The sequence below is a fragment of the Coenobita brevimanus genome, chromosome 31 (genome assembly GCF_032717465.1).
Source record: "Coenobita brevimanus isolate Jiangsu-jjx chromosome 31, ASM3271746v2, whole genome shotgun sequence".
Classification (NCBI taxonomy): domain Eukaryota; kingdom Metazoa; phylum Arthropoda; class Malacostraca; order Decapoda; family Coenobitidae; genus Coenobita; species Coenobita brevimanus.
Window position 1 is genome coordinate 7,150,472 of NC_136984.1, and position 72,089 is coordinate 7,222,560.

Below are 72,089 nucleotides of genomic sequence, written 5' to 3' on the forward strand. Positions count from 1 at the left end.
CACACACACACACACACACACACACACACATATACATTACGTCCGGATACAGGGTGCTGAAAGTCGTCTCTCCTTGGAAGACCTGCTACTGGAGTCAACATAGTCCCCTGCAAATCCACCCCTTGCCCTTCACTACCACTAGGTCATATTTTATTCTTGACACCTCCAGATAATATTACTTAATTTGGGAAGGACGTGTGTTAAGGAAGGACTTAGAGAGAGCTAAGATATAACTCTCCTTCCGTTCGAACAGTCTGTCCAAAAAGTGTATAAAATCATGTGGAGACAGCAAGAGGATATATGGATGACCTTTCTTTGTGAAGTGTAAGGTAACAGGATAGTTGTTAGGTATATACACTTTACTAATATAACCAACGTTTTTATTTCTTTTTGCATCTCTATAAGTCTATTTGGATTGGGTAATTTTCCTACTTGCGTGCTTCCTCTTTGCACATTTCTAGATCCTACATCACCCTTGCCTTAAGATGGAAAATAAGTTAGGGTGCTGATGATGATGTGATGATGATTTGCCAGAATTCGTTGCATATTTGTTGACTTCAATGGAGGAAAGAAGGGAGGTTCCAGAATAATAATAATAATAATAATAATAATAATAATAATTATAAAATGATGATGATAAGGATGAAGAATCCACTGCACACACTACACAAATCTGTGCATTTCTTCATCTGCTCCTCTGTTTTACGGTCCAGCCAGAACTAACCAGTCACGTCCCTCAGTCGAGTGACTTCCATATTTCTAAACTTGTTTTCGCTACTTTTATATAATGTAATTCAGTTTAGAGGTAGAAGTAAGATTGGAAAGTCGTTAAGAAGAGTGTTTACAATCCCTTCACTACCAATGGTTTCTCCAGGGGTAACAAAATTGCTTAGATGTAAACAGAAACCAAATAAAAAGATTCTATCTAATATTGAAGGATAAATGAACGAAATCTATGATAAATTTCTGACCAAGGACACAAATATGGTAAAATATAATAGTTTGTCAGTTATCATTTTGAATCTGTGTGTGTGGCTGCTGCATTCTTATGTTGCTTTGCTTGAAGGATCCCTATGTTGTTTAATAAATATAATCTTACTACAATGCTCATGTGCGTGTTATTTCCCTCATTGACTGAAACTCTTACAGGCCTAAATATAACTGAGCACACGCGCGTGTGTGTAATAGGACACCACTTGCTAGGATGTGTATTGAATAACCAAGACATGTAATTCAGAAGTGAACATGAGGACCTAAATACATGCGAACCATGACTCGTACTGTATTACTAAAATTAACGATGACACTGTGGACAGGTCTTCAGTTTTGGACAAAAATTTCTAATGCATATATTGATGATACAATGTCTAACCATTCTGTATTGTTGCTAAATGCGCTCTGTAATATGGGATGCAGGTTAATCACATCTAGGAATTACAGTGTTTCATAAATAGCTGCCAATGACTAGAGATTTGTTTGAATCTTCGCATACAGTATTAACCCCTCAGAACCGAGTGACTTATTTTGTTGGCTATTCTTCTTGCTATGAGTCTCTTATTACATTCATATGGGTTTGTCATACTCAAGTCCTTTATTAAGGCTATATTTAGATTTTCCCATTCAATAAGGTCACCCTAAACTGAATAAAATCTTCGGGAAATTGCAAGAATAATCAGAAATGATATCCTCTGCCTCATGTGTTAACGATAGGGCCGTAAATGTCCTTGGGAATGTTATGGTCAAATGGCTGATTGTAAAATTTATTTGATATAAATGTCATGTTCTCAGGACTCGCCAGTGCTCAGTGATCCCTTTGTACCAGTACGCATAAGACACGATAGAGGAAGCACAGGGCATAATGCCTTATCTAACCAAAAGTACCTGACCTGACCTTACCTTTCGTGACCTGCCTAAAATTAACCTAACCAAACCTAAAATAGCCTAATCTAACCTAACCAAAACTATCCCAACCTAACCAAAGCTCAGGTAACTTTCTTAACCAAGCACAACATGACCTAACAACCTAACTAAAACTCTCCTAACTTAACTATAACTGACCAGACCTAAAATAACCTAACCTAACTCTCCCAGTAATTATGCTTTCTGAAAATTGCCAGTGATTCTCTCTCTCTCTCTCTCTCTCTCTCTCTCTCTCTCTCTCTCTGTACAGTACAAGGTGGCCCATAAATAGAGCTTCACTAGAAACTCACGTGGCAGTATCTTGTGTGTTGCGAGGACGGTTCAGTCGGCTGGTGAGGGCGTGGTTGTGGCAGTGGGATTAGAAAATGAATAAATGATGCAGGGTAGGTAAAGATGACACTGAGCCGTCCCCACCATACACGAGAAATCACCCGACGGAGTGGAAATGGAACGTTATATATGGATTACCCTGACTCTGTCAATAGTTTAGCCCTCATCCACCTGGGGTTTCCCGCCGTAGCCCACTCGTTAAAGGGATTTTCAGAGGTTTTGGAAAAAATAACCTTATTTCAAACCCTAATATCTGCCAAACTGTTAAAGCTAGAGAAAAAATAAGTATACACAAGACTCACCAACTCTTCCTCTTTCAAATGAAGGTATCCCCAGGTCTCCAGGTGTTCCATTTGATGAGTATGGATCAGTTGAAAATGACTGGCTTTTCACGCTTAGGTGGGCTGGTTCCGAGCACACGCCACTGGCTGTGACCTTGGACTCGCTGGCTAGCATTGGCAGCACTGACTGGTGTGGTGATTGTAACACTGCCTGGGCGTCCTTGGAAAGAATGTGAAAATTTTCACTACTCGACTTTTCCTTACCGTCGTAAGGATGAGTCATCACCCTGTCCATATGGCTTTCCAAAAGGTTTTCCATCCGTTTCATAGTGCCACTATGTTCCGTAGGTATGTGGGAAAGGAATAGCTCTTTGATTTTCCGTACTCACTTCTTGCGTCAGTTTTATAATTATTTCCCTCTACTACGGCATTTATATTTGCACTTGACATCACAGTTACAGGTAATTGGACTTTGAGAAGTAAATGCTCTGGCTGTTTCAAGCAGTATAGTTGAGTTTGAGGTAATTTGTACGATAATTCAGACTGATTTGTACTAATCAGGGGCTCCGTGAAAATATTACAGGCGTTATACACAACTTATATTTGTAATTCACGTAACAACTACGCTTATGCTCACATATTCAGCACTATTTTCTGAGTAACATGGGGAATAAATTAGTTATAGCTAGCTAGGCAATTTTCTTTCAGACCCACTCACAGATGGTTTTCTTTCATGTAACAGGTAGGCTAACTCAAGATATTTCCAATAATTGTTTCACCAAAAACTATAAACAGTAACACTTATTGCACTGCACTTGTAGAATTTATTATAAAACACTTGATCATACCACATACTAGATATAATTTATTATATCTAACATTTTGCTTATATATATATAAAAAAGCAACACTTGTACATACCTGTATACTATTTACATTTTCCCACACACCTGCTCAGTAGTCACATACAGAGTGGTAAAAACAATTAGGGCACACGGAGACCTTGCACTCTGCTCAATGATAGACTGTCTCTTTTCATGCTGGGGGATGGCATTTGGTGGTGTTTCAGACGTGGCACCGCTTGTACGCCTGACGACCTGGTGTGGTACAGCCAATCTCTACCAGCCTGTGGTGCCAGAAATATTCGGCACAGCTTAGCCTGTCCACTGTAGAAGCTGTCTGCATCCCCCACCTAGCACGTGGCATCTGTGCTGGTGAATATTCTTCAAGGAGTTCACATGCAAGCTCTCTCTCAAACTCTCGTAAAGAGAGGTTTCCTGACGAGCTCCTTGAACAGTATCAAACTGTTCAGGACAGCGATATCAAGAAGGTATAAACACACCTTCTTGTACCACCTGCAGTACTTACTTAGTCAATCAACCTCACCAATTTGCATGTCCTATATATCAACAAGCTGCACGTTGATATTATAATCGTTGACACCATCTGGCTTCAACATGGGGCCCCCGGTCCTGTAGTCTGTTTTTCCCGTTTCCTCAAACACACCCTTATGCAATGCTGACAACAGACTCCCTTTCACTGAGTGGCACGTTGTCTTGGGTCTGCTTTGTCTGTGTCATGAATTTAGTCACAGCACACGCCGGAAACACGTCTGTGTCCACATATCAACCTGTGGGGGATCATCAGGCACATGCATCTTGGACAATACAAGAGTAATACACATACTGTTACCTGCCAAATCATTTCCCAGCAGCAGGTCAACCCATGGAAGAGGAAGAGAGTCAGCTATCCCGAGGCACGCTGGCCCATTAAACAAATTATGTTTCATGTCTCCAGTCACCACAGGGATAACCTTTGCATTAGTTACTCCTTGAAATAGTACATACTCCTTAGTTGGGACTTTAAGTTCAGGGCTTACCCACAATGACAGCAAAACTCCAATGTCACATAGAATCCTCACAGGAAATTTGGTTCCGTCCAATGGTACCATGCCAAACAACAAATATGGAGAAAAAAAAAAAAAAAAAAGAGAGACAGGGGCAGCACTGCTAACTGCCACCTGGACAAAGTCCCCAGAAAGCTAAGTGGCATCAGGAACGGGCACAGGCATACCACCTCCCACCTGCAATTCGACAGCGGGCTCCTTATTGCCATCCTCTGAAACAACAAGCTGAAAGAGGGAAGAAACACAAGACTCTCCAACTACCTTTAGGGCTGGAGGGCAAACAGGAGTCAACACTGGTCCACCTCGAGTAAGGTTGACGGGCTTAGACGGAATATTCTTCTTAAAACACTTTTCAACACTGTGACCTAGACACAGTAAGTACAAGAGTGATAAGGGCGCATGAAAGAACTAAAGGAAATATTAGAGGGTACAGAAGAGGCATTAGGTTTGCAATTAACGGCTAAGTCTGGCTTACCCGAGTGTTGGTTGCCCTGTGGAGGGGTATACTTCATAGAGGGGAAATTCCTAGAAAATTCTTTATAGTCCTTTCAAAATATCGAGATCGTTTGGGCGTTGTCCCTCATGGGAATTCTCCGACCCCTGACGTGCCACACTTTCTACTGGGCAAATTATCGGATTAGAGACATGGCTCAAGGGACAACCCTCACTCCCAGCTCACTTCCTCTCTCTCTCTCTCTCTCTCTCTCTCTCTCTCTCTTCATATAAAATCTACATTTTATGTAGATTTATTTCTATGAAAAGACTATACGGGTTTATGAATTATTAGAATGTGAGGAAAAGCCTCCTGACTCTCTGTCTGTCTGCCTCTCTCTCTCTCTCTCTCTCTCTCTCTGCACACGAAATCAACATTTTACAGAAATTTATTTCTATAAAAGTCTATACGGTTCTATGAAAAGTCTATACGAGTAGCAGGGGTAGGAGCTTCCATCTTTGACGGCGGTCAGAGAGGAAATGACCTGCGGATTAACACCTGACCCATCCTCACTGACTCACCTACAATCGTGACAGGGTTGGAAAGCAACGTTGCCAAGTGTTGTGATATTTATAAAAAGTCATTGTTATTAATAAAAACAACAGATATTTCTTACACTATACAGCCTTATTAGAGAATTATATACATATATACTGTAAATAAATTTCATTTAGAAGTATTAAATAGCTGACATGAGACAGAGAGGTGTGTTGGTATAGATTCGGCAACACCGTGGGTTGGGGAATTCCCGTGAGGGACAATGCCCAAACGATCTCGATATTTTGGAAAGACTGTAGGTTTATTGGCATATTTGCGCAATAAATAATCATCAATAATGACAGCTGCTTCAGAGACTTTTTTAACTTTTGTGACTGATAAATGAATCCTTAATTCACTGTCTAATTTATCCAGGAAATTCTCAAAGATTACAATATCCCTTAACCTATAGTCTGACAAATCTAAACGTAGGGTTTTGGTGGAGTCACCCCCTCCCTGCACTGTTGCCACGTTTCCGAGCTGACCTCTCCATCAGCGATGACCTTGACACTGTTTCCCTCTTGTGATCTCCGTTTTTCTAATACCCCCTATACCCCTGCCACCAACACCCCCTATACCCCTACCCCCAACAACACCCCCATCAACAACACCAGCTATACCTCCACCACCAACACCTATAAATATAGACCCCCACCATCAACACCTGTATAATAATTAGCCGTTGATAATTGCTATACTTTTATTGAGAGCATACATTCTACCCTATTGCTCAAACTCCCTAATCTTACAATCCCATCTGTCTTAATCCTTCCCACTGCCTTCGTTCCTAAATCCCTTAATTGATCTATTTTTAACCTAAGTGTCCCCACACCTTTTAAACCATTTACCTCTCTGTCACTATTCTCCACCATATGTATCAACTTGTGTTATATTGTGTATAGAACTTTCATACTGTATGCTGTACTACTGTATAATGTATAAGAATACCCACTGTTTAGTGGAAATAAAGTTTTATGATTATTATTATTATTATTATTATTTCTCTCTAAATCCTGTAGGGGGTTGGTGACCTCCCATAGCGTACACACAAACACGTGTCGCGTGAGTGCTGCCACCCCAGAGCTGTTTGATATATTTATTTTAATTATGAAAGGATCGCCTCTTCCCACTTTTATCCCTTCAAATTTTCTTGCAATTATACTTGCTAAATTAATTAGCAATGTTAGAAGTGTTGGGGAAGTAAATAATAATTAGAATATTTTTAGAGCAACACTGCCAAATTTTTATGCCACGTTTCTCTATTATCGTATAATATAGTATGCAGAATAGTTTTATTCTTCCTTGATACATGTCAGCACTTTCATTACAGTTATATTAGTCTGAGTTATGTTTATGTATCATTCCTACTACACAAACCACAGGCGTTATACATCGTAGGGTTAGGAAACATGGCAATAGTGTAGGGAGGGGGTGACTCCACCCAAACCCTATGTTTAGATTTGTCAGACTATAGTACAGATTGGGTTATCACAATTTGCCACATTTTCACTGCGAATCCACATTTGGAAAGTGTCAGTCACATGTCTAGTAAATTCTAAGTAAGACGTCTGAGACCTCTTAGCATTCCAAAACTACTGAGGGTATGTCTCAGGTCCTAATTCATAAGCGTAAAATTGAACTCTTCAAAACCTTATAATCTGAGCATTCTCGAAAACTTAAGCTGTCAAACACTCTGAGGGCCTTGGCTTTAAGTATAGAATGAACTAGAGTAGGACATCGGTCTTTAGGCCACTTATTCCCAACAGCAATCTTTTCAAACTGTGAGAAGAACTCCCAAACATAGGTCTTGTCAAAAGGAGGACTGAAACCTGAGAAGGAATGGGCAGAAATATCTCATGGGTACTCATGATTAAGTTTCATTTGTTCTGACTTCGCCTGTTCTTTGACCTGCTCTAACTTTGTTTGCTGCTCTAACTTTGCCTGTTTTCTCTTTGCCTGCTCTATCTTTGCCTGTTCCTGTTTTCTAACTTGCTCTGTCTTTTCCATCTCGAACTCTAACTTCAACCGCTCTATTTGAACCTGTCAACAGACGTAGTCAAGGGGGTTAATTAAATGGAGAGATATATTGTAGGTGTGTCGTAGATTAATCGTCTGCCACTAGTATTTAGGTAATCAGGCTGATAGGTATGAACCAGTGTCGATAAAACCTTGAGGAGATGGATACCTCGTTGTCACTAATGCTGATAATGTTACAGTTGACGACAGGGAGAGAGATCATAGATGCATCGTCGTTTTACGGCTGCCTCTCTATCACCAGTGGAGAGTAACGTGGGCTGCTGCCAGTAAAATGGTGAGGCGTTGAGTAAATAGGTAGGTCTCTATCTCATTTTCCCCCTCTGTGTATTCTTTTATCGTAAGTTAGGTGAGTTATAGGCACTCTTGGGTTACAGAGTTTATTGTACACAGTTATAACGAGATGTAATGGAAGATGGCAACGTAACGTGACAGCAACCTTCCTAACTACCCTACTTTCGTGTTCTTTCAGGCCGTCTCCAACCCCTTCTAACCTGAAGAGGATCTGTCTGAGATTCTATAGCTGTGTGTGTGTGTGTGTGTGTGTGTGTGTGTGTGTGTGTGTGTGTGTGTGTGTGTGCGCGCGGTAGATTTCCACTCGTGTCCGTTAATTCCTATTCACGTGGGCTAGAGCTGGTTACCCACGTGTCTGAATGTCATCATATAATTGTATGTCTGGGCAATGGGTTGTTGGTGGTCCGACATTCCTAGAGGCTAAATATATCTCTGCTATACACTACCTTACTGTGTTAGTGTTACACATTGTGATATGACATATCAGTGCCTATTCATTGTCTATAATGATTACATATTGTGTCATATACAGCAAATGCCTATAATCTTCGTGTTCCCACTTAGCTTGCTCTAACCCGACGTCCTGGAAATATGTATAATGGACAGGGGAACCCAGATCCCCTAGACTAGGACAAGGGAAATGAAGCTCTGACTTTACAACACCCTCAAGCACAGGTGAGGAATTTACATGAGCATGGATCTCTCCCTCCGAAACTACTGGTATATGAAGAGGGGCAGTGGGAAAGCTGGGGGTTACGTGTTGCATGAAGGCTAAAGCTTGGCACTCCAACAAGTAAATATAAAGCACTCTGGGGATATGACAGTTTACACAAACTGCTTAAATTCTACAAAACCTAGTATTAACGACCCTGGCAGAGGTAGCCACTCTGTTACGATGTGGTGAGGCTAAAGGCCTATCTGACTGCCTGAAGATGAATGTAAAATCGCAATGAAAGTATTAGAGATAAGGGGGGCGGCTAGCCACACCAAGTCGCAAGATCGAAAAGAGAAAATAGATAATAAAGTCTAAAACAAATAGCAGCGACCAAAACGGAGGAATGAAATAGGCAAAAAAGAAAAAAAAGTTTCCGTAACACTAACTTAAAGCTACGAAGAGAACAAAAATCAAATAGGCTTGGAAAGGATTGTCAAATTAAGATATGTAGAAATTATCCTAAAGTTCTAAACATCAATAAGACAGGTAAACCAGAACACTGAAACCAGCCCTTGGATTGTGAAACAGCTCGAGGCGCAATAGAGACTATAAAAAAGATACAGACGACACGAATAAATTGCAAGAGCAATTGGAATTACGCTAGTAGTTCTTATAAATATCTGCAATCTCAGTAAGTACATCCTGGTAGACCATGTCATGACACTCTTAATTAATACACATGAACTCATGTGTGGCTAATACACTGCTATATACAAAATGTCCCAGAGCGGAGTACACAGACATAGCCGCTGCCCACTAAGTCTATTTGGTAACATCGCTCATTCGTTTAAAGTTTTATGCACCTATAGTGCAGGCCGGACCATATATTGGCCCGGTCAGTGGGGTGTGGGCTGACTTAGAAAACAGTAAGGGGGAAGACAGGGCCTGGGGACTGCCCAGCACACACGCCCTGTCATCTGGCTGGCTCTGTGATGTGTGTGTGTGCTTGGTAACATTGTTCGTTTCGTTTAAAGTTTTCTGCACCTTTAGTGCAGGCAGAGCCATACATTAGCCTGGTCAGTGGGGTATGGGCTGATTGAAATACAGTAAGGGGGAAGACAGGGCCTGGGAATTGCCCAGCATACACGCCCTTTCTCCTGGCTGGCTTTGTGGCGTATGTAACATCCTTCATTCGTTTGTTTAAAGATTTCCTGCACCTAAAGTGCAGGTCGGGCCATACATTAGCCCGGTCAGTGGGTTGTGGACTGACTTAAAAAATAGTAAGGGGGAACACAGGGTCTGGGGATTGCCCAGCACACACGCCCTGTCTTCTGGCTGTGTGTGTGTGTGTGTGTGTGTGTGTGTGTGTGTGTGTGTGAGACAGCCCGGCCTTTATATACAAACTCACAGAAGTACAAAAGGCTTAGCGGAAATTCAGTAAGAAGGTCGAAACTAACATGGGTAGACACGAGATGGTGGTTCCAACGGCAATAATGACTCTAGGGAAAGTTCTAGAGATGGATGTGTGCATAAGTTTACACATTGAAAAGGCTCAAAATCACATCTCAGTCTGATAGAATCTATCTATCTATCTATCTATCTATTGCCAAACGTCTTAACCCCTTAAGTGCTAATCTCATCGATCGGGCTTTTTGCGCAATTTCTTAAGAGGACGAGCAACACCGATCGTACAACATCCACAAAAAACTGGCGGCAGCTGGCTCCACCCCACCTGTGACGTAGATGGCTTCTAACCGATCAGAACTAGGTGTTGGACACACCGGAGGGGGGACCCAGGCCCGTAACCAGGCGGTGGGGGGTATACCCCCCACCTCCCTCTCGCCACGTCTTTCTACTCCACTACCTTGTTACTACCCTACCTCCCACCATTCTTACCACCACAACAACCCCTCCCGCCCCCTCCTCATGCATCCCCCTCTCCCATGTGGATCCCCCCCCACCTCCCTCTCCCCAATCAACTGGGGGGAGGGTATTTCCCCCCTACCCTCCCTCCATGTCCCTGTACTCCACTTTGGCCCTTCCTTTGTGTCTTGTGGTGGTCTCTTCCCATCCCTCGATCCCCATCCACCCCCTCCTGGCCTTACCAGCTCCCCCTACCCCCCCACCCCCAACCCGCACCCCCTAGCACCTCCCCGGCCTCGAATATTTTGCGTATTTTTTACGCTTTATGGCACGTGTTTTTGAATCATTACCTGTAATTTATTGGTGTCTGCATACAGATATGCACACCACAATTACCTTAGCTGTCTTTAGTCGAAACCCATTTGAAAAAGACACTTTATTTTATGCCGACGCATGAAAGTATGTTGGAGCCTTCAAAACGAAACGAAACGAAACGAAACGAAAACTAGATTTGACAGCTCGGAGGGGAGGGGAGTGGGGAGGGGAGGTTAGGCGAGTGGAGGGGAGGGAAGGAGAGGAGAGAGGAGGGGAGGAAAGGGAAGGGGATGGAGGGGACTGGAGGTTTGAAGAGGGGAGAGAAGGGGAGGATAATTTTTAGTATTTATCATATTTTTATTGGGGGGTTCATGACCTATTTTCCTTGCTAGATTTGACAGCTCGGCGGGGAGGGAAAGGGGAAGAGGAAAGGGGAGGGGAGGTTAGGCGAGGGGAAGGGAAGGGAAGGGAAGGGGATGGAGAGGATTGGAGGTATGAGGAGAGGAGAGGAGGGAAGGATAATTTTAATTTATCATATTTATTTGGGGGGTTTGTTACTATTTTATATTTTTCTAAGCACATTACAATGGTTTATAACATCTATACACACCAAAAAAAATTGATTTTGTGATTTTTGTACGTATTGTTGCGAAGAAAACAGGTGCGAGCAGCGTATTTTCTTTCTCGCCGGGGCCGCGACGGGTAACTATTATAAACTTTGACGGACTAGCACGGTAACTATTGGGTCTAGGAGGGTGGGGTTTGCGTTTTCAGGTGTGTAAAATCAAGCTCTATAAATCGGACATAAAACTTTTAACCTTTGAGGAAGTCGAAAAATTGGCCTGTTTTTGCGTCCTGAGAGACAGTCGAGGCTGGAGAATTGCGTACCCTTAGGGTTCCCGTACGGGGTGGCCACAAACATATTGCCGTATCCCTGTGCCCTGCCATTTCACTGCCCTGCTTCCAACTCACATCCCCCTCTCTCATATACTAAAACTCCTACTGGTAAATTTCACCCCACAATATAACATTTCAACAAGCGACAACACGCAGCCAGGCCAGCTGCTCCCTCATGGTTTGACATTCACAAAACTCATTTTCATAAGCTCGAGTGTCTTTTCCGAATACTTCTTGGCTTTGGTTGTATTAGGTGCTCCTACTACCTCCGCTGATTCTCTTAGCACCTTTGTTAGTCTATCATTCAACTCATCAGTGTTATATATATATATATATATATATATATATATGTTTTACCCTCTTGACCAGGAATCGAACCCCAGGCCTCTAGACAGTAATATATCCTTCCATAATGGATTTACCTGGTTCATCAAAAAAAAAAAAAAAATCAGATCACGTCATGGTGTGGTGGCGTCAGTGCCTGACTTCTGTCTAGAGGTCTGGGGTTCGATTCCCGGTCAAGAGTGTACAAAACGTTTGTACACACGTGTGTAATGTGTGTCTATCCAACATCTAGGACGCTTGTGTTGTGTCTGGGATAGATTAAAACTGCCCTGTCACTTGCTGAGTTACGTGGGGCTGTGAAATGATCCTAATGTGTTGTGACTGAAATATATCCTCCCATAATGGATTCACCTGGTTCGTAAAAAAAAATCAGGTGCCACAGCTTTTATCACGTCGTGGTGTGATGGCATCAGTGCCTGACTTCTGTCTAGAGGTCTGGGGTTCGATTCCCGGTCAAGAGAGTAAAAAATATTTGTACTGTACACAAGAGTGTAATGTGTCTCTCTCCATATATATATATATATATATATATATATATCCACCCCACACTGCTACAGGCTCCAACAGCAGTAGTTCAGTATAGGAAGGACGTTGCCCAGTGAGTTGTTGTTCCTATGGTCAGCCTCTCGGTGTACAGGACACAAGATCAGCTGAGGCAAAGATAAACACTGGCTTCTTAGTGTTCACTGTCTTTATTTTCCAAATAACTACACTCGACCCTTCATTTTCTGTACCCCGATTTCCCGGTTTTCGGATTTCACAGACACGGGCTGAGGCCGAACAATATTATCAAATGCCAGACAAATGCCCATACAAGTCCGGCCATTATTCTCTCATATAAAACTATAAGCAGTCTCTATACAACACAGTATAATTTTTGCAAGGTTTTGATTCGATAAAGGCCATTTGTAACTTACATAAAAATATATTTTCATACATGAAAAGCATCTTGGCCACCAACCTGCTTCACCCCACCATTTTCTTCTCATTCATGGCAATATCGCATTTGCCTCTTACCGTTCTCAAATGCCACTATAGATAATTTATTGCATAACACGGTAAAATATAAGGAAGGCTTGGGCACAATAAAACTCATAAGTAATAAAAAAAAACTTTCTTACGGACAAGTCAGTGAGATCCATTCCTACTTATTTAGCTCGCCCAACTCGGTGTGACTAAATACCGAATCGGCACTTTTCATTTAGAGAGAGAGAATATATATCTATATATATATATATATATATATATATATATATATATATATATATATTGTTACGGAACAGAGAAAACTGTCCTGCAAAGTTCCAGGTTCAAAACAAGAGAGTTAGGTAAAATTACAAGTTAAAGTTTAATGCTCAAACTAACAACAAAACATTCAGGACTCATAAGGATAATGTAATGGCAAAAAACAGGTTAAATATATGGTTAACTGCAATAGCCTCTATTAACACGAAATTAGCAAGAGTAAATTTATCTAAGTCAGCCCTGATAAAATGAGAAAACCGGATAATGCTCAGTGAATGCAAGATATATTATTACAGATACAAAATATTATTACTACTGGCTGACACCAAAAACACATGAATCACAAAAACCTCACTAGGCCTACGAATTAACACCTTATGCTATACAGTACAAGAAAAAATGCAATAAAAAACCTCACTAGGCCTACGAATTAACACCTTATGCTATACAGTACAAGAAAAAATGCAATAACACTTATACTCAAATTACACAGCTGCTAGATGGTTGGAGACTTCCTGAGCACTCACAATAATAACAACTGTACAGGGGAGGACAGAGATGTGAGCAAAATGAGGAGTAGATCTAAGTGGCAATTAATGTAGAGACTGAGCTCATTATATAGGGGCCGGCAGAGCTTGATACAACTTGTAATAAGGATGCGCAAATGAAGCCATAGGGGACAAAGAGTTGACAATCCTGCTCTGAACAACAGAAAGAACGACTTACTCTACGATAAGGGTAGAAGGGGGGAGTGAGGTAGAACACGCTCGTGATCAAACATGCAGCATACTGTACTTTAGAATTACACAAAGAATGATGAAATCATAGGCTATGTAACACCTCCCCACAAAGAAAAAGAAATTTACAAAGGAAATTTCTTATTACTCTAAAACAATCTGTCTAAAGTCTAGATAAGCAATCTGCAATAACATTTTCTTTCCCCTTGACATGTTGTATGTCTAATGAATACTCCTGAAGAAGTAGACTCCATCCTGTCAATGTCTGATTTTTATCTTTAAACTTACTAAGGAATTTCAGTGGGTTATGATCGGTATAAATGACTATGGGGTCAAAACCAGAACACAAATAAAATGAAAATGCTGTAAACCCAAAATCAAGGCCAAAAGCTCTTTCTCAATAGTTGAGTAGTTCTTTTGAGGTGGAGTGAACTTCTTACTGTAATAAGATACAGGGTGTTCAATACCCTGATCATCCTCTTGCAGCAAAACAGCCCCAGCTCCTGTATCACTTGCGTCAACAGCCATCTTAAAAGGCTTAGCAAAATTTGGAGTAGCGAGCACTGGCTGACTTAATAGGATAGCTTTAAGTTTACTGAAAGAGGATTCACAGTTATCGGTCCAGACAAATTTAACTCCCTTTTTCAGTAGGTCTGTAAGTGGTGATACAAGAATTGAAAAGTTAAGAACAAATCTCCTGTAATAACCTACCATTCCCAAAAATCTTTGTAGCTCTTTCCTCCTTTTAGGTCTGGGAAGATCACTTATAACCTGAACCTTAGCTCCTGGTGGTGCAACATGTCCATCACCAATTACGTACCCAAGGTACTGAACTTTAGCTTGACCAAACTCACACTTTGATAAATTAGCTACAAGATTAGCCTGAACCAAACGCTCAAGAAATTTACTGACATGGCGTAGGTGATCTTTCCAGTTGTCACTGAAGATTAATATATCATCAATATAAACAACACACCCTGCCAAACCTTCTGTTACAACATTCATGAGCTTCTGAAAAGTGGCTGGTGCATGCTTCATACCATATGGCATTACAGAACATGCAAAAGTCTTTCCTAGTGTTACAAAACATGAGATCTCCCTAGCACGTTCAGTCATAGGTACTTGCCAGTATCCCTTTAACAAATCAAACTTACTTATGTACCTAGCCTTTCCGATCTTGTCTATGCAATCTTCCACACGAGGAAGAGGGTAAGTGTCTGTTTTGGTTATCTGATTAACACGTCTGTAGTCAATGCAAAGCCGCTGTGACCCACCTGGCTTAGGGACTAGAGTGACAGGAGAACTCCACTCGCTCTGACAGGGCTCAACCATCTTGTGGTCCAACAGGTAGCCAAGCTCCTTCTGGATGAGAGGAACTTTCACTGGGTTCACACGGTAAGGAGGCAGTTTAATTGACTTTGCGTCTCCAACATCGACATCATGCATCAACACAGTGGTTCTTCCTGGAGTGGCACGGAACACTTGCTGGTATTCCTGCAGTAATGCCGAAAACTCCTGCCTTTCCTCGGGAGCTAGATGAGAAAGCTTAGTCTGGAGATTATTCATGATATCAGGATTCTTCCCCAAACTATCACTCAGGCTCACGCTGCATGGGAGAACTTCACTTGCAGACTCGGGTGGAACAACTACAGTGCAGACTGGGTTATTTTCGTCCCGCCTGTGATATAACTTTAGCATGTTGATGTGACAAAGTTGCTTGTTCTTTCTACGATCTGGTGTGGCGATGACATAGTCGACATCACTGAGTTTCTTCTCCACGAAATAAGGACCACTAAACTTGGCTTGAAGAGGTTGCCCATGCACCGGTAGCAGAATCAAAACCTGATCTCCTGGCTGAAAGTGGCGTAACCTGGACTTCTTATCATACCAAGTCTTCATCTTCTCCTGAGCAGCTCCTAAATTCTCTCTCTCCAGCTGTAAAGCAGTGGACAGCCGTTCTTTGAACTTCATCACATACTGCAGCAGGTTGACGTCATCTTCCTCCGACAGCCAGCATTCCTTGAGTAGCTTAAGGGGTCCTCTTACTTCATGGCTAAACAGTAGCTCAAAGGGTGAGAAGCCCAGTGATTCATTTGGAGATTCTCTTGCTGCAAATACAACGAATGGAAGACCTTTATCCCAGTCTTTCTGATGTCCAAACAGTATTTCCTGAGCATCGATTTGAGTGTTTGATGTTATCTCTCCAATGCTCCTTGGGTCTGGGGATGGTAAGCTGAAGAGGTGATCTGGGTGATGCCCAACTCTTTCAGAGACTGCTTGAAAACATTTGACATGAAATTACTTCCCCGGTCTGACTGTACCTCCTTGGGCAGACCAAACTTGGTGAAGAACCCTAGCATTTCCTTAACCACGTTCTTTGCTGAGATATTTCTAAGTGGAATGGCTTCAGGATAACGAGTAGCCATATCAATCAGGGTCAACACATAAGAAAATCCTGAAGAAGTCTTAGGAAGAGGGCCCACAATATCCACCAACACACGGGTGAATGGCGCCTCAAAAGGAGGAATGGGAACTAGAGGTGCAACCTTTTCGGTCTGATTACACTTCCCCACAACTTGACAGGTGTGACAAGACTTACAATACCAGGAAACATCCCTGAAGATACCTGGCCAGTAGAAGTGTTTCAAAATGCGTGCCACAGTCTTCCTCACTCCAAGGTGTCCTGCCAAACTGGAATCATGAGCCACTCTAATGATATCCTGCCTACAAACACGAGGGATGACAACTTGATGTACATCCTCCCATTCACGGTCGGCTGATGCTGTTGGGGGTCTCCACTTCCTCATAAGTACTCCTGACTTTATATAATAACAAGTAGAAGCACCAGCTGACTCTTCCTCACTGCAAGCAGAGTTAGCTAGACCTTTCAACTCAGGGTCAGCAACCTGCAACTCAACCAACTCTTGACGAGACAAATTATCAACACTACGGGGTACTGCCTCATCTGGTGAGTGGTCCAAGTTAGCAAGAAAAGTGTCAGCTAGGATAACATCATCATCATTATCCTCTAAGTCACCAGTAACTTTAGACTTAGCCCTAGTGACAGCACATGCAGGGAACACATCAGGGACATCACAATCCTGGCCCGCAGCCACTGGCTCACTAGACAACTGAGGAGCTGGACACACTTGACTTCCACCAATATCATTTCCAAGTAAGAAAGTTACACCTGACATTGGGAGTGTCTCAACCAACCCAACCATAACGGAACCATTAACAAAACCAGACTCTAAATTCACTCTGCACAGAGGGACAGAGAAGTAATTATTCCCTACACCTTGTAAGATTACAGTTTCATCAGAGGAATTAACATTAGAGCCTAGAACACTGGTCAGCATAAGGGATTGGCAAGCACCTGTATCACGATATATTTTAACTGTTTTCCTGTTATTACTGTCCAGAGGACTGACAAAACCATCAGACAGGAAATTAGCACATGAACTCTTGAGAGTGTCACCCACGTTACTGCTCAAAAGAGGAGCTCCATCATGAGAATTTAATTTACCCGTCAAAGCAGGTTCAGTTAACTCAGTTAAAGAATTCTGGGAACTCTCAAGGGTGGACACTAGACCAATTGACTGAATATTTAAAGACTCCTTTTTGTTCACATCACGCTGTCTCCTGAAACATTTCTCCGTAGTATGACGAAGCTTACTACAATAAGTACATTTACTTTTCTGAAATCTAGAGGTGAAGCTGGTATTTACTTCCTGAGAAGCATCATCTTTATTCTCTTTCCTGTTAATTGTACTCTGAGTAAAGGCAACGTACTTACTCTCAGCTTTCCTTTTTTCTCTAGAATATCTTTTGTGAGTGAGAACATATTCATCAGCTAAAACTGCAGCATCAGACAAATTATCTATTCTTTTCTCATCAAGATATAGGCTTACATCATTATTAATACACCATTTGAAGTCCTCCAGCAAAATCATCTGCTTAAATTTGTCAAAATCAGAATTTACATTCTTAGAATTTAACCACTGCTCTAACAGATCTTCTTTGATTTTTGCATACTCAACATGGGATTGCTTATCTTGCTTGTAAGTTGTCCTAAATTTTACTCTATAGGCTTCAGGAACAAGCTCATAGGCCTTAAGAATCAAGCTCTTAACTACATCATAATTATCAGATTGATCCTGAGGCAAAGATGCATAAGTTACTTGAGCTTTACCGGTGAGTACAGTTTGAAGGAGTACTGGCCAATACTTTTTGGGTCAATTAAAACCTGTAGCTCCCTTCTCAAACAACGGAAAATACTTTGTTAAATCAGATTCATTAAAAGGAGAGACAAGTTTAACATTTTTAGCCACATCAAAATCATCAGAGCTAGATGATCCAGTTCCACCTTGTTTCATGCGATACTCATGGTCTGCCTGAATCCTAGCAAGTTCAATTTGTGCCTGAGCCTGTACCTGTGCCTCCTGAATACGAGCCTGAGACTCAGCCTCCTTAGAACGTGCCTGAAATTCAGCCTCCTTAGCACGAGCCTCCTGCAGGGCTAGCTGTAACTTAGCTATTTCAGTCTGCGTTTGCTCATTTGGAGGAGTTACATTAAACAAGCTTTCATTAATCATGTCGACAATTTGATCTTTAGAATGATGAGAGCAAACAACAATTCCCAATTGTTGAGCAACAAGCTTAAGTTCATTCTTTGTTCTGTTTTCTACATCACACACTGTTTGCACATTTGACAAAAAATCTCTGGCTTCATCAAGCGTAGTAATAGTAAACATCATGAATAAATCACAGTCACAAAATATCAAGCAATATCCTTATGATAATATCCTGAATATCCTGATAAGAGGTCGCCAAATTTATGTTACGGAACAGAGAAAACTGTCCCGCAACGTTCCAGGTTCAAAACAAAAGAGTTAGGTAAAATTACAAGTTAAAGTTTAATGCTCAAACTAACAACAAAACATTCAGGACTCATAAGGATAATGTAATGGCAAAAAACAGGTTAAATATATGGTTAACTGCAATAGCCTCTATTAACACGAAATTAGCAAGAGTAAATTTATCTAAGTCAGCCCTGATAAAATGAGAAAACCGGATAATGCTCAGTGAATGCAAGATATATTATTACAGATACAAAATATTATTACTACTGGCTGACACCAAAAACACATGAATCACAAAAACCTCACTAGGCCTACGAATTAACACCTTATGCTATACAGTACAAGAAAAAATGCAATAAAAAACCTCACTAGGCCTACGAATTTACACCTTATGCTATACAGTACAAGAAAAAATGCAATAACACTTATACTCAAATTACACAGCTGCTAGATGGTTGGAGACTTCCTGAGCACTCACAATAATAACAACTGTACAGGGTAGGACAGAGATGTGAGCAAAATGAGGAGTAGATCTAAGTGGCAATTAATGTAGAGACTGAGCTCATTATATAGGGGCCGGCAGAGCTTGATACAACTTGTAAGAAGGACGCGCAAATGAAGCCATAGGGGACAAAGAGCTGACAATCCTGCTCTGAACAACAGAAAGAACGACTTACTCTACTATAAGGGTAGAAGGGGGGAGTGAGGTAGAACACGCTCGTGATCAAACATGCAGCATACTGTACGTTAGAATTACACAAAGGATGATGAAATCATATGCTATATATATATATATATATATATATATATATATATTGCCACAGAGGCTCATACATACCTAATGATGTGAAATCCGCACAAAAAAAAAAATAAATAAATAAATTCTCGGTATAACTTAATTTAAACATTAGGTTTTAGAGATAAAATGCGCTAATGTTAAAAGATATTTCCCCTTCAGATCGTCAGCAGGCCTTGATAGACTTCAATTTTGCATAAATATTTTGATTACAAAAAATGTATCTGCATTGTAAATCGATATTTATACAAAACGAAAGTCCGTCACGGCGAGTTGTAAGACTAGAGGCAAAACACTTCTGCTAATTCTAAGAAATTTTTGCTCTGAATCCTGATTTTCTATTAATAATTACATTAAGCACATATTTTTGACTGAATTTCAGATAATTAGGTGTGCACACCTATATGGTGATAAAGATTAAAATGTTTCCCAGTTAAAATAGTTGATTCAGTCCAAGATCGAGCTCACATTTGGTGATTGCGTGTTTGTATCTCGGTCAGCTGATGAGTGGTTGGCTCACCTTGTGGTGTTCCATTCATTGTTGATTTTCCTCTTTTTCCTCAGTCTCTGATCTATCATATCCTTCACATTCTTGTCAACAACTGTCTAATCAACCGTTCTTAGGGTTGTAGCTAGTAAAATACAGCAGATGTGTCAGCTATTATTATTGTTATTGTGTAAGTGTTATTATTTTATGTACTGTGTATGTTAGTTATGTTGATATAGGTAGCCTACATTCCAGAATGCTCTAGAATATCGGAATAATTGCTGGACAATACTGGAGAATTCAGACAAAGTATGGTAACAGTCTGGGGAATGGTATATGGGGCTGGACTTTTGCGATTCCTGGACTTTTGGGGTTCCCAGACTGGATTTCCCCCCTTTTTTAGTCCGAGAAATGAAGGGTCGAGTGTACACGTAATGCTTTCCAAATTCACATCACTGTTTTCACAAGCACTGGAGTTATACATTAACTGCAATTACACATAATTCTTGACAACATTTCACCATTTTCACAAGAACCGATGATGTACAAACTTCAATAAACACTTCACTGTTTTCACAAGTACCGAAAATATACGTACTTCACTGCACTAACACTGCACTACACTCAAACTGAACTGAAAACTGACTAAAATTGCTCTAGTCTCCTCCGCATCCTTCTAATAGCTTCCATTGTTCTAGAATTATGTACATTTTTCCACAGTTCTGGTGTATTCCAGAGAGAGAGCACAGTTACCAACTTGGAGACAACCAAAACATGCAAGAGTTTCCTTACATTACATAACAATGTAACTTATTTAACCATACAAACTTAATTTCAATAACATAATTTAACAATCACATAAATAAAACATCATTGAGAAAAAGAGCACAAAAGTTAATGCATAACTCACGAAACAACTATGCTCACGAACAGCAGACAAACTGGCATCTCTGACTCGTATGGCAAAATACCAGAAACATTGAGAAATGTCCAGACTACCTAACTAGCAATTCCCGCTTCTTAACACTACCCCCTCCCTAGTTCTTTGTTGTCTCGACAAAACTGCCCAATATATATAAGCATAAACCTTAATCCTAATGAAACATTTAACTATACACAAAATAAACCTTCAACTTATCAGGTCTTCTTCAATGCCGCTTTTGATGATGTCCTTCCTCCTCCACACAGTCCACTACTCCTAGGTCTTGGTCCACTTACTGATTCATTTCTTCCCTCGGGAAACTTTCACCATCCTCTTGTACTTCAGCTCCGTGGTCCTTCTAAACATCCTTGGCTACGGGAGGGTACGAATCCCCAGAGACGTCCCAGCTGTACTGTCCTGGCCCATGGTACTGCCACAGACGATTCACGTGTACCACCTTTGGGCGAGACTTCCTGCCTCCCCGAATCTGATACTTTACATCTGATAGGCTGTCCAACACAGTGTAAGGTCCGTCCCATGGGCTCTGCAGCTTTGGTGACAGTCCCTTCTTTCGCTGAGGATTGTATAACCAAACTTGGTCACCATCCCTGAAGCTCAACTTACCTGTCTTGGCATCATACTTGCACTTCATCACCTCTCCTGAAAACCTGAGAGCTCCTCGCACTTGATGATGTACCTTAGCCAGCCTTTCCTGAAGGTGCTATGCATAGCCGGTGGTGTCTGTAAGTAGCTTTTCACAAGGTGGTCTTCCTGTTAACAAGTCAACAGGTAAGCATAACTCGTGGCCCAACATCAGTTTCGCAGCTGTGTAGTTAGTAGAGTCTTGGGATGCAGACAGATATGCCATCAGCAACACAGGTAATTTCTGGTCCCATTCTGTTTGTCCCTCTGCACCAGGGGTGGGGAACCTTTCTCCTATTAAGGACCATTAGGATATTTTTAACATCATTTGCAGGCCATACAAAACTATCAACTTAAAATCAACTGTGGCCCAGTACATTATATATATATATATATATATATATATATATATATATATATATATATATATATATATATATATATGTAGCAGCCGCGGCTCGGTGGGTTAGAGCGCTCTGCTCTGACTGAAGGGTTGGGGGATCAAAACCACCCAAGGGCCATTTGTAGACATCAGGAAAGGCATCCCGTCATAAAATGCTACACACTCCAATCCAAAAGTCCTCTACCCAGGGGCAACGCCTTCGCCCTTCGGGGATACCAGGCGTAAAACCAATATATATATATATATATATATATATATATATTCCTTCATGAATCTATGAAATTGCATTTATGAATTGCCTCATGGGCCTGATCAAATGGTCTTGCGGGCCTTATATGGCCTGGAGGCCAGATGTTCCCCACCCCTGCTCTACACAGTACTTGTCCCAGGGTCCAGTTGAAATTCTCCATCATCCCATCTGACTGTGGCCTTAGTGGGATTGTTCTGGTCTTCTTGATCCCTAATAACTTGCAGCACTCACAGAACACAGCAGACTCGAAGTTTCTACCCTGGTCTGGATGTACCTCTTGTGGCATCCCAAAATGACAGAAAAATTGATCAATCAACACTTGAGCAACAGTCACAGCCTCTTGATCAAGGATAGCATAGGCTTCTGGCCATTTTGTGAAGTAGTCCATGGCAACACATATATACTGGTGTCCTCTTTCAGTGAGTGGCAAAGGTCCAGCAATGTCCACTGCGGCTCTTTCCATCGGTGCACCCACTTGGTACAGCTGAAGATTGGAGCAACCACGTTTCTTGGGTCCCTTCTTGGCACAACACACATCACAGGCCTGACACCACTCTTCAACAACCTGATGCATGCCAATCCAGCTGAACCTCTGTCGCACCCAGCTTAGAGTTTTCTTCACTCCCAGGTGCAAGGTAGTGATCTGGTTATGGGACTCATCGAAGGTCTTAGACCTCATTATATTTGGAACCACCAGTTGCCAATACTTGCTGAGGCCACTGGGTGTCTCCCATTGACGCTCCAATAGTCTGTTGTTCCATTGAAGAAGTTCCCACTGACTCCAGTAACTCTTGGTTGCAGGGCATAACCTGGAAACTTCTTCGCAAGATGGTCGCACTGAACTCCGATGCAGTCACTCTAGCACTGGTTGTAAATCTGCATCCTCTGATGCTGACCCTGTCACTGCAGTACGGCTGCATTTCTTACTATGATCTTCCTTTTTACTACACTGCCGGCACTCCAGATCACAAGGCTGACGACTCAAGCTGCCAGCATTGTCATGTACCCGCCCAGGACAGTGCTGCATCTCATAATTACTCTGGTCTAGCTTCCCGAGCCAGCATGCCAGTTGTCCATCTGGATTCTTTAGCGTTTTCAGCCACTTGAGTGCTACATGGTCCGTTCTGATGAAGTAGGACCCATACAAGTAAGGATGGAAGAATCAAGGCTCTTCATCACTGCCAAGAGCTCCTTACAGGTCACGTAGTAGTTCTGTTCTGGTGGGCTGAGCTTCTTGCTGTAATACGCCACCACATATTCCTTGTCATCCTTCTTCTGCGACAGGACTCCATCAGAACCATGGTCACTAGCGTCACAGTCCAAGATAAATGGCTGATTCTGGTCTGGGTACAGCAATACTGGAGAGCTTGCCAATGCATGCTTGAGTTCGTCAAAGGCTATCTGAGTCTGCTGTCCACACAAACTTCTGCCTCTTCCCCAACAACTTGTGAAGATGTGCAGCTATCGTTGCAAAGTCTTTGACAAAACGCCGATAGAAGGTGCACAAGCCCAGGAAACTCCGTAGCTCTCTGACACAAGTTGGTACTGGCCAGTTTTCCACAGATGTCACCTTCTCAGGGTCATTACAGACGCCACAATTGCCTACAATTTACTTTACTTCCTTCTGAAACAAGTAGCATTTCTTGGGGTTCAGCTTGAGGCGTGCTGCACAGATCTCGTTCAACACCTCTGACAGCCTCTCCAGTTCCTGGTCGAAAGTCTGTTCAAACACAATTACATCATCCATATAGATGAGACCTGTCTTCCAGTGCAGGCCTTCCAGTACACAATCCATTAGACACTCAAAAGTAGCTGGGGCATTGCATAGACCAAAAGGCATCACCTTAAACTGCCATAAACCCCACCCATATGAAAAGCTGTCTTCTCTTTGTCCTTCTCTGCAACCTTGACCTTGTGGTATCCTGCCTTCATCTCTAGGTTGGAGAACCACTTAGCACCTGACAGAGCATCCAAGGTGTCATCAGTTCATTCAGGGCTCGATAATCTACACAGCACCTTACTGAGCCGTTCTTTTTCCTTACCATAACCACTGCTGATGCCCAAGGACTGCTGGACTTTTCTGTTACTCCTTGACTTTGGAGATTCTCCATCACCTTCTCCACTTCCTGCTGTTAGTCTGCCGCTGTCCTCTGCACTGACTGTTTAATCAGGTGGTTATCCGAGTGTCTATACTATTTTCCACCAGTTTAGTGCACCCCAGGTCTAGGTCTCCAGTGGAAAAGACATCAACATATTCCGTCAGCAGCTGTCTCAACTTCAGCACTTGTGAACCATCCAGGCACTGGCAACTCCTTGAGAAAAGGATTTGTAAGTGCTCTGCCAGATACCCATTTCCTTTGACTGCACTCCTTTTACAGGCCTTCCTCTGGTGCCACTCAGGGCCCACCGCCTGGCACAGTCCCAGACTTTCTCCCTCGTTGATCTTCTGTGGCTCACAGGACAAACTGGCCATCACAACCAGCACTTCATCTGCACCTGTTTCCACCAGAGTTCTCTCCACCATCACTCAGGCCTTTGTCTTGAACTGTACATCAGGCTCCACCACCCCTAGACAGCTGTGAAATGGGTTGCTCACCTAACACTGGAGAAACAGTTCTGATTTTGGGGGTATCACTCTAGTGTAAAGCCCTCTCACCTCGCCACCAGAACTGGTACGTCTCACTGCCATGAAGGGAACCGATCTTCCTTGAACTTTCAGCTTCGTGGAGCAGAAGTCCAGCTCACATCCCACGGATATCAGGTAGTCCAGACCCAAAAGTCACGGATCCTCCATGTCGGCCACATAGACTGGAAGAGTAGCCTCTTGTCCTGCCACTTCAATCTGGACATCCAGGGGTCCCCTCAGTTCTGCACGGTGCCCAGTTAAGCCACACAGTTGTTCTGATGACTCAGACAGATACCGATGATGTAACACATCAGGCCTTACAAAAGTCTGCTCTGAGGCAGAGTCAATCACCAGGGAACACCTCCTTCTGTCTATCCTTCCATCTATTTGCACGCTGCCGATTGCCATCCTCTTGCATTTCTTGGTGGTGGAGCTACTTGGGAAAAGCTGGCTGGTGGTTACCGCTTCACACCAGCCTCCACTAGTTTTCCACTTCTTTCTGGTCTTCTGCAACCTTCTTCTTATCCTTTTTCTTTTTCGGACACTCAGAACTGAAGTGTCCCACCTCACTACATGTCCAACATGCTTTTGTTACAATTGAAGATTTCCTTGCACTGCTCTGTTCTTACTCCTTCTTCCATTTGTGACAATGCTCTTTCTTGTGCCCCGACTTCCTGCAGTACCAGCAGCCTCCTCTGGTCTTCTCCTGTTCCCTCTTCCACTTGTATCAGTCCTCTTTTCTGTGTCCTGGCTTTTCACCATACCAGAAACTTCCCTCAATGTTTTCCTTTTCACATACCTGCCCCTTTCTTGACTTAAATCCTGCACTATGACCTGCCTGAAAGGTGGATGTACTGGACCTGATGTAGGGCTCAAATTCTAGAGTGCCGGCTAGTGCTTCTTGCATGCTTCTTGGTTGTGCCTGCTTCACTTGAGGCGCTGAGTTCATTACCGGGCTAAGGGCCAAAAGTACAAAACGCCAGAAAATGTGTTTAAAGTCTGGCGACTTTAAAACTTTGATATCTCAGTAATCACTTGTGTTATTTTGATGTGTGTTTTTTGAAATGTAGCTTATGGTATTATCTTTATTGCAATAACCTCTGTTTTGCATTATCTGTCATTAATCATGATGATATCGTGTGAAGAAGTAAAATTTTGCCCCCCCTGCTTGACCGATTTGCCAAGAAAATATTTTTATCCCACTAATAACTACAGAAATACATCATAAGAAGTCAGTAATATATTAGCATAATGTCCAAGGAGTGTCATACTGTGGAATGAAATCAAAGTTCTATGACATACCGGTAAGTATTATTATTATCACAATAATAGCAGTTGAAAGGTCGGAAACTTTGTGCGTGTTTTTCTCGGAGTTTTTAACCACCAATAAACACGAACCACATCACAAACATAAAAAAGAACTTAATAAATTATTATATTGCTGATAATAATATAAAAGTAAGACAGCATTCAATGTATGAGGACATTATTAGAAAACCCCTATAACCTGAATGATAAAAAAATTAACCCGTAACCTGAATAAAAAAAAAAAAAAAAAAGAAACTGCCACGAGTACCAGTAACTTCACAAACACAATGATAATAATAATAGTAATAATGGTTAAAAAATATTATAACAATACTGAGAATGCAGCAAGTTACTATGCACTACAGCTGCTGGTGGGAATAGTGTCAGGTGTCAGCTTATTGGCTAGCTGCAGTGCAACCCGACTATCTGATTGGCCAGCTTCAAGGGGGATAAGGAAAGGGGCTGGGATATAGCCCAGTAATGCTCTCACATTCGCTTCAACACCACGGGGAGTCGACATAAGGAACATAGGAAAGGCTGAACTCATAGGAAAAGCGACCATACAGCTGGCAGAATTCTGGACCTAGTTGCCCGCCTTGAGCACTAGTGCTGAACCAGACTGGTTTTTTTGCTGCATGGTGCGACGGCACAACACACATGTCTATTTAACCAGGATTTTGACCCCTTTGTAGGTTGTTTCTTAGCACTTTTTTACTTCCAACGTATAGAGGGATGGTTTAGCTACATGTTGGTGTGTGTAGGTGCTTGGCGGCCATTTTGGCGCTTAGCCCGGTAATGAACTCAGCGCCTCACTTGCACTTTCAACTCTGCACTATCAAGAGCATCGATAAACTGGTCCCTTTGTAGAATAGCCAACAGGTTAGGTGCTGCTCCAGGGTATGCCTTGTATACCATACTCTCCAGGTCATGAGCAGGCTGCTTTAGGGAATCTCCATGAGCCCGCGCACGGCTCCGGAATCTTGCTCTATAAACCTCAGACCGGTACATGGTTCCATATCTGCGCTACTGCACTCCTACTAGGGACTGATAACTTTTCCTCTCTGTCACTGACATCTGGTCCAGAATTTCCATTGCAGCACCCTTAAGGCTAGAAGCAAGCTGCACTGCCCTCTGCCTATCATCTCAACCAAAGTAACTCAAACTGTGCACAGTAAACTTCTGAAGATATTCTACCATCAAATTCCTGAGGTTTCTTTTTAATTGGACCTCCATTACAGCCATGCACTTCACTGGCTTGGAGCCTAAAAATTGGGGGCATCATAATTAAGGCCAGAACTTCAAACTTCTGCATTCTGATTATTCCGCCCAGTAGTGCTACCCTTAGATGCTTGGGATCCATCAAGATTCACCATACACTGCCCGTTCCTTTCATATGCTCCCTGTACACTAACCTGAGGCTCAGCAATGCAGTATTTCTCTACAGCCTCTATTTTCCCACTAATTATCTTCACATGGTCGACTACATGCTTCAGCTTGTTATCTACATGCTGTCTGCACTCCATCACTATTCCCTCACTAATCTTCATCTGATTGTCTACATGCTGCTTACACTCCATCACATTATTGCTTACCTCATACTTCTGCAGCTCTAGCTTGGCATCTACATCCTAATTCATTTCCCCAATGAATTCATCTAGCTGTCCTTGTACCCTCAGTTGTACTTCCCTCTGTTGCTCCTGTAATACCTCTTGATGTTCATATTCTCTTTGGTCTTCACATTGTGCCTCTAGTTGTTCACTCTGTGCTTGCAGCTGCTCCTTGATTTCGTTCCTGAGCTCTTTCTGTTCTTCACTTTGGGCCTCTAATTGTGCTTGGAGTTCTTTCTGTCCTTCATTCTGTGCCTGTAATTGTTCTTTGACTTCTATCTTCTGTGCCTGTAATAGCTTTGCAATTGTCGCCAGGGATATTTCCTCCTCCTGTCCAGCTCGAGACCTTGTCTGCACACCTCCTGCTTCCATGTCGAAAGTTAGACTCACTGCAGCACTTAAATTATCCCACTCCTGACACCTGTGTTACGTCCCCACCCCACACTGCCACAGGCTGCAACAGCAGTAGTTCAGTATAGGTAGGACTTTGCCCAGTGAGTTGTTCTTCCTATGGTCAGCCTCTCGGTGTACAGGACACAAGATCAGCTAAGACAATGGTAAACACTGGCTTCGTAAGTTCACTGATTTTTTTTTTTTTCCAAATAACTACACTTAATGTTTTCCAACTTCACTGTTTTCACAAGTACTGGAGTTATACAAACTTTACTAACTGCAATTACACTTAATGTTTGACAACACTTCACTATTTTCACAAGTACCGATGATGTACAGACTTCAATAAACACTTCACCGAAAATACACAAACTTCACTCCACTGACACTGCACTACATTCAAGCTGAACTGAAAACCGACTAAACTTGCTCTAGTCTCTTCCTCATCCTTATATAACCTTGCATTGTTCTAGAATTATGTACATTTTTCCACAGTTCTGGTGTATTCCAGAGAGAGAGCACAGTTACCAACAAGGAGACAACCAGAACATGCAAAAGTTTCTTTACATTACATAACATTGTATATTATTTACCATATAAACTTAATTTCAATTACATAATTTAACAATCACATAAATAAAACATTATGGAGAAAAAGAGCACAAAAATAATGCATAACTCACGAAACAATTATGCTCACGAACAGCAGGCAAACTGGCATCTCTGACTCGTACGGCAAAATAACAGGAACATTGAGAAACGTCAAGACTACCTAACTAGCAAATCCTGTTTCTTATATATATATATATATATATATATATTATATATATATATATATATATATATATATATCAAACAATCAAGATGTGTATGTGTGTATAAGTCTGTCTGTGCATTTGTTTGTTTCTTCCACGAGAACGGTATTAGATATCGACGTAATTCTTTTTGCATCAGATCATGCTAAGCAGAGGAAGTGTATGTGATAGCACGCAACGAGACGGCCGAAATAGCCGAAAACCACGATACACAAAAATTTCTGTCGTATCTATCTATTGCCTGACGCCTCAATCCCGTTCTGGGTGGCCACAAACAAATCGCCTCCACGTCGCCGTCCCCCGCCATTTCACTGCCCCGCTCCCAACTCACACCCCCCTCTCTCATATACCTCTCCACCCCCCCTCCATCTTATCCTCGGCCTCCCCCTCCCTCTTCCTCCCTCCACCTCACTCACATACACTCTCTTCGTCAGTCTTTCACCCTCCATCCTCTCCACATGGCCAAACCACCTCAGTGTATTCCTCCTAATGCTTCTTATCACATCCACATCCACACCACAAGGCTCCTTTATATCCTCATTTGTCAGCCTGTCTCTCCATGTGACTCCACAGGCTCCTCTTAAATAACTCATTTCCTCTGCTCTCACTCTTGACTTGTGTCCTTCCAGCAACGTCCAAGCTTCACTTCCATACGCTAGAGTTGGTATCACAATACTGTCATGTAGTAACTTTTTCACTTCCATGCTCACTTCCCTGCTTCTTATCATTGTTTTCAAGGAACTAGCAACATTTCTTCCCTGCTGTACCCTTTCAAGCACTTCACCCTCCAAACCTCCATCCTTACTCTACACAATACCCAAGTACTTAAACGTACTCACATTTTCCAATTCCTCACCATCCAACCTCGCTGTACATTCACTGACTTCACCTCTCTCAAAGACCATCACTTTACTCTTCCCTACATTCACCTTTAGAATTCCGTTTCTTACACACTCTCCCAGACTCATCCACCAAGCCTTGCAGCTCTCCTTCGTCTTCACTCAACAACACAGCATCATCTGCAAACAACAATACAGAGAGTTTCCAAACACTACCCTCTCTCACCAGGGCCACTCCAACATCCATTACCCTACCTTGTACCTCTTTTATTACCCCATCCATTTACAGATTGAACAACCATGGAGACATGACACATCCGTGTTTCAACCCAACCTTGAAAGAGAATAATTCACTCAGTTCACCATCCACACGCACTGCAGCCTTAGCACCATCATACATACTCTTCACACCATTCAACAACTTCCCATCTACTCCATATATTCTTAATATTTTCCACAATCCTTGTCTATCCACCCTGTCATATGCTTTCTCCAAATCCATGAAAGCAGCATACAACTTCTTTCCCTTCTCTAGATACTTTTCCACTGAAGATCTAAGAATGAATATCTGATCTACACAACCTCTTCCCTTCCTAAAGCCTCCCTGTTCTTCTCCAACTAATTCCTCTGTTCTTTCTCTAACTCTGTCAATAAGTATCCTACCATACACTTTTCCTATTATACTAAGAAGACAAATGCCCCTATGATTACCACACACTTCTTTTTCCCCTTTTCCTTTGTACAAGGGAATAACTATGCCTGACTTCCAATCCTCCGGGATTCTACCTTCCTCCCAGGCGAATCTGCACATTTTCCACATCCATTCTACTACTATCTCTCCCCCATACTTCAGCATTTCACCACACACTCCATCAATTCCTGGGGCTTTCCCCAATTTAACTTTCATCATTGCTTCCACAACTTCAATCCAACTGATTTCTTCCTGTCTTCTCACCTCCCTCCTTCTCCCAGCCATTCCCCAGCCACTTATACTCGCATTATTTCCATCCTCTATGTTCAACAATTCCTTAAAGTGTTCTTTCCATCTGCTCACGTTTTCTCCCTTCTCCACTAGTAATCTATCACTTTTATCTTTCACTCCCCTGCTAACTTCACTTCCACCCTGTCTTACTCTTTTCACGTCTTTCCAGAAAATTTTCTTACAGTCCCTCCACTTTACACTCAAGTTCCTTCCAAATTCCTCATCCACTCTCTTCTTACTCTCTCTTACTAATCTTTTCACCTCTCTCTTTCTTTCTACATTTCTGTCGTGCATTTGTTTATTCCTTTCACGAGAACGGTAACAGATATCGACCTATTTCTTTTTGCATTAGGTCGGGGTAACTTCAGGGGTTGTCTGAAAAATACCAAACAAAAATTCTGACGATGTCGCAGGAAAATACTGGAAATTGCGACACGCATAAATATGCGAAAATCATTGTTTCTAAGTTTTGATCGAACTCACCAAAATGGTTTGATGGCAGTTGTGTCAGAGCAATGACCCAAAAGTCCTCAGCATATAACTTTTCCTTTAAAACAATATGAATCCTTCAATCTATTCAAAATTGTTAGAAATCAAGCAAAAGCAGTGATGAATCTTGCTAAATAAAACAGTCTTCACAGCCAAACATCCAGACTGTTTAACAATCCTAATGGCAATATTCTGATCAAATCTCGGTTCTTAAAATAAAATAAAAATTACAAGTCATCACCCATTCCCCCACTAAAATCTTCAGACGGAAACACTATAAATGACCCACACGGAAAAGCAAACATCCTTGCCAGTTAGTCAGAACGTCCATGTACTAGAACTTGACTCTCCTTGAACTGCTCCACTGAAGATACAGACTAGCTACGTAAATCCATCCTAGACAATTTACCAACCAACAAAGCTCCAGGTGCAGATGGAATTCCTGCAGTCGTTCTGAAAAGTGTTCCCCAGAACTTGCTCCTGTTCTATGTAAATTATTCAGGTTATTCATATAAGAACATAAGAAGAGAGGATAACTGCAGTAGGCCTGTTGGCCCATGCTAGGCAGCTCCTAGAAGAGTAACTGAACTACTAGAATGAGATAAGGATAGCAAAGAAGAAGGCTCTCCCCTGCCCTCCAAACCCTCCAGCCGAAGCCGGCAGGAAAAAGTCAGAAAGAACACCACGTAGTATAGAAAAACTGGCGTGGACATTTTACAGGAAAGTGTGAAAGGAGAATAGAGACTATCATAGTGTAACCTGAAAAGGAAAAATTATGAATTAGTATTGGTTATAAGATTTTCTTTTTTCTATATCCACCCCTTATTAGTCATATGCTTATCTAGCCTATGCTTGAAACTCTCAATGGAAGAGGCAGCAACTACTTTACTAGGTAGCTTATTCCATTCGTCTACTACTTTATTTCCAAACCAATTTCTACCAATTTCCTTACTGAAACGGAATTTTTCTAGTTTGAAACCATTATTTCTAGTTCTATCCTGTATGCTCACTTTAAGTACCTTGCTAATATCTCCCTTATTTGTACCCTTCATCCACTTAAACACCTCAATTAAGTCTCCCCTTACTCTACGCCTCTCTAGCGAATGCAGACTTAGTCTTTTCAGTCTGTCTTCATATGACAGGTTCCGGACGTCATGTATCATTTTTGTCATTCTTCTCTGTACATTTTCTAACGAATTCATATGTACTTCTTCATTCTGTAATTCGTGGAAAGAAGCCAATATCCACCCAGTTCCGAAGAAAGGCTGTTCCTCTGTGACCCCTCTGAATACAGATCAATAGCTACCACATCCTTTCTTGATAAAGCATTTGAGATTGAAATTACTAAGTACATTGTTGAGCATTTTGATTCCAACAACTTCATTAATGGCAGATAATAAGGTTTTCGCCACGAAAGATCCACTGTTGATATACTCAATCTCTTTGACTCATACCATCCATCAATGAACTGACGAACATGGAGAAATCCATGTAGTATACACTTGACTTTTCTAAAGCTTTTGACAGTGTGGCACCGTTCCCTACCATCTGAACTCCCTTTCCATGGCCTATCATCTTTTGTTTCAATGATTTCCTCATACCTAAGCGAGTGAATGATAAGAGTAAAAGTAGATGATGTATATTCCAATCTCCACTTTATTAATGCCATATGCCACAAGGATCAGTCCTGGCCCCAAACCTATTCCTAAATCGTCACTCACGCAGATGACTCAGCATTTCACAGTTCCTTCACATTTAAACACCCTTTCGCAAAGCTTGATATCTCCAACTCTCAAATCAGAATAGCAAGCTCGTTAAATCAAGACCTATCTAAGTTCATTAAATGGGGGGAAAGTAACACTGTTACGTTTAATGCAAGGTAACCAAATATATACAATTTCCTAATAGACGGAGATTTCCTAATTTAGAGATTACTATAAGTGGAACCAATATTCTTACCTCTAAAAGTATTGAAATTCTCTGTGTTGACCTTAATACCCTCGGTTAGTTCACTTGCTAAAACCGCATTAGAGAAACTTGGATTATTATTGTACAGAATAAGTAACTTCTCCACTAACGAGCAGTTAGCTATACTTTACAAGTCATGTAGGCTCTCAGCGCGAATATTGCTCACTTCTGTGGAGTGGATGTGAAGAGGCTGCATTAAAACAAATGGACAAACTGCAGAGCCAACCTATAAAAATTCATAACCCTGCAGTTACAAATGAACTACCTCCCCTATAGGTAAAAAGGAATGTTGCCCCCCGTGCATTCTTTTACAGATACTTTTATGGCAAATGCTCACATGAACTTGCGTCAATTGTTTCACCTCTCCACGCCTTCCCCCATACTGCACGGGTATCTGGTAGTGCTTATGACTTGACTGTCACACTGCCATTTTTAAGAACTTCTGCCTTATTCCCCGAAGTGCATCTCCTTGGAACTAGCTCTCCCAGAACAGATTCCTCCTAAACTTCAACCTATAGCAGTTCAAGTCCAACTGTTACAGATTTTTTTATATAAAAGGAGGACGTCTGCTATTTTGTGTATGGATTTTTTTATTTGTTTTTCCTTCCTCTATTCATCTTCTGGAAAAAAAAAAAAATCAGACTGACCCTGGCTCCATCTGAAGAGAACTGGAACACTACCAAGCATCACCGAGGCAGGAGTGAAAGGTAGGCAGAAGGGGACAGACCACCTAATCTTTACCTTGCTCAGTTTCGAACCCTTCCTGGTCTTCCACCACAGTGCCCCATGAATTACACTTGACAGGTGAGAGCTCAATATACCCACCCAAGCACCGCGGCCGAATGGGGCTCCTACTCAGATCACATGGATTGAGAGTCCAGTGCTCAACCAACCGTGCCACCAGGTGTGTGTGTGTGTGTGTGTGTGTGTGTGTGTGTGCTTAGAGTGGAAAGTGGTGGTGTAGCAAGAAGATAAGGCCTTTGAAACAGGAGGGGGTTAGGATGTTATTAGGCGGAGTTAAATTTTTCAGCGCTGATCTTAGATGCACCAATATACTGTTGCCATTAATAGCTAACATTAGTCGCGATTTATTACGATTCGTTTCAGTGTCATAATCAAAACACGAGTCCTCAACAACAATACTCCATGGAATTCACTGGCTGTAAATTTGCACCAGAAATGCACGACTGTTAATTAAGATTACAACAAAATCATCCAGACAAAAACGTATTTGGTGATAAAATACCTAAGGATTGGTAATAAGCTTAAATGTGTTGATAAGGTTACACAAAATTAAACTATACATTGGTTTTGTTGTATAGTTTAAAGATTTGGAATGCAAGGAGTAGAAACATTCTTAACTGTTATGTAAATGGTACGGTGCGGTATGGCCTGTTAGAAATATGACTTGCAGTCTTATCCGTAATAACTAGACCTGATTTTCACTGGTGTCTTACAGAGACAAAAGGATGAAGCCAGACCTCCCAGACATGTTACTTAAAGGACTGAATAACCAAAGAAAAAATCACTACTTGAAGTATAACCATAAAATTATTTACATCTTTATTGTCATGAAAATCAAATGGTCACTTCAAATACATCTCTTGTCTTTCCCCCATCTTCGGGAATTAAGAGTACCTTATTATCTACACGTCAAAGTGAAAGGATGTAAGGGATGGAGAAACGAGTAAAAAGTGTCGGGTACAGGAGAAAGTGAATGGTGGGAGGGCGTAGAGTGTGGCAGGATCAGTGTTGCGGTCGGTCTACATACTAACTTATAAATATCACCTTGGGAGAGGAATATGATTTTGAATTTGGCTGGTATTGCCAGACCAGCAAAGATTTTTCATCATTTCTAGTGTGAACAAGGCACAGAACGGGAAATTAACTGTCTGAGTTATGAATGAAGTTGAAATTATGAAAAATTAGCCAAAAATGTCTAACTCCTGCGGAGGGCTGATTGGGCCTTCGGCCAATATACCTAATGTAACTTTTCAGCATCCAATTAATCCTAATAAATTATATACCAAAACAGTCTCTGGATCATGCTGATTCAGAATATGTATCATATGTGGGGGTAAACCCTATGGGAGCCGAGTTTATAGGTAACAAACATACAAACACTCGCCTTTGTTATTATAAATATGTTCTATTTGGCTCTGTCATCTAGATTATGTTATTCATTTCCGAGTAACAATTTCCAGCCTACAGATTTTTACATAGCGAGGTCACTATTTGTGTGTATGTGTCATTACATATGTGCATCTGCGTGTGTATGTGTGCGTGCATGTCCTCATGCGTATAGGGAGTTGAACAGAAGAGAGGATGAGAAAGAAACGAGTTGGTGCAGGGATTAGAGAAAGCATAACCAAGGCTCTTCCTAGCCATCCCTTATCTGGTTTTGTCCTGATCCCAGTGTACACTATGATCATCTTCCACACCACTAAATGCCATTGGAACTTGATTATATTATATTTGATAATTCCGATATCCACATAAAATTTTTCTGAAGCCCTTGTGTTGTCGTGATTCATTTCTGTAGGATTTTCTGTACGGGAATTATTTACCTAAATGAGAAATAACTTTATACAATGAAGTTTTCAGAGCTTGTAAAGGTAACGGAAAGTTGATCACAATGCTGCCAGAAACGTCAGTCAGTCACCTACCCTTGATGGCTCTGCATCAGCGTAGCCTACACTAAAATCCAGCTCAACGAAGTGAATATCATGGAAATGAGAGTTACTTTTTTACTTTTCAGTGTGAATAATTTGCGTTAAAATTATTGAGAGCTAGGGGTAAAAGAATGGAATAAGTTCTAATATTATCCTAATCTGTCATACATACAGTAATAAGCAGCGCTAGATTATCAAAGTACGAGTATTATTGTCCTTGTTGGTGGAACTCCTTACTATCCCAAAACTATCAATAAAACAGCAAAAATATTTACACTGTAGCCTATACTTTTCAGGCACAATCTCACCCAGCACCACTACTCTAAATCATCCCACCTAATTCTTTTTCTCACGTGCATTTCCTTACACCTTTCCCCTATACACATTCAATCGTGAAGGATATAACTATATAACCTTCAGTGCACTTAGGTCACTAATTCAACAACATCCATGTTCTGAATGTATACTATTCTGCCTCAGTTCACTACCTACCAATTTGTAGGTCATCCCAGCCATTCTGTAGCTAAACACGACTTATCCATGCCGCGATTCAGGTCACGTGCTCGACCAGCTGGCTATTATGTATTTCTTCCAACACACTGTCCAAAAAAGTGTCTTCACCATATTGATTTTGAAATTACAATAATTGTACTGAATGGTATCTGTTGTAAAGTTTCGGGCTGTTAACAAAAATATCACTGCAGGCATGTGGCAGCGGTCTGCGGTATTGGAGGCCAGCAAGAAGCTTGAATCTACGGAAGCAGTAAATATGCAACTGGGTTTATATATATATATATATATATATATATATATATATATATATATATATATATATATATATATATATATATATATATATTAAGCCAAGTTTGTTTTGTTCATGGTGGCAAAGAAAAGCATTAGCATATGAAGGACCCAGTGGTGACCCCATCGCCACTCCATCTGTTTGAGTAAAAAGTTTTCCATTAAATGTAAACAGGGATTGGTGGGTTGCTGTCTCTGATAGAAGAATAAGAGGGTTTAGAGAGGAACCTTCCTTTATGTAAGTTTATGTTTTGTACACAGGTTTTTTTAAATTCTCCTGACATTGATCGATGATTGTTGTCTTTTAAACTTTTAGATCCACTGATGATGGAGATTGTGTCTCCGAAACGTTTGGATTAATAATAAAGATGCTGTACATCACAACGTTGGTACTACTTTTTCTGACAAGACTAAGGTTCCCAAGAGGAAGATCTATTGCGGATATTTTATTAATAAGATATGGCCAACCCACACTGCGATGCTATAGGAGCACTGAGAAGACAGCATTCAAGGTCAAGAAGGTGGAAAGGGACCTCATTTTTTTAAGGACATGTAGGGATTATGGCCAAGTGCCTAATTTCATTAGATTTAAATTACATGATTCAGGTTTTTTGCCACATCAACATATAGATCTTGGCTCTTTCACCTTTTGGATGTTGAAATAAGGAAGCAGAAGAACAAACTGCTGAAACTTAATAGAGAAATTGATGCATCAAAATATAAGCTAAAAAAACTTGTTTCATATTTTGATTTCAAACGTCCCAGTGTCATCATTGAATGTTTTGTGGAGAAAAATAATAATAAGATTGTAGCTACACATTCACGTAAGCTTAGGGGGTTAGGAATTGACGTCAATAGTTCAGTTGATATAGATAAAGTCATTTTTAACATCTCTTCAAGGTCTTTGACTAAGGAAGAGAAGGATGTTTTGTCGTTAGGCTTGGATTTTGCTCTCCCTCCTGTTCGTTTAAACTATGTTAAGTTCTTTTTACCTTTTAAGAGATTATGTTCAGTTTTAAAGAAACGCAACCTTTACAAACAAGTCTGGACTTACTTGTGGCATAATGTATCTGCTTTAGCTAAAAATTCTTTTAGACAGCACTGCACATCTCAAAGAACAAAAAGAGGACTGTGGATATCGTAAGATTTTGAAATCTCTCAAAAATGATGACGGCATAATCATTACTCGTCCTGACAAAGGAAAGGGCGTAGTTATCATGAACAAGGATGATTATGTATTAAAGCTTAATCATATTCTTTGTGACACCTCTAAATTTCAGGTCATCACTTCTGATATTCCATCTGCCATCCTAAAACACGAAGACAAACTAAATAGATTACTGGGAAGTATTAAAGATAAAGTAGGTGATAGTACGACTAATAGTCTGTATGCTTCTGGCTCAGTTCCTGGTTATCTCTATGGTCTCCCCAAAGTTCATAAACCTAACACACCTTTAAGACCCATCATTTCATCTTTTGGTACCTTCAATTATAACACAGCAAAATTTTTGGTTCCTCTGATCAGTTTTACAACCTGTTGGAGATAGCAACCCACCAATCCCTGTTTACATTTAATGGAAAACTTTTTACTCAAACAGATGGAGTGGCGATGGGGTCACCACTGGGTCCTTCATATATATATATATATATATATATATATATATATATATATATATATATATAGATAGATATATATATATATATATATATTGTTACGGAACAGAGAAAGATAACGTACACTTTAAGTGAGAATACTAAGAGTCACTACTGTCCCGTAAAGTTCCAGGTTCAAAACAAAAGAGTTAGGTAAAATTACAAGTTAAAGTTTAATGCTCAAACTAACAACAAAACATTCAGGACTCATAAGGATAATGTAATGGCAAATAAACAGGTTAAATATATGGTTAACTGCAATAGCCTCTATTAACACGAAATTAGCAAGAGTAAATTTATCTAAGTCAGCCCTGATAAATGACAATACTGGATAATACTCAGTGAATGCGAGATATATTATTACAGATACAAATTATTATTAATGATGGCTGATAGTAAAACTTTACATAAATTACAGCAAAACTCACTAGGCCTACAAATCAACACCCCATGCTATACAGTACAAGAAAAAATGCAATAACAGTTATACTCAAATTACACACAGCTGCCAGATGTTTGGAGATTTCTTGAGCACTCACAATAATAATAACTGTACAGGGGAGGACAGAGATGTGAACAAAATGAGGAGCAGATCTAAGTGGCAATGATGCAGAGACTGAGCTCATTATATAGGGACCAGCAGAGCTTGATACAACTTGTAAGAAGGACGCGCAAATGAAGCCATGGGGACAAAAAGCTGAAAATCCCGCTCTGAATAACAGAGAGAACTACTTACTCTACTATAACGGTAGAAGGGGGGGACTGAGGCAGAACACGCACGTGATCAAACATGCAGCAACTGTGCGTTAAAATTACACAAAGGATGATGAAATCATAGGCTATGTAACGATATATATATATATATATATATATATATATATATATATATATATATATATATATGAGCCTCTGTGGTACAGTGGTAGAGTGTGCGTTTCGTACACGGGTGATCCGGGGTTGGTTCACGCCCCGCCAGGGTAATAAACTTTGAGAGTGTTCACCCGGCCACATACTGCATTGGCGGACACAAGGGGTGCTGTGGTTGAACCAGTGTCGCTTACTATAAAGTATCCTTGTACCCAGTCGGCTTGTGCTGGCCGATTACACTTGGTTCACAGACTACACACACATCCAAAGCCACTCCAACACTACAATTACACTTTCAAGCACTTCTTACCCTACATACAACCTCTATCAGACAGCCTAAGCCACTTGGTAGAGATACATTGGCTGTATCGTCCCCACTTCGGCTGGGATAGGCCGGTCCTGCAGTGGACACTCAAACGACTGATGATATGTATTGGGATAGGCCGGTCCTGCAGTGGACACTCAAACGACTGATATATATATATATATATATATATATATATATATATATATATATATATATATATATATATATATATATATATATATATATATAATTTAAACAGTTTTCTATGAGCAAAAAGAAAGCTGTGCTTGGTTTTACTTAAGTGAAAATCCTAACTGAAGATCTAATATTACAGGCAACAAACAATATTCGTAATTAACGATAGTACTTTACTGTAATACCATGAAAACTTTGTTGTTTGTAGGGTTGCATCTGGAGGGGTTGGTTATGTCCTGTTGTGGCAGATCAGAGTACACGAAAAGCCTGTGGCCACGGGTGTCAGTGGGTTGCTGAAGAAGGTGACCCGCGTCCACCCGTCCGTGGTTACTACTCCACTGGGGGAGTTGGTCCCGCAGTGCCTGACACAAAGATACGGTAATAATTAAATACAGTGTAACTTCACGATAAGGGGAGATGGGAGGGAGGGTCACTGCTTCTGTGTGATTGTTCCCATCCTTTGGTCACTTCCAAAAACATTTTCATCGTCATAAACAACAGTAGTCTATAGGGACATAAGTAAGACAATGCACGACGTGTGATCTCATGGAGGACAAAAAATAATATTTGTTACAGGATTACAACAATAATAAAATCTGTTTGAAAATGAATTCGCACAACCAATGGTTGATAAAGCCATTTAATAGATAAAGAATGACAACAGGACATGGGAAAAATACTGGGGTAGGTGATTCCTTAGTGTTCGTACGTTCGTTCAAAGATTCCCTGCACCTATAGTGCAGGCCGGGCCATACATTAGCCCGGTCAGTGGGGTATGGGCTGGTTAAAAAACAGTAAGGGGGGGAGGACAGGACCTGGGGATTGCCCAGCACACACGTCCTGTCTCCTGGCTGGCTTTGTGGTGTGTGTGTGCCCTTAGTGTAGCGGGATATGTGTATAGTAGGTTACTGACTGAGAAGGTGAATGTAATCACAGATGAGATGGAATGTGATAAGCAGTGTGAAGTTAGGGAGGGCAGAGGATATCTTCAACTTATATATGTAATGGGATTTCTGGCAGAAGAGTTCTTGGAAGTGGACACAAAACTGCTTTTAGTACAGGAGATACTGAAGTGTTCATAGGGAATAGTATTTTAGGCAGGTAGCAGCTATAATAAAACAAAACTTAACCCGCCGCTGGATAGAGCTACAGTATATTGCTGTAGTAATGAGAAAGAGAGAGAGAGAGAGAGAGGGAGAGAGAGAGAACGTCTGTGTGTGTGTGTGTGTGTATGTATGTGTGTGTGTGTGTGTGTGTGTGTGTGTGTGTGTGTGTGTGTGTGTGTGTGTGTGAAATCTGCTTATGATAGAAGACATTATTTATCACTATAAACATACTGATACATCTGAGACAAGAAAATGTGATGTACCACTTACTCTTCATCTCCTCCTCCCCACCACCACCACCACCACCACCATCATCATCATAATCATCATCATCATCATCATCATCCTATTTTCTTCTACTACTATGAAGCTAGGACTCCAGAGAAACGAACAGGCAACCACAGAAGTAGGTAAACAATAGAGAAAGTGGCACTTGAAACGGCCATACATTTATGCACTCAACACTCAAGTTTTGACATTTTTGGTCCCACTCAACAGGCCTGACAATCTACTCCTCGTCAGAATAAACACATAGATAAATAAATAAACAAAAAATGCTTCAGAATGCCTGTAGAATACGAACTACTCATTCAAATATAAATTGTGAAAATGAGTGCAGTCTTTTCCTGACCATCTTCAGACATACTGTGCCATTTCAGTTGTCTTCTTTGTTAAGCCTTTTCCCTCTTCAACTTTATACCTCACATATTGTCACATTCACTCCCCAGATTCATCTTCCTTCTTTTTCTTTTTTTTTTTTTTTTTTTAAGGATGAAGGAACCATCGACTAGAAGCTCCCAAGATTGTTCCCTCCAAGAAAAAATAATAAGATAGGAGAGAGCCAAGTCCAAGACCCGTTCATTTCGAGATAGTTCGACACACTGTGTTTAATAGACTGGAGGTCATAGGCAGTAGGGAATACAGACAGAGGGAGACAGTTCCAGAGCTGACCTGTTGCATGTGTGAAGGACTGGAAGTAACGGTTAGCTGAAGATGGAAAGAAAAACAGATAAGGGATGAGAATTTGCTACTAGATGGGTGGTACGCGACCATCGTAATGGAGGAGGGATGCAAGCAAACAGTTCAGAGGAGACGTGACCACTGAAGTAGCGATAGAAAAAGGATAAAGATGCAACAGTGCGGTGAAGAGGCTGAGGTTGAAGGGAGCCGGTAAGAGTTTTTTTTTTTTTGTTTTTTTTTATGCGAGGAAGAAGGAACCAAAGGCCATGAGCCCTCAGTAACAGTTCCCTCCAAGAGAAAAACAAAATACAATATAGAGCCAAATTCAAGATCCGATCATTTTGAGATGCCTGGACACACTGCGTCTGAAAGACTGGAGATCATAGGCAGCAGGAAATACAGACAGAGGGAGACAGTTCCAGAGCTGACCTGTTGCATAAATGAAAGACTGGGAGTAACGGTTAACTCTTGCATTAGAGAGCTGGACAGAAAAAGGATGAGAGTTTGCTGCCAGACGGGTGCTACGCGCCCGTCGTAGAGGTGGAGGAATGCAAGCAGAGAGTTCAGAGGAGCAGTGACCATTAAAGTAGCGATAGAAAAGAGATAAAGATGCAACAGTGCGGCGAAGAGACAGAGGTTGAAGGGAGTCAGTAAGAGGAGCAGAGTTAATGAGACGAAAAGCCTTTGACTCCACCCAATTGAGAAGAGCTGTATGTGGGGAGCCTCCCCACACATGAGAGTTGTACTCCACACAGGGGCGGATAAAACCCCTGTATAGAGTCAACAATTGCGCAGGGGTAAAGAAAGAGTGGAGTCGGCTTAGCACACCCAATCTCTTGGAAGCAGTTTTGACAAGAGATGTAATATGATCTTTCCAAGATAAGTCCCGAGTAAATGAAACCCCATGCATGTTCAAGGATGATGCAGGATTAAGCTGAATATTATTAAACATTAGTGGGTATACCTGTGGAAGATTTTGTCTGGTTGGTAGGTGTAAGAACTGAGTCTTAGATGCATTAAAGACAACCATATTATTTTTACCCCAGTCAGAGATACGAGCCAAGTCAGACATTAGGTGTGCCATAGCCTCATCCCTTGTTTGTTGAAGTAACTGTTGAGATGGGCGTTGCGGGAACCGAATGGAAAGGTGAAGGGTGGAGTCATCAGCGTATGAGTGGATAGGGTTAGATGTACAGCTTAGAAGATCATTGATGAATAAAAGGAAGAGAGTTGGTGATAGGACAGAGCCCTGAGGAACACCACTGTTGATAGATCTAGGAGAAGAACAATGGCCGTCTACAACAGCGGCTATAGAACGACCAGAAAGGAAGCTAGCGATGAAGGCACAGATAGAAGGATAGAAAGCGTAGGAGGGCAGTTTGGAAATTAAAGATTTATGCCAGACTCGATCGAAAGCCTTTGAGATGTCAAGTGCAATGGCAAAGCTTTCACCAAAGTCCCAAAAGGAGGATGACCAGGAGTCTGACAGGTAGGTGAGAAGATCGCCAGTGGAGAGTCCCTGACGGAACCCATGCTGACGATCGGAAAGAAGGTTGTGATAGGAAAGATGCCTTAAAATTTTTCTATTAAGAATTGACTCGAAAACTTTTGAAATACAGAACGTTAAAGCAATTGGACGATAGTTGGAGGGTTGGGAGTGGTCACCCTTCTTTGGGACTGGCTGAATGAGAGCAAACTTCCAGCAAGAAGGAAAGGTACAAGTTGACAGACAAAGACGAAAGAGTTTGCCTATGCAGGGTGCAAGCACAGAAGCACAGTTCTTGAGAACAACAGGAGGGACCCCATCAGGCCCATATGCCTTGTTAGTACTGAGGAAAGGGTTGGTAGAAAATACATCAACTGAAGAAATTTTAATGTCAGCCATGAGGAAGTCAGAGGGGGGAAGTGATGGAGGAACAGCACCGGAATCGTCTAAGGTGGAATTGGAGGAGAAAGTCTGTGCGAAGAGATCTGCTTTATCAGTAGAAGAAATAGCTACAGAACCATCAGAGTAGAAAAGAGGAGGGAAGGATGATGAGGTAAAGTTGTTAGAAAGATTTTTGGCAAGAAGCCAGAAGGAGCGGGAAGAATTTGAGTTGGAGAGTTGAGAGCATTTAGTATGGATGAAATTATTTTTAGTAGAGCGAAGAACAGACTTAGCACGATTCCGGGCAGAAACGTAAAGATGATGTGATTCAGGGGTGGGTTGGCTCCGGTACCTTTTGTAGGCTATGATGGGCCTATACCTCGTCATGTGTACCATTGTTACCATCGTTTTCCTGTTCATTCTTCCCACGCTACCATACCTTCTAAGCTCACTCGCTTTTACCACCTATCAATGAATGTCTATACTCCACATAAAAATAAGTGAATAAAGATCCTGGCCCTATCCTCCCAACCTACTAGAGTTAATTAAACCAACATATTAATATTATTTTTAACGTAACGTTATTTCAATCTTGACCCAGCTTGGGCCGTCTTGAAGCATGAACTACTTAGACACAATGGCGTGGAAAATGTCGATGACGAACTGAAAATGTTTTATCCTTACAATGTACTCGTTTCATTATGTGGATAGTACTCCTCTATTTAAAGGTGAATGAAGGAGATGAATCAGTGCATGGAATACTTAGTTCAGCAGCAAATTACACTGTACATTATTATATACCATGTAGCTAAGCTAAATACTCCAACATTAATACAAAGCGTCATAATAGTAGGCCAAATTTATCCAAAAAGCAATGTCTGGTACCCCCAAATTATTGTAAGTAATAGCTCATATGACGTCGCGATTTTTTTTTCTTGGGTAGCTATGTATTAAAGCATATACTTTACGTCAGGAGTGAAACAAGAATGCTTAGTGAGGCAAAATTGCGTACTGTGTTGCAGCATTTATTTTATTTTTTTATTTTTTTTTAGTTTTTAGACATGGCAAGTCAGCGTTTCAGAATGGCTTATTTGACGCCATACATGTGATTTTATTTTTCGAGTACGAATTGCCATGTAGTAACTTTGTGTTCATTCATTGTGCATGGCTTCGAAAAAGAAGAGTTGGTTTTTACTTGGCACGACGAAGATAGAAGGAAAAAAATTATGTGATCCTCCATCACTCTCAAGAATTTCATCTCTGTAACAGATCTTTAAGCAAGTTGTAGTGCTGTGAAACGAACTTTTGGTTGCCAAGGGGAAGACTATCTCCCAGTTTTGGACATGAGTACTGAGACACCCGACGACGCTAATTGAGTTGTATACTGAAAAGCAATCTGTTTCCTGTCATTAAAGATGTTTTAAAAGTTACCTTCGTTACTTAATGGTGCTTGGCTATACCGTCACGTATTTAATGGTGCTTGGCTGTACCGTAACGTACTAACTTAATGGTGCTTGGCTATACCATCACGTACTTAATGGTGCTTGGCTATACCATCACGTACTTAATGGTGCTTGGCTAAGCCATCACGTACTTAATGGTGCTGGGCTATACCATCACGTACCGTACCAACTTAACGGTGCTTGGCTATACTGTCACGTCTAACTTAATGGTGCTTCGCTATACCGTCACGGACTAACTTAATGGTGCCTGGCTATACCGTCACGTAGCCTACTAACTTAATGGTGCTGGGCTATACCGTCACGTAGCCTACTAACTTAATGGTGCTTGGCTATATCGTCACGTACTAACTTACTGGTGCTTGGCTATACCGTCACGTACCAACTTAATGGTGTTGGGCTATACCGTCACATACTTAATGATACTGGGCTATACCGTCACGTACCAAGGTTTAATATAATGAGCTCGAGGAACTCTATTTGGGATTACCTTTGCCACCACCACACTATTTTATCAGTCCCGAGAAGCAAGATGATATCATTTTCCGCAACTCGCCCTATACCGTTGCGAGAGATTCAGACTGTGTGTGTGTGTGTGTGTGTGTGTGTGTGTGTGTGTGTGTGTGTGTGTGTGTGCCTTAATGCCCTAGGCTATTTGATGGATTTAAATGAAACTTCCCAGATGAGTTCGTCTGGGTACTCCAAAAGTCTTCCACTATAAAAAAAAAAAAAAAAAAATCCATCCATGGCTTTTAGGGAGGTAAGCCCCCTCAACAACAAAAAAAAAAAAAATAGTGAAAGAATCCCAGCTATGGTTTTGATATCACGGTGCAAGTTGTAATTCGATATTTGGGTAGCGTGATTCCCGCCCCCATGTATCTTGGGGGTGTCAGCCCCATTCCCCCTCCCCTTCCCCCCTCCCAAGAAAAATTCAGAAATAGTATAAAGTAAAGCCATGGATTTCAGCGAATCTTCTCAGGTCAGCTCGTCTGGTTATTTGACAATGTCTTCCACTACCATGAATTTCCAACATATTTTTACGAGGGTCAGCTCCCCTTCAAAACTTTAAAGGATACAAAATAGTTGGACGAGGTTGCTTGGATAGCTTAGTAAATATTGTACAGTGTGCTTCCATCCACTAACTGCCACTACCACCAACATCACTACTGCCACTACTACTGTTGCTGCTGCTACTACTACTACTACTACTACTACTACTACCTTTGCTACTGCTGCTATTACAGTGTACTTTGTAATTCTTTCAGCTCTGCCTGCTTATCGCAGGATTGGGTATGTGGTTTCTATGTTTTCTCTGAATGCACAGGAAGAAACTGCACATCTATCTAATTCAGTTAAACTCTTGATGGGAACTGGTAAATTAAGACTATAAATAATCCCTCCAGATCAGAAAGTGCCTCCGCTGCTGTATGAAATATACCGATGGTAACAGTATATATCGTACTTAAAGAGAGGTACCGTGATACACAAAAGGCAGGTACTGATCCAGCACCATTTGCTTGGTGATCGGTACACACTGAATGCAAAAAAATTGTCAGTGGATTCAAGGGGTTGATACTGACTCTATTGGATACGTTTATGTGAAGCTACAGAAGGTGGTGAATGTTCTTGGCGTATCAGGTGGAGCCAGGATTCCAAAGGCTTCAATCGTGAGCGAATGGAAGTGTGGCCCATTGGAGTGGGCAAATTTAGGCTGTCTGGACACTGCTACTCCTCACCCTACCCTAGGGTGGGAAAGGAGGTCCGGATGATGATGATGATGATACTGAATAACAACATCTGGATACAGCAGGATTGCAAAAAAAATAACGTCCTGGGGGTGAAAAGTTAGTGGGCAGGACGCGGTATTTGACGATGAACCGGTCATTGATGCAGCTGGTGGAGCTCTCAAGGTGGAACCAGGGACACTCAAACGTCAGCTGTGTGGCGTTCCTCTCGTTGCACGTTATTTCATACTGGCACCTGAAATTGTAAGAAAATTTCATTGTTAATGCCCTGGAAGAAGAAGGAACTGGGTATCACAGACGTAAGCATTTTGTGGCCTTACTCCCTTTCTTTCCTGCAAAATTAGTTTATTATCCTACTCCTCTGATCAGTAGGAATTTTTTTTTTTTTATGCAAGGAAGAAGGAACCAAAGGCCAGGAGCCCGGAATACGTTCCATCCAAGAAAAAAACAAACACAATATTAAAGGGAGTCAAAATCAAGATAAAGATGCAGGAATATAAATAAAACATATCAAAAATATTGATATTAATTTTACTATATGATTTCCAGTTCCATGTAAAGTTCGTGCTACTTTCAACCATTTCACCAATAGTTTTTACTGGACAGGAATTTCATCCTTGCCTGTATTACTGCGCAACTGGAGTTTAGGGAAGAGCCATTTAATTTGCTATCCTATTGTCATACATCTGTTATTAATGAGTAATCATTCCCATTAATATAAAGGCTAGAAAAGGCAACAACACTGTGGCCTATGAATCGTTTTTACATGAGTGCTTTCAAGATCAATGAATACTGTGTGTGTGTGTGTGTGTGTGTGTGTGTGTGTGTGTGTGTGTGTGTGTGTGTGTGTGTGTGTGTGTTTAGTCAGTGAAAATAAAGAATTAACATCTGAAAGCAGTGAATTAGACGTTTTTCTCAAATCAGCGTTTAGTTCATAAGCAGATACCTCCTGTGCTCCACAAATAAGTTGCCATCATAAACTTCGCAACCATACAGTAGCACTTCAGCCATTAAATAGGATGAAAACAAACAGCAGCCCCAAATACGTCCAGGCATCATTTAAGTTCTTACGGAGGTTAAAGATGAAATACAGAGACACTTAACAGAATTATGGGGCTTGTCACTGCACTGAGCTGACCTTGCCCTTTGATTTCGGCCTGAGACCTTCCCATATGACCTTGTTCTCTAAATCGAATCCCTCAATCTTGTCTTATCCTTAACCCATCCACAAAGTTTGATCTAAATCAGATAAAAAAATGGCTTAAGATTACCTAGCCCTGTGACCGTGGCCTTTGCCCCAGCATTCTCAAAATCAACATTTTGGTCTTTGGGTGATCCTCAACCATTCCATCAAGTTTAGTTAAAAACTAATGAAAACTGAGCTATTTTGTTAGCAAGTACACACATGGATTGAACTTTGATCTCGGCCTGTCACCTTGACCTTTGATTGTTCTCAAAACTAAATAATTTAATTCGAGCCTTACCGTCAACCCTTTTACAAAGTTTGGTCTAAATCTGATAAAACTGGTCTTTTTTACCCCGCCCTATGATGTTCGCCTATGATCTGTTATTCTGCATAGCAGTAAGTTTACTCCTTGGCTAACCCTTATCCCTTCCACCAAGCCTGTTTTAAAACGGATGGAGACTATTTGAGTTATTTTGTTAACATAGGCATAAAAACTAGTCGAAATTTTACCTTGCCTTGTGATCTTGATCTTTCCCAGATTGTTCAAAAAGCTAAATCACTTCATTTTTTACCTTACTGGCAACTCTCCCTCCAAGTTTGGTTAAAATTTCATTAAAAAAAAAAAAAAAAAGAGTAAAGCTGTTTTTGCTAGATCAAGCTTTGATCTGGCCCTGTGATGACCTTTGACCTGTTGTTCTACAAATAAACTTTACTCACTATGTGTCCTTTAATCCTTCCAGCAAGTTTTTTCTTTTTCCTTTTTTTTTTTTTTTTTAATGTTAAAGTTATCTTATTAACACCAATGCTGGGCAACTGCACACCAAATGGGAGGTCTGCACCCTCACTTCCACACACCTCTAAGTGTTCGCATTCCTGCATAAAAGCACCGGCGCCCACACCCAATATATATATATATATATATATATATATATATATATATATATATATATATATATATATATTTATTATGCTAGGTGTTTTTAGGTTGACTTCTCATCCTAAGAACACTAGCTACTGAGCGGGGTCCTCTTTCGAGACCGGAACTAGAACACACAACAAGAGGAACAGGTCATAAAAACTCAGCAGACCAACCTTGCACATATATTGCCTTAATTCCTATTCCCTTACAATATACAGCAAGTATATACAATACAGGTTATATGGACAATGTCAGGCATTTGGTACACAATAATTACTGCACACAATACATACTAGGGTAATCACCATCAGTCAACGATATTCACTAATAATACATTGGAGTTATAGGCACAGTCTATATTGTTCTTCCCGTACAGTCCTACTGCACCATTCATTACTTTCAGACTTAGGTAATTCTCATTGCACGTTAGAGGTGTCACTGCAATAGGTATGAACACTGTCAGTCTTCACTGTACCACTGATGTGAACAAGCCTTATAATACAGACACTGTCAGTCCTTGTTATGTAGGGAGTCACTGATATTTCACTAGTTGACTTCTTGGGCCACTGAAACCTGGGCTTAATCAGAGATGGCGCCCGGTAGTAAGGGGCAGGTCCTCGGGCGTACCCTCCCGTAGGGGACACGAGACTACTGCAGGAGGTGAGGTAGCCCTGGTGTGGTCATGGTCTGGGGTGCAGAGAGGCCCTTCCTTGGTGGGGCCTCAACCTGACAAGTGGCCCTTGGGACTGGGGCCAAACAAGGCCAGGAGTCGTGCCTGCTGCCGTCTGCTCCTGGCAGAGGGTCGTCGGTGGGATGGGCTCAAGAGGTCCCACCCCGGGGTCCTGGGCACATCCCTGGGTGGCTGGGGGCTGTGGTCACTACTGGGCTGGACCGCTGTCAGGAGTTGCCTGCAGTGTCCCTTCTGGGTGACGTCTGTCAATGCCGGGCGTCATCCAGGGGCGACTCGTAGGGTGTGGATTCCCTTTCCCAGGATTGGGCCCTGCCACCACTCCTCAAAAGGCAGCTCCTCCTGGGGACCACACCTGTGCGGAGAGTGAGAAAGGCATTCTGCTCAGCCTCTGGGTGACAAGTGGACTGAGCCAGGGACTTCCTCCGACGGGGAAACCCTAGAGACTGCGGATGAAGGGCGCACAGTGGCCGACCCTCTCCCGAAGTGGACAGTGGCCGACGTCATGGTTCCACATGCTCTGAGGACAGCAGCAGAATGGCGTACAATGGCCGACCTCCCTTCCCCGGTATGGACAGTGACTGATACCGTGGTGCTGCTCCCGGAGGAGGAGGCATTCGAAGGGCGTACAGTGGCCAACCCTTCCCCAGTATGGACAGAGGCCGATACCGTGGTGCTGCTTCCGGAGGAGGAGGAGGTAGACGAAGGGCATACAGTGGCTGACCCTTCCCTGAAGGGGACAGTGTCCGATGTCACGGTTCTGCCTTTCCCTGGCTTGCCAGCTGATGTGCGTACAGTGACCACCACCGCTGGGCTGGTTCCAGGGGTGACTGCAGCAGAAGGGCATACAGTGGCCGCTCCTTTCCTGGTATGGACAGTGCCCGATACCGCAGTGCTGCAGGGGGCAACAGCTGAATGTTGTACAGTGGCCGATCCTTCCCAGGTATGGACAGTGGCCGATACTGTGGTGCTGCTTGGGACTGCCTGTAGACAAGTCCCATCCCAATCCTGGCGAGGGCTGGCCCAGCTGAGATGTACTTGGCTGGGACTGTTTAGTTGTCGTTGACCTTGTTGAGGGGTAGAGGGGCGTAGGGCCATGGTGCACCTGGGCCTGTATCGTTCGGACCTGGCGCGCTCTCTTCCTGTCCCTCCATGGTCTCCTAATGGGGTGGGGGTGGGGCCATGGCTCCTTCCTAGGGGGGGGTGTCTCAGTTGGGGTGTGTATTTCACCACCGTTGGTGGGGAAAAAGTCACGTCCTCATGGCCAGGGGTGGTATGTGTTGAAGGTGGAGGTCTGGTGTGTCGGTGTGAGGTGACAGAGGAGGGTGATCAAGTGGCGTGTGAACTGGTGTGGGGCACAGATGATGTGGAGGGTGGAGGTGTGTGGTGTGTGACGGAGGTGGCGGAGTAATTGGTGCGTCCACCGTGTCCTTTGGCTGGGCCATTGTGCAGGGTACCAGACGATGTGGCGGATCCTCACCTCTGGTGGTGGTGAGCAGTGAGAGGCTTCTGGCTGTATGTTGATGAGAGGTGAGGCACGCGAGGTTTTATGGGGGTGTCTAGGGTAGGTGTGGGTCTTCTCCCTGGGGAATTGGGCAGATGGAAGCTTCCACTGTACCTGGTGTAGGCTCAGCCTGATGAGGGTTGTGTTGGGGATGTGTGTGGTTGGGGTGTAGGGTGTAGTTGCCGGTGGCTGGGGTGATGTTGGGGGAGTGGGTGAGGGTGTAGCAGTGTATCTGGCTGGTGGGCAAGAGAGGTGTCCAGATCTGGTTGTGGTGGTGGTAAGGATGGGCGTTGGTGGTGAGGTGGTGGAGTCACGTGATGGTTTTGAGGGTGAGCTGTGCGTGATGGTGTGTTTGGGTGGGTGTGTGTGCAGTGGATTTGTGCTGGTGGGGCTGGTGTGCTCGGTGGGGATGTGGTGTGTCCACGAGGGTGTGTGGGTGATAGTGGGGGATGCCAGTGGTGCGCTGGTTGCACGTGGGTGAAGGTTTGGTGGCGTGGGTGGTGTAGCGTGGGCGGAGGTGGCGGTGCTGCAGGGCGACAGGCCAGGGTGTGGTGTGGTGTGGCTGGAGGTTGCTGTAGGGGTAGTAGATATATGGGTAAATGTGGGAATAGTGCAGAGATGTGGTGTAGGGTTGCGTGGGCGGTGTGGGCGGGTTCTGGGACATTTTCGGCCGTGTTGGGGGGTGCTGGCATGGAGGTGTAAGGTGAGGTGTCTGGTGGGGTTGCTGATGAAGCATCAGGATCCCACGGGAGTGGTGGGGGCTGGAAGATGGTGAGGTGGGTGAGAGGGTCATGGAAGGTGAGGCGGAGGAGGAGGGAGTGAAATAGTAGTGGTATGAATCAGAGGACGGTTCTCAGAAAACAGGAGATGGCAGGGTGACGGAGCGGGGGGTGGAGTGTGTGCAGCCTGGGAGAGTGTTGTGGGGTGTTGTGTGGAAGAGTCGCACGTGATGGTTGCGATATGCGCAGGTGTTGCCGTGGTGTTGTATAGTGACCTGGTAGGGGTTGGGAACTTTGACTATTGTGTAGGGTCCCTTGAACTGTGGTGATATTTTATTCGGGACCGGCAGACGTGCTACCACTACTGGATCTCCGGGCTTGTAGGGGTTGGGCGTTGTGGTGTCTGGCTGGATATCTTTTTACTGTTGTAGGTGGTGTAACCGCCATTTGAGGTGATGGAGAGGGTCGGAGGTTTGGGGTGGGGAGGGGGGCTGGAGGTGGTGTCGTAGGGGTAGGAGGAGGGGAGCTTCTCCAAACACCTGCTCATATGGGGTGATCCTGTCATCTCTCAGGCAGATGTTCATGCCCCATTGTATTATTTTGACATGCGCCGGCCAGTCTTCGTTGCCCGTTTCTTGTATCTGTGGTCGCACCTGGTTGAGAAGGGTACAATGACTCCTCTCACAAACTCCGTTCCCTTTGGGCAATAGAGGGAGGAGTGAGAGATCTGGTAGCCAAACAGGGTGGCTAGTTCTCTCCAGACCTTGCCAATAAAATCTGGGACATTGTTTGAGAGTAGGACCTGAGGAATTCCAAAGTAGGGGAAGACGTGGTGGACTAGTGCTTTGGCTACGGCCATGGCGTGATGTTCCTTGGTGAGGCAGGTGATGAGGAATTTCGTGTAGACGTAGACGAAAGTGATGATATATTTGTAGCCGGGTTTGGGTGGTAAGGGCCCGACTTCATCGACTGATAGCAGTTGCCATGGCTTGTGGGCTGTGATTTTTCCCGATGGCCTTGGTGTGGGGGTAATGTCTTTTCCCAGGGAGCAGGTTTGGCAGGCTTAAATGATTTTCTTTGCTAGGTTAGAGGGGCTGGTTGTCTAATAGATGTTGTTAAAAACTTGGAGGAGTTTTTTCGTGCTAAGGTGGATGCCGTTGTGGGAGTGGAGGTGGACCATGGTGTCGTGGGTGGTGTCAGGGTCTAGGACTATGTGTCTGTCCTGGGTGAACAGGTGGTCACAATGCCGGTAGAGTTTGGCAAATGTCTGGGGTGGTATCCAGGGTGGTAGTTCCTTTTTCTGCCATCGCTAAATAAGGTCGGGGGTAGTGTGGATGGAGTTGATGGGGAGTCGTTACAAGGCATCTGCGTTGGTGTGCAATTTCCCGGGTCGGTAGACGATTTTGAAGTCAAATTCCTTCAGTGCCTCTCTCCATCTGATTAGTTGGGCATTGTTTGTGTTAGACTGACACAGCCACTGAAGGGATTGATGATCTGTGACGATCGTAATGTGAGTGCCTGATATGTATGCTCGGAAGTGTTGTAAGGCCCATATAATGCCCAGGCATTCACGTTTTGTAGCTGCATAGTTTTTTTCAGCTTGGTTGAGAGTGTGGCTGGCACAGGCAATGATATGTTCTCACCCATCCTGTACTTGGGCTAGTCCGGCACCTATGGCGACTAGGGATACGTCTGTGCATGGACGGAAAGGCCGCGTGTAGTCTGCAAAAGCGACAGTTGGGGTGGTGATGAGCTTGGTCTTCAGTGTGTTGAAGGCGGTGATTCAGGCCTCAGTCCAGAGGAAATGGTTCGCCTTTCTTGGTTAAATCGTGGAGGGGTTTATCGATGTTGGTGAAACCCTTCATGAAACACAAATAGTAGGAGGTAAGTCCAAGGAAAGGGCACACGTCATGGACGTCTTTGGGTAGGGGGAAGTCTGCAATGGCGCGCAGTTTGTCGGGGTTAGGAGAAATGCCCTCTGCCTAGACTATGTGACCTAGAAAGGAAACGGATCGCTGAGCCAGGACGCACTTAGAGGGCTTGAGCTTGAGTCCTGATTGGCGTTTTTTTTTTTTTTTTAATGTGTCCGACCCTGGACATAGGCTTCACAGCCTGCTTCCAAGGCCCAGTAGTCTTCCCACATACCATACACCTCTACATGTCACCACTTCGGTGCTAACACCCACCATCCATATTGAATACATGCTAGGGCTGTCTCATACAGGACTGGTGTATTGGTACAGTATTTTTATGACATATCAGCAGGTCTTCTGGTAGAGCAGTAAAGTCTGCATTTTTATTAAATTCAAATCCTTAAACTGTTCTCTGCCCCAGCGGTGATTTGAACCTGGGTCTGGTAGGACTGTAAGCCACCTCTCTACTGACTGAGCTACTTCTGGGGTGGGGGTGGGGCCATGGCTCCCTCCTAAGGGGGGTGTCTCGACAGGGGGGGTGAATTTCAATGTATATATATATATATATATATATATATATATATATATATATATATAGATATATATATATATATATATATATATATATATATATAATGTTTCACCGCAAGGAAATATATATGTTGATTGGTCAATAGCTGACAAAATTCAAAAGCACTGTGAGTTACTGTAGTAACCAAAGTAGACCTTACCTTTCTTCCACATATCAGTACGTGTTACCCTAACCAAAAAGGGTGGCTCTGCCCCCCTGACCCCCCATTTCACCTCTCATTGCCAGGTGGGTCACCAAATTTCATCTATTCGTCTGTCTTGGCTGATCGAGTGATCTAGGCGCTTTGGCCGTCCGATTTGGAGAAAAAGGGTAATATGCGGCTGGGACGCCTCACGCTTGCGTGATCACCAATTGTAGTGATTAGTATCTAGTATTTAATACTGTTTATCATCTGTGATCAATCTGTCATGCAAATGCTGCGTGATCAATGTCTCTTTACATTCATTTTTACTTTTTTCTTTGTGTGTGTGCAACTTAAAACACACACACACACACACACACACACACACACACACACACACACACAGCACCCTCCTTCACTTCGTGAATAATGTAAAAATGGGGACATGGTTAGTAGCATCAGTTATTCAGGGCGATGCGTCTATTACTCACCCAAATCCTCGTGTGTTGGCGGGACGACTCAATCAACATTACCAGTGTCTAATTTGCAGTATTATACTCGCAGCTGTTGCATGACTGATTAGCCATTTACTTGCAAGGGTTGCATGATTGATTAGTCATTTCATTACATACCCACAATGTATCACAAAAGTACATTATGATGACTGCATCACCCAAGATAAAAGAGAGTAGTGTGTGGACCAACCTGTACATTTTAAGTGGCCTTACGTTAGCACGAGTTCCGCATCGCCTGTACTGCGTTCAGTTCTACTTGGTGTTCTTTATACTAATGTTTTCTGTACGGCTCATTGCCATGGAATCTACAACAGTGGTTTCCGTTCTGAGGCTTCCTGGACAAATGCGACAGCAACTGTGGCTCCGTCTATCCAACTACATCATTGTTTGAAGAAGAAACAAGTAAACATCGGGTCATTGCTTGAATTACCATATTGGATATGAGATTTTAATCACTCGGGTGGCTAAGAAAAATGAAAAAAAAAAAAAAAAAAAGGATGCGTGCATTGACATAACTGCACTCTCAACAAGTGTTAATTCATGTGCATAGTAAAGTATAAGTTACATTCTTACAACCGGTAATTCTCCATGGTTGGGTCGCTGTAATGGCACAGCAGCCGTCTTATACATAACATGAAACTCGTCACGCTGTTACGATTTGATATTCAACTCCTTGGAAAACTGCTTGGCAAAGATAAGTAGACAATATTTAAAGATGCGCCCCCTTAGCATGTTTGCTGATAACAGAGTCTGGACACAATCCTCAGCCAAAACTCCACCAAGAACTTCATCTAATTAGTTTATAGTAAAGGAATCGCTTCCAAAATTCAGGCACTATTTTGCACTGCCTCCTGGTTGGCTGTCTATGAGAAGGTTGGCGGAGGAACAGTTCATCGAAAAAATTTGCGTCAGAGAAGTCATTCAGGAATTCTGTGACTAGGTAATAAATATTATCGTACTGCTGCCTTCCTGCCACGATGATTGATTTAGAGGGATAGGTAGATAAGGTATCATGTTTTAATCATCTGTATCTAATATTTCATCATCTGCAGCAGGTAATATTTCAACATTTGAGCCAAGAAAGAACCATAAGGTGTGTGAGGTCTGCATATCTATATAACTCACCTGTAGTCGACTGGATAGTTCAGAGGGAAGTTAGGAGACTCGATGGCAACTTGCTCTCCCACCGTCATGTTGGTCTTGGTGCCACAGGATAGGGGAGTGATCTTGGAGGCTCGACTCGAACCTGCTCTTGCCCAGCCCGCCACCGGACCCACGCACACCACCACCACCACCGCCACCACCACCACCACCACCACCGCCACCAGGCACACCACCACCACCGCCACCAGGCACACCACCACCACCGCCACCAGGCACACCACCACCACCACCACCAGGCACAGCGGCTGAACGGCTCTTATAGCGTCTAAGGAAAAGAAGTTCATCAAGGAAAATGTCCCAGAAGAAAACCCTGCTACAAGTGAGTTTTCCTAGAAGATCTATATATATCTGTCTATCTATTCCCGGACGCCTTAATCCCATAAAGGGTGGCCACAAACAAATCGCCTTCATGTCGCCCTGTCCCTCGCCATTTCACTGCCCTGCTCCCAGCTCACACCCCCCTCTTATATGCCTCTGCACTCCATCCCTCCATGTCATCCTTGGCCTCCCCTTCCTTCTACCCCCCTCCACCTCACTCATACACTCTTCTTGTCAGTTTCTCACTCTCCATCCTCTCGACATGGCCAAACCAACTCAAGTCTAGAAGATATTGCGTGAAAGAAAAATAACCAATAAGTAATGGCCATGAAGAAAAACAGTTTGCAAGAAAAACTGTTTAGAAGAAAAAATAACATTACTGGAAGAAAAAAGCGCCAGAAAGAAGGCAGATTAGGAGAAACCAAATCCTGCAAGATAACTGCCCAAGAAGAAAACTATCCTAGGGGAAAATCTATCTATCTATCTATCTATAGCCCGACGCCCTAATCCCGCAAAGGGTGGCCGCAGACAAAAGGCCTCCAAGTCGCTCTGTCCCCCGCCATTTCACTGCCCTGCTCCCAGCTCACTCCCCCCTCCCTCATATACCTCTCAACTCCATCCCTCCACCTCATCCTCGGTCAACAACAACAACAAATCCAAGAAAATGTTTATCGTCAAGAATAAACACTGTCATGAAAGAAATCGTCCAGGGAGAAAACTGAAGCGGAAAAAAAAAATGCTGGGGGGAAAGCTGTGATTAGAGAAGACTGTCCTGGAAGAAAATAGGTCTTGAATAAATAATCTTGTTGGAGAACAGTTATGGACGCACATATCCCTGAAACAAAACTCATTAAAAAAAAAAAAAATGTGCAAACAGAAGCTAGACCAGAGTGGGGAAAAATGATATGCAAGAAAACTGCCCTTTTGGAACCCAGTCGTGTTGAAAAAGAGGCTGGAGAAAAGGAGTCCAGGAAATAAGGTACATTGTGAGTAACGTGTCCCTGAGAGAGAATTGTCGTGGAGAGAAAAGTGTTGGGGAGAGAAAGGGGCCGAGAGGAAAATGTTCTGGAAAAAAAAAATGTTTGAGAGAAAATAACAGAAAAGAAAGTTTCATACAGAGAAAAGCATCTTAGAGAGAATCGTCACCGAGAGAAAGTAAAACTAAGGATACCTCTGATAGCCGCACCCACACTAACCGTATCCATCACCTTCCCGCCAGCACATCCCAAAAGTCTCCTTTGTATCGAACACATCCCTCAGACACACCCCAGTTGTACAATCAGCATCAAAAATCCTTCACCTCTCCTACTTTTTCAACCATGGTCTACGAAAATTACTGTGGTGAATCCATAGCAACGACACTATCCTGATTTTACTCTAACTTGGCCCAGACTTTTGTTCTTTTGTAGCTTATTTCATGTAGGTCAGTTGCAGAGTATTTCGTTGCTAATGTATTATCATAACTCAGCATTCAAGATGGAGAGGTGGAAAATTTTGGCCAAGTTAGAGTAAATTAGGGTAGATTACTTATTTATCTATTTGTTTTCCTTTCCCCTGTTCTTTCATTAAAAAAAAAAAAAAAATAGTATATTAACACTGATCTGTGGCTAAATATAATGGTCAGTGTAGGTTGCTGTGGACGTTAACTTAATCATTTTAAAAGCCCGTGGAGAGAAAAGCAGGGGAAATGACAGAACTTTTGATGCCGACTATACACCCAGATGCAGGTTTATAAAGCTCTTTGGTTGACACTTGCCTGATTATTCCTTCAAGATATAAGTTTATAAAGCTTTATGGTTGTAACTTACCAGATTATTCCTTCAAGATGCAAGTTTATAAAGCTCTGTGGTTGACACTTGCCTAATTATTCCTCCAAGATGCACGTTTATATAGCTTTATGGTTGCAACATGCCTGAATATTCCCTTCAAGAAGATACACCAAGAGACGCAGGGAAACCCGTTGCATTTGGCTGCCAATATGAATGCAGCAAAAATGAGGAGAAAAGAGTCTTGCAGGGGAAAAAAAATAATGAGAGAATATCGTCACTGCGAGAAGGGCGTCGTGGTAAGATAATTATCGTACAAAATTATCCAGGAGAGAAACGTGACGGGGAGAAAGTTGTCATGGAGACAAACCTGTCCTGGAAAGAAAAATTTTCGAGAGAGAAAGAGAGAGGGGGGGAGGGGAAACAGACTAGAAATAAAATCAACCCTGGAAAAGAGTTACAATACCTGGGTATAAAATATCAATAAATACATGAGGGAGCGGTGCTTCGAGTGAAGGGAGGAAGAATCAGGAATATCTAGCCATCTGTCTATTTATCTATCAATCTATTTATTTATCTGTCTTTCTACTTACCGATCTATGAACACTGACGAGCCACAAGCAGAAATAAACTTCTAGAAAAAGATAAGACGTAAAATAATGCTGATCAACTACACAAGGGTCACTTAGACGGATGATAAATATTAATAAGTCACTCATTTACCGGACCACGACTCACAAGAGCTGAACAATCTCTCTGTAGTACTTACTTCTGACGAGACTGTGGTGCCTGATACTTACTAGGCGAGAGAGAAGAGGTGAGTGTGAGTATTAGGTGGCACAGGCAGGTGTTGTGGATATGTATCAGACAGAGTCCTCCCCTGCTCTCTCCCATCCCCCCCCCCCTTCCTTCCTCCGCTTTGCTTACCTTCCTCTCCCTCTCTCCACTCTTACCTCTAACCATTTCCACACTATCCACCATCTCTCTCTCTCTCTCTCTCTCTCTCTCTCTCTTAGTAATGTCCCAAATGGTAACCAATCCAATCATTACCAATTGCTTCTACGAACGGCATTGTAAAAAGAATGAAGAAACACGTGAAATATATTGCCAATAAGCACCACAACAGATATACTCAAGAATTAATAGATCATCATGTAAAAACCACCGTGGGTACATACACATTACTAGAATAGTGTTTTTGGCTTCACATGTTATTGATTGTCAAAACGAACTTCATCCAAACAGGTGCAATGAACCTTCCAGTCAGCGTCAGTGCTCCCCTTCAGGGCACCTTTCCAACAGTACTTATTCTGATATATGCGAAGGGTTGATGTGTTCTTCTCTATGTGAGATGAAATCGTTGGTCAAACCTCTCACTCTAATATTACTTTGAAATACTCTGGTGCTTATCCTCCATTTCCTCTCCCTCTATGTTCTTCATGCCTAATAACATAATTTCCTCAAAAGATGAGCACCTGATGGCAAAAGTTCGTGTGCTCTGAGTAACGGGACAATAGTGCCCAACACGCCTAACAGATGGCGCCACCGCATGTAAATCACCTCTCGCCCACGTCTCCTGTATCATTCATTCCCCAGTATTCACACCTTCTCTTCCCCTCTCACCCCCTTTCTCCCTTTCACAGTTTAACCCTCCTCACCCCCTCACGTCCGCCTCTCCTCCTTTCTGTCATCCTCCATCCTTCTCTCTCACTTCTACATTCCTCCTCCTCATCCACTCATACTACCGTCTTCCCCTCTCTCTCCTTTCCCCCTCCCACCCTCTCACTCCCCCCCTTCTTTTCACTCCATCTCCCCCATTCAACCCCTCCCACTCACCCCTCACTCTCCACCCTCTGACTCAGCTTCCACGAAGTCCATTGGTGGCGAGAGACTGACATGGTAAATACGCCAGGAAAATATGAAATGAATGATCTTAATTTACGAGACGAAGTGAGACTGCCAGTATATCAACTATAGCCAACTCGATCTCACCTGAAAAGAGAACCTTAAGCTTTTGAATGCTGGCAGGTGATAGGCTGTCCGAGTGTATCCATTAACAACGATATATTTTATTTATTTTTTTTATTATAAAGGATACATTAACTATTTGACTATAAGATTGCTTGGATAAAATATATATGAAGTTATATGCATCGACTAATTTAAAAACGAGACCTTACAAAGTGCATCAGCTGGCCTGATAATTGTGAAATTTTCAGTTCTGCCAAATCAAGACTTTCTAACTTTTAAGTTTTTTTTATTTTTTTCCCCTCGTGTTCAGGTAAGTTATACTGGTAGACACGAGGTGTTGGGGAGTAGCTGCAGGTGGGAATAGCAACCACTCAAGAAAGGCGGGAAGTGGTATGTCGTACTTGATTGCAGGTGAATTTTCAAGATAACCAGAGACCGTTCTGCTATTCTGTCAGCTTACGTAATGGATTTTACTGTTACAGTAGTTTACATTATGCTTTTCATAGGTAAGTTTTCTGCCTAAAAGTTTCGAATATATACAGTTACAACAGCTGCGACAATATATGGGATGCGTTATATTTAAATGTGGCGGGTGACAGCCTCGTCTTCACTCGTATCTACGTCATTCATCTAAATTTAGGGAATATGTCACATTTCATTGGAATCCTGATATCTTACTAGATTAGATTTTACATAATGTCGCTGTACTGACGTATAATTTACCTTAATTTGCCTGAACACTGGAAAAAATCAAGGAACTCCTAAAAGTTTGTGAGAAAGTGTTGGTTTTGCAGAACTGAAAACTTCACGCATATCTAGGCCATCTGATAAACTTTGTAAGGCCTAGGGTTTTAACCTATGCATATATATATATATATATATATATATATATATATATATATATATATATATATATATATATATATCATTACTAATGAATGCACCCGGACAACCAATTAGCTGCCAGCCTTCAATAGCATGAGGCTCATCTCTTCTCTGATGCAAATGAATAGCCTATAACCATCGCCTCCAACTTTCCCCCCCCTCCTCCTCCCTTTCCACCCACCACATCCAGTGGATTTCGCCACCAGAGGGCCGGACTTAAACAAATCACTGCTGTGTGCGGCTCATATTTCTGTTTTTTCTGCTTGGCCTTGCCTTCCAAAACCCATCTGTCGTTGCAGGGAGCAACATAAAGATCAAGTGCTTACTTCACCGTTGGTTGTGTTTTTCTGGTGTTTGGACTTAGCCTGTAGTTTGGGGAGAAAATTCAGTACGGAAGATGGGGCCCCCCTGGTTGGGTTTTCTCATCTCTTAACATGTGCAGTACAACCTGTGTGACGTCATGGACGAGTCACTCCATTTCCCCTGCTACCATTGGTCTGTTCTCTCGTGCTGGTGAAGCTGACGCCCCGTTCACCCTGCTACCTGCCTAGGCGTGCAGCATGGAGTACTCAGGCCCTGCCACCCTTGAGGACCTTGAAGCTAACCTGGCGCTGAGTGATGAGGATGAAATGACTCAGAGTGACTGGCCACAGGTATCACAAAGTAGTAGCAATGTCTCACTAGCTGGGGAAGTAGCTACGAAACCAGCACTATCTGTACCGCACGTCACCTCGTCAGCCAGGCATCTTCCTCTGCCAAGTGCCCCGTGCTTAACACCTCGGACAGCATCAGTGAGCCTTCATCCCCTACTACCAAAGCCTCCAAGCGGCAGGAGACTTCTGATCCTCTGCAGAGGGCAACCGCCCTTGGATCCGACACTCCTCGCCTCGTGCAACTTGATCAATCCCCCCCAAGTTTCGCCATTGTTTCCTGCATCTATGCCTCCGGCGTTTGCACCCAGGGCTGACTACATCAAGCTTTTATTCAAAGACAGCCTAACTGTGGACATAAAACTTCGATGGTAGTCTGAGGTAAATCATGCTTTTCACATTGACCGCACCCGAGCGGAGGTCAAGATGTCTGCAGTCACTTCCCGTTTTGTCTACATCTCCAGATGTCACAGGGACATTTGTAGATGGAGTAACTAAAGGTGAGTTCCTATCCCTTTCTTTGGAAATTCAAGACTCACCTGAGAGGCCCCACAAGTTTCCTGCTTACCTCCTTACACGTTATCCTGTCTGCATTGATCCCAACTTGGCCAAGGAGCTGCCAGAGATCTACTCAGCCCGACGTTTCTGCCAGAATAGCATTCCTATCGACCAACTGGTAGTCACCTGGAATCTTCCTCACCTGCCACCACCAATTGTCACTTTCAGCTTCCTTCCCTGCATCCCATCTTGTGAGTTTCGCAAGATGAAGGACGAGCAACCGTGGTGCTTTCGATGCTGGGGCATTGGTCACATCTCCCGGTATTGCTCTGCGCCAGAACGGTTTGCATGGTGCTCTGGTCAACACAACTCTCGGACATGTCCACACCGACCCCCTTCACCTGCTTCTGATACAGCCTCGATGCAACCCAACCCACCACCTCCAGATACCTTGCACTGGAAATGTCCCCGATGTTATCAGGAAGGGGTTAACGTTTGGCATGGCTGCACTAGATGCCGGGCTAACCCTGTCCCCGCTGTCACTTCCCCTGTCTCCACTGTTGGTTTGGACTCAGCTGCAGTCACTGAACATTGCGATGCTGTTACCACTCTCAGGACTCGGATTAGCTCACTTGTGGCACGATTTGATACAATAGAAGCCCACATTGATGGCTTGGTTAGCAAGTAAGCCACACTTGAGACAACACTAAATTCACTGGTTGAATCACAACAAGTCATCATTACGACTGTCACCACCCTTATGGAGAAGCTGGACTCCATTGTCACTCCCCATTTGAGGACTGAATGCTCCCCCCAGGGAGTCTTCCCCTCGTGGCACGCTGCGTAGCACTTCTCATGCCACCAACACTTCCTCATCTGGCCCTCGCAAACGTCACGACAAATTTCGGTAACATGGCACAACTGCATGTCATCTTTTGGAATGCCTGTGGTATTACTAACCAGTCTAAACTTACTGCACTCAAAAGATATGTATACAGTCGCCACCTGGATATCATTTTCATTCAGGAATCCTTTGTTGGTAGAGGCACCCACTCACAGTGGTTATGTTTCTTATGTCCATCGAGTTAGGAATGGACTTGTCTTGTATGTTCACTCTTCCATCCAGCACCGTTTCCTCCAAAGCTCTGTAAACGATGAGACAACCTTCCAGCTTCTTGACGTCACCATTGGAAGCAGCACAATTCGGTTGTGCAACGTGTACTCTGTGCCAGGCAGGTTGAATACAGCTGCTCTGCCAGCTCCCACCGTCCATGACATGATATACATGGGGGATTATAATGCCCGACACCCTGCTTTGGGGGACCTTTCTGCCACCATTAACCATAACAGGACTAAACTTCTTGAGTACTGTATATTCGTTCAGCTCACTCGTTGGGACACCGGTGGGGCCATACACTCTCAAGGAGGCACACTAGATCACATCCTTACATCTGGTCTCGTGGCATCCCAGGTCAGGTGTTCATCTATCCCTGCACTCTTCTCTGATCACATTGCTCTCAGCCTTCATTATTCCCTCCCAGCAACACCTTCTCCTATACGCAGATGCACTTGCATTGCAATGCCACCCAAGTACTGCCCTACATCTCCTATATGACCAACCTTCCTCCCAAGTTCGACCATCATTGTCCCGAAAAGTTGTATTCATCACGTGTCAGCTCCACACATGACTTGTACACCCATTATGTCAGCAGGCCACACATTACGCGCCATCATGATACCCATACTTGGACACTGGATAATCGCATCACCCAGGCAGAGAGGAAGGCGATGGAAGACGGTTTTGCCTTTCAAAGACGACCTTCCCCCGAGAGTCTACATCGGTATCAATTGTCGTGGGATGATCTAGTTGCTCTCCAGCACTGCGTTTATACCGATTCGTGGCATAAACTTACCAATAGCATCAACCATCAAACGACTGTTGGTTCCATGTGGCGTCTTATCAATAAGGTTGTCAAAAAGAAGCCCCCTAGTGTCCTCCACCACAGTCCACCACAGTATGCGCAGGATCTTGCAGATGCCTGGTCTACACAGTCACGGGCTTGCGACCTTCCCGCACACATACAGGACGCGCTCTCCACCCAGAGAAACTTTTGTGCACTCCGTCTCACTGCTGCTTTACTGAGGACAGATGATGAGGATGGTGTGGCTATAACTGACGATGAATTGCGACAGGCCCTCGCCAGGGGTAGGGTAATGGCTCCAGGTGATGATGGTACCATTTTTTCTGTCCTCCGTGTCCTCCTGAAAGTTCCTGGTAATCCTCTTCTCCAGCTGTTCAACCTTTGCTTCCATCTGGGATACGTGCCACAAGCCTGGACCCGCAATACAATCGTGCCTATTCCTAAACCTGGCACTAGTAAATTTCGACCTGTTTCCCTCACCTCTTGCTTCAGTAAAGTACTGGAATGCATCCTTCTTACAAGACTCTTGTTTAGGCTGCAGGACAAGCTCTCGTCCCGACTGTACGACTTTTTACCACAGCGAGGAACACATCACTGCCTCATGGAGCTATACACCCTCCTATCCCCCACCAGTGTAGTGGCCTTCATTCATTTAAAGAGTGCATTCGATGTCGCCAAGAGACATCATCCACAACCAGCTAGTGGATTTTGGAGTTAGGGGAAACCTGCTGCGATGGATAATCATCCACGACCAGCTAGTGGATTTTGGAGTTAGGGAAACCTGCTGCAGTGGATACGTGGTTACCTGTCTAATAAGTCCTCTCGTGTTCTTTTTAAGGGTGCCTACAGCACTCCTAAGGTTTTTGAGCTTAGTACTCCACAAGGTGATGTCCTTAGTCTTTTTTTTAAACATATTCTCGTACATCGTCTACTCACCCTCCTTCCTGACATCCCTGGAACCACGATTACCTGCTATGCTGATGACATCTGCATTCATTGAAATTCCCCTGCAGATTTGCAACGTTTCCTTCACTTGTTTCACGAGTTGGCTTCCAAATGCGGTCTCATTATCTCTCCAGAAAAGAGCAGAATCTTCACCTCCCGTCCAACAAGAACACTGCCTGTATTCTCTGTCGGGGATTGTGTTATCCCTCTGTGCACACAATACCTTTACCTGGGGGCGCCTGTGCGGATTTCTCCCTCCATTCCTGCAAGACAACACGTGCATCCGATTGTTCAGGATCTGCTGTCCCGGCTACAGTGGCGCCTAAAACCTCTCAAATGCCTCCTGCATTATCCTCACCTTTCTCCCAACTACTCTCACATCATTTGGACATCCCTTGATCCCACTGCACCAAGGCCTCTGCTTCGCAGTGGTGGCCGCACACTAGTTAATACTGTTTGTTCAAACGTCCGACGGCTAAACATCAACTTACCGGTGCTTGCTGAGGAGGTGGACTATGGCGTTCCACCTTGGCGGACTCCTGTGCCTGCTATCTCATACACTCCAGCCTCCAAGACTGATCTGCCTCAGCTTCAGAAACAACTAGCTTTGGAGACCATCTCCAGGCTGTCATCTTCCCTCCCTACGACCCACCATATCTACACTGATGGCTCCCTGCAGGAGGATGGCAGTGCTGGCTGTGCTGTATTTTCCCCAAGTCTGGACCCACCTCAAGGGGGCTGGTTGGGCCGTCGACTGCCAACCTCATCAAGCTCTACGTATTGTGAACTACATGGACTCCTGGATGCAGTTACTTTACTAATATGGACGAACAACAGTGGCTTGATCATCTGTGACTCACAGCCAGCCCTCCATGCCTTCTCCTCTCCCAGGCCTGCATATCAACACCTCGTTACAAAGATACTCCGTCAATTGGTCACTGCCCACAATCGTTCGCTGGTGTTGCACTTTCTGTGGATTCTCTTTCATATTGGTCTCACTACCAACAACACCGCTGACCTCCTTGCAAGGACTGCCTGTGGACTGGATCTGCCTGCTGTGGATACAACTAATGCCTCCCCCATTTGCTCCAAGCATATAATACACAAAGCAGCCCACTCCCCTATTCTCCACCATAGAAATGCTGAGAGGGCTCACAGTGCGTCCATCCAACATTATGACCACTTTCTCTCTTGTCCCCATAGATATCGTCTCAGTGGTCTTATGGTTCATTGACATAACATGGTGTGTGCCTGCCTCAGACTGGGCTACAGCCCTGTGTGGCAGGTGACTGGGGTGGGCAATGCACCTCATTTCTCCTTCTGTAAACTGTGTGATGCACCCAATGCCAACACCCTTGACCATTATTGCCTGCAATGTCCACTTGTCTCTGATTTAATACCACACGGACTCACATTAGTGGACACTTGTAAACATTTGTTGGAAGATGCTAACCTAGATGTTATTTTCATGCGTCATCCACACTTTGGTGAGTGTTTATTTGTTATAGCTTGACAGCAAGTCCTGCGTGGCACGAGTTCCCTTGTACTCACCTCACATATGGCTGCATGGCACTCTACATGGTTTGTCGCCTTTGGGCGTAATAAATTAATCAAATCAATCAATCAACCACACCTTGTATCTCTAACCCCTGTCACGAGTACCACCACACTTGGAATAAATCAGATACAGTCTTCTTAGTAAGTCAGGGTCAGGGTTGTGTTTCAAACTATCACAACTGCAGACAGTACTATAATTCAGGAGAAATGGCAAAGTAGATTTATAAGTAACAAAACAACTATAACTGGCAAATCATCTGTAAACGAATTTGTCTTCATACAATTTATATTGAATGTGATGCAGGAGGGACTGTACCCCTGGGGGTAGGGTTTTTTTCAAGAGTACTCCCACAGTACCCCTGCTTGTCGTACGAGCCAACTAATAGGGTTGGCTGAGGGTTAGTGCTCCTCGCCAGAAAACAGCTAACTAAAAAGACGAACAAGAAGCCTCGGACAAGGACTGACCAAAAGATGACCAAGGACCAGACAATGGACATGGTATGGATTGCATCACGAAATGTAAGGGGTGCAAATGATGAGGTGAAAGAGAGAGAGATTGTCCAGGTGTCTGAGGGTGCGAAAGTGGATGTATGTGGAGTAACTGAAACTAAATGGAGAGGAGAGAGTGTGAGAGAATGGGAGTATGGATGGGGTATATGTGCAGGAGTAGATGAGAATGAGAGGGCAAAAGAAAGAGTGTGTATTGTTGTGGGTAAAAGATGGAAGAACAACATAAGAGAGTATGGATCGGTTGGGTCAAGGATTGTGTGGGTAAGATTGAAAGTTGGAATACAAATGTGGGCGATTGTGTGAATCTGTGTGTGCCATACGTTTCTCAGGGAATGCACTGTCCGAACCATCCCACTGTCCGAACCATCACCGCCATCCGCTAGGCTTTGGTAGTCTAGATCATATTAAGCCTAAGTGTGGAGCCTATAGAGCGTAGCACCGAAAATCCGAATGGCAGTTATCCCTGTTCAAAGAATATTCATATCTTCTGTTACTGTGGTATTTCACTAAGAATTTGTTTTCCTACCTTTAAGTACCCGGCTATCAATCTCTTAGCCAAATGAACTGGTTGAATTGACGGTTGCTGCAGTTCCTCAATACCTAAAAATGTAACTATGGATTCTTATGGAGGCTGCAGGCATAAAATGAATCCTAAGAGATGTATAACATGTTATAAAACAAAAGAAATAAATTACCGCCTTCTTCGCTGCTCCTCCAGTTGTAAACAGTGAACGTTCTCCAGCATTTGAAAGGCATAAAATTACGATAATAATAATCGATTGTCTTGTGAGTCTTATATAGGAAATTAACCAGTAATAAAACCATTGTTTTATCAACTAATCATTCGGGTGACCAATTATCCAAAATATCAAAGGGATACCATCCCGAACGTAAGGACGGGGGTAACTTTTCAATTTGCTATAAAATACTGTAATATATTGTGTGTTCTTTTATTACCTACATAATGATAAAGTTATCAAATTCTTTTAATGATGATTGAGTATATGTTTAGGTGATATATTTGATTATATCATACTAATTACTGTTGTTCAATATGAGATTTACTTAAGTAAAGTTGAGGAGATTTCCTAACAGGGCCCCAGGGAGCCCTGTCTTGCCTGGGGGCCATACACTGGACGCACTTGCGTCCGGTGTTTCTGCTGGGGGGCGCTCCTGATATATATATATATATATATATATATATATATATATATATATATATATATATATATATATATATATATATATATAATGTAATGTGAATTTAAATTTGCAGTGAGTACGAGAGTAGTAATTCGGTAAATAAACGTGCTACAAAGTTTCCGAAGCCAAAGCCAACACAACCTCTCGATGAGTGTCCCCAAAGCCTCACCAGCTCTACACCATCACACCCGCCACACTAACACACCCCTTGCACAAAATGTATCAACAGCACACCTATGCATAGTGTTAAATCAAATATATACACTCACGATAAACATATGTGTACTTCGAGAGATATCTGAGTTTGTGGGGATGAATCTAGGAAAATATGGTTAAATATAAAGGGAAGGAAATGGAGGAAGGTTTAGAAATGACAGAGAAATAAGGGACAGATGGAAAGATTATATGGAAATATTTAGGAATGAATGCTGAAAGGGAATAACACAGGAGTAGTAGTCCTTAGTGCTGCTGATACTGGTGGTGAAAATAGTAAAATGGCAGTGCTCAGATTGAAAAATAATTATAAGAAGTAGATGGAAGGGAGGGCAGCAAAGCTGATACGATGATGTTGAAATTATCTATGGCGGGATGCAACAAAAGGTTTACGGGAAATATGTCACACAGCTTACCTGAATGGTGTCGTGCCAGAGGAAGAAATAAACCACTGTGATTATACTGTTGTTCAAACTAATGGTGGCGCGTTACGTCTCTTTGAGCTAGAAAAAATCTCTTGCCGTTAGTTCGAATAGGCTGCGAAGTTCATAAAATCCTGAAGAGGATGTCACGCCAAAGAGTTTGTAATTATGTTGCTGTCAGATGCGAAAAATCGTGTGATGTTAACTGGTATGTTATACAAGTTGAACATTCTGGAGCCAGAGAGTTATTATTTTTTTTTAATGCAAGAAAGAATGAACCAAAGGCCAGGAGCCCGCAAACCGTTCCTTCCAAGAAAAAAACAAAAACAATATAAAAGAGAGCCAAATTCAAGATCCGTTCATTTTGAGATGCCTGGGAACACTGCGTTTGAAAGACTGGAGATCATAGGAAGTAGGAAATACAGACAGAGGGAGACAGTTCCAAAGTTGACCTGTTGCATAAATGAAGGACTGGAAGTATCTGTTAACTCTTGCATTAGAGAGTTGAACAGAAAAGGGATGAGAATTTGTTGCTAGATGGGTGCTACGCGCCCGTCGTAGAGGTGGAGGGATGCAAGCAGACAGTTCAGAGGAGCAGTGACCACTGAAGTTAAGATAGAAAAGAGATAAAGAGGCAATAATGCGGCGAAGAGACAGAGGTTGAAGGGAGCCAGTAAGAGGTGGAGAGTTAATGAGATGAAAAGCCTTTGACTCCACTCTGTTGAGAACAGCTGTATGTGGGGAGCCTCCCCACACATGAGAGTTGTACTCTACACAGGGGCGAATAAAACCCGTGTATAAAGTCAACAATTGTGCAGGGGTAAAGAAGTTACGGAGTCAGCTTAGCATATCCAATCTCTTGGGAGCAGATTTGACAAGAGATGCAACGTGATCTTTCCAAGATAACTTCCGAGTGAATGAAATCCCAAGTATGTTTAGAGATGATGCAGGATTAAACTGATTATTGTCAAACATCGGTGGGTACTCCTGAAGAAAATTTTTGTCGAGGTTGATAGGTGTAAAAACTGAGTTTTTTTGATGCATCTAAAGACATGATTATTTTTACCCCAGTCAGAGATACGAGCCAAATCATACATTAGGTGGCCTTAGCCTCATCCCTTGGTTGTTGAAGTAACTGCTGAGATGGACGTTTGCAGGAACCGAAAATGGAAAGGTGGAAGGGTGGGAATCATCAAGCATACCAGAGTGGAGATGATCAGATGTACAGCTTAGGTCATTGATGAACACAAAAGGAGAGAGCTGATGAAAGGATTGAGAGCCCTGAGGAACACCACTGTTGACAGACCTAGGAGAAGAACGATGCCCGTCTACAACAGAGGCTATAGAACCACCACCAGAAAGGAAACTATAGATATAGGCACAGATAGAGGGACAGAAACCATTACGGTAGTTTGGAAATAAAAAGATTTATGCCAGATTCGATCGAAAACTCTGCTTTGAGATGTCAGGTGCAATGGCAAGCTTTCGCCAAAGTCTCGAAAGGGAGGATGACCAGGGAGTCTAAATGGTAGGTGAGAAGATCGCCAGTGAAGGCGTCCCTGACAGAATCCATACTGACGATCAGAAAGTAGAAGGTTGTGATAGGGAAAAGATGCTTTAATATTGTTCTGTTAAGAATTGATTTTAAAAACTTTTGGGACACAGGATGTTAAAAGCATTAGGCAATAGTTAGAAGGTTGGGAAGGTCGGTTACCCTCTCTTTGGGACCTGACGTCTGAAAAGAGAGCAAACTTCCACCAAGAAGGAAAGGTACAGGTTGACAGACATAAGGCAAAAGAGTTTACCTTGGCGGGGTGCAAGCACAGAAGCACAGTTCTTGAGGCCAACAGGAGGGACTCCATCAGGCCCAAATGCCTTGTTAGTATTGAGACCAGTGATGGCAGAAAATACATCAGCTGGGAAGAAATTTTAATGTCAGCCATGAGGAAGTCAGAGGGGGGAAGTGATGGAGGAACAGCACCGGAATCATCTAAGGTGGAACTGGAGAAGAAAGTCTGAGCAAAAAGATCTGTTTTATCAGTAGAAGAAATAGCTACAGAGACATCAGAGAGTAGAAAAGAGGAAGGAAGTGATGATGAGGTAAAGTTGTTAGAAAGGTTTTTGGCAAGGTACCAGAAGGAGCGGGAAGAATTCGAGTTGGAGAGTTGAGAGCATGTAATATAGACGAAATTATTTTTAGTAGAGAGAAGAACTGACTTAGCACGATTCCGGGCAGAAACATAAAACGGATGTATTGATTCAGGAGTGGGTTGGCTCTGATACCTTTTGTAGGCCCTCTCCTTGTTGCAGGACAGCATTAAAACAAGCGTGATTAAACCAAGGCTTTCTTGGCATTAGTCAAAGGATATGAGAAAGGAAATGTATACTTCCATGCCTGAGAGAACTAACCTCTGTAATGCGCAAGGCACACTCAGATGGCTCTCGGCCACAGAAACAATAATCATTCCAGGAAATCAAAGAAGTACTGCCTGAGGGCCTCCCCATATCCGCAGCTCCAAAGTGCCACAGATGCCAGCGTTTCTTTGGAGGGTCCATAGGCCGTACCGGAGGGATAGGACAGGTTAAGGTGCAATAAGGTTGTGATAGGAGGAGCCCAACGGAGAGGAAAGATTAACAGTATAAGCTTGAAGAATTAGTTTTAAGGAAGAGGTCAGGTATGTTGGAGCTCTCTCGAAGGTGGTCAGGGGATACGGGTAGGGTGCTGTACAAGCTGTGCTCTAGGTCATTATAATAGAAAAGATGTAGGCTTGTTCACCAGTTGGATCAAGTTAAAGGAGAGGAGAACCACGTGAGTCGTGAACATTAAAATCTCATAGAATGGAGATTTCCAAAGTAAGGTGAAATGGATAGAATGTGTTCCATAGTAGAGGAAAAAGATAGCCTAGTCGGGTAAGTTTTCATAGTAGAATTGGGGGATATGTAAACAGCACAGATATATTTAGTCAGAGAATATAACAACACTGGTAACTTTACCAACGAATTCTCTCTCTCTCTCTCTCTCTCTCTCTCT